The sequence below is a fragment of the Strongylocentrotus purpuratus genome, unplaced genomic scaffold (genome assembly GCF_000002235.5).
Source record: "Strongylocentrotus purpuratus isolate Spur 01 unplaced genomic scaffold, Spur_5.0 spur5_scaffold_19, whole genome shotgun sequence".
In the NCBI taxonomy this organism is placed as follows: domain Eukaryota; kingdom Metazoa; phylum Echinodermata; class Echinoidea; order Camarodonta; family Strongylocentrotidae; genus Strongylocentrotus; species Strongylocentrotus purpuratus.
This window is the reverse complement of record NW_022145604.1, coordinates 23,914,078-23,986,166: the sequence shown is the minus strand read 5'-3', so window position 1 is coordinate 23,986,166 and position 72,089 is coordinate 23,914,078. Positions and strand designations below refer to the sequence as shown.

The 72,089-nt window shown below is 38.7% G+C and overlaps 1 protein-coding gene and 1 long non-coding RNA gene across 3 annotated transcripts; one reads left to right on the top strand and one right to left on the bottom strand.

Annotated features, from left to right (window-relative positions):
* Positions 1 to 7,641: 7,641 nt before the first annotated feature.
* On the bottom strand, positions 7,642 to 9,771 carry LOC115926132. Its single transcript, XR_004064985.1, has 3 exons — positions 9,057 to 9,771; positions 8,037 to 8,140; positions 7,642 to 7,816 (listed from the first exon to the last, which is right to left on the bottom strand). It is a non-coding gene; the product is annotated as an uncharacterized LOC115926132 (long non-coding RNA).
* Positions 9,772 to 31,897: 22,126 nt separating this feature from the next.
* On the top strand, positions 31,898 to 60,309 carry LOC105437523 (carbohydrate sulfotransferase 15-like). 2 transcript variants are annotated; one of them, XM_030990647.1, is made up of 9 exons: positions 31,898 to 32,068; positions 41,412 to 41,569; positions 42,109 to 42,239; positions 44,824 to 45,049; positions 47,732 to 47,824; positions 53,390 to 53,543; positions 55,842 to 55,992; positions 57,655 to 57,799; positions 59,870 to 60,307. In XM_030990647.1, the coding sequence occupies exons 1-9, from the start codon at positions 32,058 to 32,060 to the stop codon at positions 60,052 to 60,054; spliced, it is 1,254 nt and encodes a 417-aa protein (XP_030846507.1). In that variant the 5' UTR covers positions 31,898 to 32,057; the 3' UTR covers positions 60,055 to 60,307. The 2 variants fall into 2 exon arrangements, with proteins under 2 accessions (XP_030846507.1, XP_030846508.1); XM_030990648.1 differs by lacking the exons at positions 31,898 to 32,068; positions 42,109 to 42,239 and having other exon boundaries at positions 41,418 to 41,569; positions 59,870 to 60,309.
* The last annotated feature ends 11,780 nt before the right edge of the window (positions 60,310 to 72,089 follow it).

The window sequence follows — 72,089 nt, the reverse complement described above, 5'->3', positions numbered from 1 at the left end:
TGTTGTGTAGGATGATCTGTTTTCTTTATTCGAGTACTTAATTCCGTTGACACTGCCGGAGGGTAGAATAACCATGGTGGAAATGGGGAGTAGGTTATCGTTTCTATACGTTTTCCCAGCTTGCTTTGTATTCTATATCCAAAAGGTTTGTTTACGTTTTTCCCCTTCAAGTATTCAAAATGCCAACATGGTTCAATGTTTTTTAACAACGGATGATTCGCCCATCTTTCGATGTTTTGTCTATATTTACTTGAAAGCATTTGTCTTCTTATATCCAAAGGCATTTCCCCCATTTCCACCTGTAGTGATTCTAAGGAGGTTAATGGCAGCCCACCTGCGCATATCCTCAGTGCTTGGTATTGGACAGAGTCAATGGCTTTTTTGGTGGTAGCAGCTGCACTGTCATACGCCTCACATCCGTAATCAAAAAGAGACCTTATAATTGCTCTGTACACCATGATAAGTGATTTCGAGGAACTTCCCCAGTTTGTTCCAGTTAGACATCTTAAGATATTTAATTTTCTTTTACTTCTCGTGATTACATTTTCGATATGTGGTTGCCAAGTTAACCTTTTATCAAATATAACCCCTAAAAAGCGATGAGATTTTTCGTACATTAACACATTTCCATTCAGTTCTATATCAGGCGGTAGAACTGCATTCCAGCTTTTCGTAAAAAGTACGGGCACTGTTTTGACAGGTGAGAGTCGAAACCCCCACTCTTCAAACCAACGATTTAAAAGATTCAAATATTTCTGTATTTTTTCAGTAATATGTACAATGTTCCTGCCTGATATCCATATTGCGCAGTCATCTGCATACATAGATATGCTTACATCTTGGTCTGTAGGTATATCACCCATCATTATATTATATAAAAGAGGACTTAAAACACTCCCTTGTGGTAACCCGTTATGCGTTTTATAAGTTTTAGATTCTGTATTTCCAATTCGTACTTGAAAAGTTCGTGCTGTTAGATAATTTTCTATATATCTCAGCATGTTCCCTTCTATTCCATTTTTTGCTAATTTAAAAACCAGACCCTTTATCCAAACTGTATCGAAAGCCTTTTCGACATCCAAGAAAACCGCTATTACATGTTCATTACAATTTATACTCTTTTGGATGTCATTTTCTAATTGTACAATATTGTCCGTCACACTACGACCTTTCCTAAATCCACTTAAAAAATTGGGTAATAATTCATGCTTTTCAACATACCATTGTAATCTTTCTTTTATCATTCGTTCAATTATTTTGGCAAAACATGATGTTAAAGAGATTGGTCTATATGACGATGTATTTCTGGGATCTTTTCCATGTTTGAGAATAGGGATTATTATAGAATGCTTTAGTTGAATTGGAATTTCCCCGGTTTTCCATATTAAGTTAATAATGTTCAGCATGATTTCCTTGTTTGCTTTTGGCAGATTTTCATAAACAACGTAAGGTATATTATCTTTTCCTGGGGCAGTCTTTTTTCGCGATTGCACTGCCTTTTCAAATTCTGTTATAAAAAAGGGTTCATTTATAACATGATCTACATTTAAAATATGAATGTCATTATTTGGTGCCTTCGGTAATTCCTTATTAGTATCCCTGTCTTTTATTCCTATTTTTTGAAAGTAATTTCCAAAGGCATTTGCTTTCTCCTGATCGGAGACAATATCTTTACTATTTACAATCAATGTTGACATATTTTTTGTTTTTTTTATTAGTACACCATTCAGCCGTTTTATACAAGCCCAGATCTTAGATTCTGGCATATACTGATCAAGCTTTGTGCAAAATGCTCGCCAGTAATTTCGTTCTGCTTGGCGGAGTACACGCTGTGCTTCTGCTTTCTTTTTTAAGTACTCATCTACCTTTTCAAAAGTTATTTTCCGTGACATCTTATTACACATTCTATTTCTCTCTTTGATTTTCTCTGTACATTCTTTGGTCCACCAAGGCACCGGATTTTTAGAGACATTTCTCCTTTTCGGTACAGTTTCTTTTATACACAGTTTTAAATATTTCATGAAATTATCATATATTTCCTGTATATCATTATTTATAAGTATGAGATCATTTGTAATCATCTCTTCACATTTCTTAGCAAATTTTTTCAAATTTATATGTTTAAAGGAGATAAAATCATCTGCACTTCTTATTGAAGCATCTTTATATTCAGAGCTTTTCCCGTCTAAAGTTGTTTGGATATTTATTGGGAAGTGATCACTTCCAAAAAGGCTTTCCATGACTCTCCAAGTACTTCTACATGCCAGTGAAGGAGTGGTTATACATAAATCTAAGCATGACAGTTTTCCTGTTCGTGGATCCAGTCTGGTTCCTTCGCCATCATTCAAAACAGTTAGATTATGATGATTCACGAATTGTTCTATCACTTGTCCATTCTTGTCTGTTTTGTCACTTCCCCACATGGTACCATGAGCGTTAAAATCGCCTACTATAATAACTTTATCATTTTTATTAACGTCTTTTAATAGCACATTCATAATATATTCATTTAATTTCTTACAAGGATTATAAAAGTTCACAATTGATAACTTTTCATTTCCTGCGTGTATGTTTACTTGCTGCATTTCTAAATTTACATCATTCATTGGACCTTCATACTTGATTTTATTATGAACGTATATCGCACATCCTCCCCTCGCCTGATTTTCCCTATTTCTTGGGAGACATGTGTATTCAGGAATTTGAAGAACTCTATTTTCCTGAAACCATGTTTCTTGTATACATATCAAATCATAGCAATGTTTGTGTGTGTTCAAATACTTTATAAGTTCTTTTCCATGCCCTAGTAATCCCTGTGCATTCCATTGTAGTATGGAAAACAGTATCATCAATGTTTTAAGTATCGTTATCAACATTGTTAGCACTACTTATTTGCTGCAGCGATCTTTTCGCTGCGACCAGAACTAAATTATTTATTTCTTTAAGAGTTTTGCCCTCTGTGAGTGAGAGGATCAATTGACATATAAAGTCAATTATCTGATCATCATTTGCTGTAGCTATAAAGTTCGTGGTTACAGAAGGATTTTCTTTCTTTTCATTGTCTTTTTTTGAAGTGATTGTTGTGGAGTTTGTTGATGTTGTTGAAGGATTTTGTGGGATTTTTCGAGGGATTTTCGAAGGATGTTTTGAGGTTGTTCGAGGTGGTAAGACATTTTGAGTTTGTTGGGTGCTGGTGGTTACAGGAGGTACGTTTTGTGTGGTTGCAGCGATGGCATATGAGCCAGGTATCGTATCTCTTGTTTTAATTTGTGTGTTTTCTTGTTCCTCTTTCCTCATTTGGGAGGTTTGTGTGACAATGTTAGTTTGAGGGGTATTTTGTTTATTTGTCCATATTTGTGATGCTTGTGCATATGTGATTTTTTCTGTGATTTTGATGTGTTGTACTTGTTTAGCTTTTTTTGCTTGTGTGCAACCATTATATGCAGCAGAATGCTCGCCTCCGCAGTTTACACATTTCGGGGTGTCTTTTTGTAGATTGGAGAGAGAGGAGAGAAGCACTAATTTGTGCCTGCTAATGGAGATTGTTATTTACTTCTGGCAGATCACAATTCATGTAAGTTGATTTATACTGTTGGAACTGATGATTATTATATATATTTCATATTATTAATGGATGTCACATTTTATGAATTGCTGAAGATAAGATAGTGAAAGTTGAGGATTGTTGAACCATGTTGTATGTACACTGATATAATGACACTTTATGATAAATGTGATTAACTTATTTCATTTGCATTACATGTATCATGCTTTATAAAGTAGATTATTATGCTTGAATTTCTGATAATGATGAAATGATAATTACTCTGACAAATTAAATTAATTTTAAGTTTGTCTTTATATAGATTGAAACATGTTTCTGTTAAACAAAGTCAATTAAAAGAATGACTACCAAAGAGGATTTATATATATATATATATTTGAATGTAATTACATTGTGTCATGCAGTTTTCACAAAGTCATTATTGTGAAGTAAGAATTGTTATTTTATTGTTGTTACCTTTAGGGCTGCATGTGGTGAAATCTCCTTATTTGATGAACTACACTTTCTACAATAAGGTGGAAGCTTTGTTTATGATCAGGGGTCGGACGACAGCATATAGCGTTAGTGTTGCTTCGTCGTTATAGTATTGGCCGGTGAGTGGAGTTTGGCTCTATTGTGTATAGATATATATATGACCTAATATACATGCAATTGTAAACCGATTATTGCACGAAATGATGTAAAATGTACAATATTCTTCTGTCCTATATATGTTCTAATTAATTATGGCAACTATACTGCTACAGACAATTAAAACAGTTAAGCTACCTTTCATGATATTGCACATAATAAGAATTATTATTGAAAATTGAATAATGTATTAATTGATGACTCGTGTTGAGTTGGAAACTATTGCAATGTTTACACTTTAATTTGTTCTGTTTAATGGAAGAAAGCAAATGAAACCATGAATTGTTTGTTATTACATTTTGCTCCAGAGGCTATATGCTAATTATATTTCGTTCAAATTTTGTTCTTGTACAGGGGCTGTGTTTTCTTTGGTGAATAAATGCAAGACTAAAGTTTACGTTGGACTCCCTAGCTGTTGTCATTTCTGAATCTCAACAATCTACAAGTATCTTAAACAAATTCTCAAAAGAAATGTTTGATCCATCAAGAAAACAAACAGAATCATCTGCCAATAAAGAAATCTTAGCCTCTTGATTCATTACAGAAATGCCCTTAATGTCTTCATTTTGTCTGATCAGAAGAGCCATTATCTCAATGACAAATACGAACAGGTAAGGAGAAATGGGACATCCTTGAAATATTCCCTAACAATAGAATTGTTCGCTATGGTGTCTTCAAACCGGTATACAGTAAAGGAAGTTCTGAGAGGTACTCATCAGATGGGAAAGGACACTGGTACACGCATATCCTGCCGACGGTGGGGTGCGGGCGGCGTATTTTTTATTTACACGGCAGCGAGGGGAATTTCTCGATTAATTCCAATGAAACCGCTCGCGAAGAGTCTAGGACTAGACCAAATCGGGGTACGAGTACAGCAGTGTATTATAAAGGGAATTGTACTTAACATGTAGATCTAGAGAAGGAAACGATGAAAGACATCTAAAAGAAAACAAGAAAACAAAATAGTCTAGATGTCTTATGCAATAAACAGTGACGGCAGTATGATATTACATGCGACACCATGACACAGAAAAATCGAGAGCGTGAAGATATACATGCCCTCGGCCACGTACTAATAACACAGGGTGGTATTCTCGAAAGCGGCCAAAGTTAAACCTGGCCTAAGTTAAACCGTGGTTTAGTAAGGCCAGGCTTAACTTAGGCCGCTGACCTAAGTCATTTTCATTTCTCGAAAGGTGGCCTAACTGATCCATGGTTTAAACCTGGCTTAACTTAGTCCATGGATCATTCACCATGGTTACAGTTTCTGCACATGCTCAGTACCGAAGCTGCGACGTCACAATGCACTAAGACAATGGATGCGCGCAGTGTGGAGAGGATCGTTCGTTCGTTCGTTCGTGCAAAGAATATCAGGGAGTACATCATCTAGATAGGAAGATCCTTATTGAGCCAACAGATCGTCTCATCATCGAGCTCACGAAGTCCGGAAGCGCCGTGGGGGGATTTGTAGATCGGACAATCATCAATGACATGATCCATAGTTTGGATCTCTCCACAGGCGCAGTTTGGTGATGATTCAGCTCCAATTTTATGTAGGAAATATTGTGTGCGGCCAACTCCAGTTCTGACACGGTTTAGGTTGACCCAGGCTTTTCTTGGGAGGTCGCTGCCACTTGGTTTTGCACAGGGCTTTGGGATGAACTCCTTCAGGTTGGTAGTGGACGAATTCCACTGGTCTGACCAGCGTTTTGTTATCCAAGTGGCTAAGGTGGAGGGGGGTTCTCAGGCCGCAGCTCAGCAGCCTGTGTTGCAAAGTGTCTTCTAGGGAGACGCTGTCCTTCAAAGGCAGAGGGGGCAGGAACAAGGCATTTATCTCTGTCATGCTTTTGGGCAAGCTTAGCATACTGCGCATCTCGTCTGAGCTGAGCTGGTGGTATGCCAGATAATATTGGCAGGTTGCTGACTGGTGTTGCAGTGAGTGTTCCGCTGATTAGTCTCATAGCGTCATTGAGGACAACATCAACCTTGTGTACATGGGTGCTGTGGCTCCATGCAGGTGCAGCATACTCGGCAGTGGAGAAGGCAAGAGCTAGAGTGGAGGTGCGAAGGGTGGTGAAATTAGCTCCCCATCCGGTCCCTGCAAGCTTCTTTAGGAGAGACACTCTGGCTTGGGTCTTTTGGGCTGTGGCTTTGGCATGCTCGTGGAAGGTGAGGCTTCGGTCAAGAGTGACACCTAGGTACTTTGGATGCATCACCTCGACAACTTGAGCAATATGACGTCACAATGCACTAAGACAATGGGCTAAGACAATGGATGCGCGCTGAGTGTGGAGAGGATGCATCACCTCGACAACTTGAGCAATATGACGTCCAGGGACGGCGGAGCGACTTCCAAAGCGGGGGGCAGCACCAACAAAAAGGGCACTTGCTGGAATTGTATCATTGTTAAAAGGGAAATTATCAGAGATGAAAAGGGTCACAAATCGCACCTGAAAAGGGGCATTGAACATATTTTAAAAGGGGCACTTATAATATAGGAAATGTGCATTTGTTGAAATAAAAGGGCCACCGATAATTTTGTTAATAGGGGCACCTCTCAGATTTAAATAGGGCAATAATCAGAGGTGAAGGGGCACTTCTAAAAAGTGAAAAGGGGCACTTATTGCAAAGGAAAATGAAAACTTGTCAAAGGAAAAGGGGCGCGTGTCAAAATTAAAGGGGCGCTTATCAGAGGTGAAGAGGGGAAGGGGCACTTTTCCTATGGAAAAAGGGGCACTTCTTACAAAGTTAAAAGGGAACTTTCCTATATAAAAAGGGGCATTTGAAAAAAGGGGCACTGTCACCCCCCCCCCCAACTCTTTCTCCCTATCTCTCTCACACACACACTATCTCACATCATTGTTTATTTCTCTCACCATTAAATTGTTCTTTCTCATTTGGTTCCCTTTCTCTTTTACGCTATCTCTCTCTCTCTCTCTCGTTCGCTCTCTGTTCTCCCACTGTTCTATTTCAAGACTTTTTCCATGTATAATTCAATGAACCCAACAATATGCACACTTAAAATCAAAAGATATGAAAGGAATATTGTATATAACATATCAACAATTATGTTCAATTTATTTATTTTTCTTAAAACAGAAAAGATTGTAATTCATGATGAATACGATTATAAAATTGAAGGTCAAAATCAAATATTAAGCTCCAATAGCCTCATAATCTGCTACTTGAAACTATTAGAATTAAATGTTATGTATTTGTTACATTATATACCTTCTCCCATCATTTTTTTAAAACAAAGCATAGTCTACTTTTGAGCCGTGTTTCTTTTGCAGGGAATCTGTTATATCATGACTTGCACTATATTAAAACACATTACAAAACATAATTTCTTAAATGACTTAAAATCACAATTTTTCCAGTGAAACAGTAAACATCTGATGTACATAAAAACATCCTTATGAGTAATGGTTGCTTTGTGGTTCACACACACAACAAGGACATATCAGGCTTATTATCAATGGTTGCTTGTTTGTTACCATAGCTTCATGTTATGAGGATTATAATACAAAGGTTTTGATCCCCATGCAGTCACAGTTACAGCAGATGGAGTTTGGTTCATTGAATAGGCTAAGTAGAACTTCATAGTCCCTGCAAGTATGTCTGTTGTATGAAAAGAGAAAAGAATAAAAGGAAGCACATTGAAACCTATTTCTATTAAACATTAAATAGGTCTTGCATGTACATTGTGACCAAAGTGGACTTACATGCACATTGTGGTAAAAGTGGAGTGCATAATCAGTTACATGAAAGTATTGATGAAAAAATGTGAATGAACAAATGTACCTGGGCATACAAACAACAACTTATTCCTACAGCCTACCTCTCAGAAATTCAGCAGCTCAGTAGTTCTCCTTCCTCTCTCTGAATTTGTCTTAATCATCAGGTTATTTGCCTTCATTTATTTTACTGAAGAAGAACATCATCCTGAAACAAAAATAAAAAGGTTTAGACCTCATTAAAATACCAAAGATCTACTCCATTGATAATTGGTCTTAGTTATAGTGTCAATCATATTCTAACTTAAAAAAAACAACTAACTTTCATGTAGGCAGTGACTAGGCACCCCCTCCCCACTCAGTTACTAGTAATCATTGATTTACAGAATGACTACCGGTATCTCTTTTAAAGTCAAGAACAAACATACACATTCTTGCAGTACTATCTCATAAATGTGCTTGCACCAAGTTGTATTTGCCATGTCATGCCGTAAGAAAGCCAAGTTAGTCCCTTTCCTAAAATCAAGTCTATAGGTCTACATCTTACTTAGATAACACAGCCTGGAATGTAGATTTTACAAGGCCCTAATCGTTAGAGCCCAACTTTTCCATTTTAGTTCAATCTAACATTAGACCAGAGATTGTCTTTGTTTACGTTATCTCCCAAAATGAGCTTCGTGAAGGGGAAAAAAGTAAAATGAAAATTTACTGCACTGTACTGTACTGCAGTCTGTAGGTCTCTAAGTCTTATATGATCTAGAATTGTTAGTGGTAGGTTTGAGTTTTCTTCTGACCCAAATTTGAAAGTAGTTAATCAACTGTTGATTATTTGTGTCTTATTTTCAGAGATAGTTCCGCCCAAAAGTCTAGGCCAAGCTGTCACTGTCAGGAGTGACTGGTAGCCATGGCAATCAAGCTGAAGATATTAGCTCGTGCCGACGTAAAATGATAAAAGTTTGAGCGTAGATTGCACCTACATTCATCAGACAAAACAATTTTAAATCACTACATAATGTACCTTTAGACACATCTGCAGATTCATAAAATCAGCAGATCTTTTTAATAAAAATTGTATATACATTATTTAGTTTACAAAAGTAAGACGTTATTACAGCATTACTCACCAGCAGACTTTCCAAGAAAAACAGAGTATCTATTTTTCCTGTTCAGGAAATAACTGGTGTTGGGCCAACTGGCTTGGAGACGCTTTGTGGGTGCAATCAATAGCACCAACCATATTAACGCCAGGGAAATGGCAGTAATTATAAAACTCATGTTGGGTCTGCACTCTGCAGGACTGCCTCTCTTGTTGAAAGAATTGAGATGTATTGCTCCGATCTCCTGGCAATGGCTATTGAGATGGACTTCACAAGGCGGGACACAGTAGCTTGGGAGAGGCCTTCTTTTTTCATCCCCATGCATCAATTGGAAAGAACCTGAAATAGCAGAAAATCAAGATGAAAAATATGTTGATATTTGATAAGAAATTACAATTTCTCTTTCTCTCTAGTTTACTAATAGAGTTATAAGACTAAGCTAGGTCTACTGTAACATTATCAGCAAATGTATATGTCAAAAAAGGAAGCTTCTGTCCATTTCCTTTCAATTCCTATAAGACCTGTCAAGACTAGACTCTTATTGATGAAATTTAGATTTCTTGGGGAGGGGGGGGGGGGGGGTGGTTATGAAAATCATCATCATCCTGTAGAAAATTATCCCACCAACAGCCACAACTAGCACTGCAGCTCAGGCAGAGGTGTTACCAGACCGAAATTTCTGTCTTTTTCGTTCATTAGCCTCTGATTTGGGTAGGGTCGGCTCCTGAAAGAGATCCTACCCAAATCAGAGGCTAACGAACGAAAGAGACAGCCAGATCTAGATCTAGATAATTTAGGCCTAGGCCTAGATCTAGTGCTAGTCCACTTTCAGGCAACAGCGTCTCAAAAATCCACTATAAAAGTAGTTTCTACGTCTAGCAATGATAATTTTAAGGTGGTGTTAAGGTGGTATATGCGTACGAAAGTACAATAGTGCCCAGAAAAAAATTACCCGGTAAGAAATTGCTCAATCTCAGGAAACGAAAATGTTAACCGACAATTATTTGCACGTATGGGACTGGTCTGCGAACACTGTGAACATTTACCAAGTTTTCCCCAAATTTATTCAGTTAAAAGCATTTTAGATTATCACCAGACAGCAAAATGAAAGTAACAAAAATACTTTATTAGCTGGTGTAACTTTTATGAGCGCTTATCCATACAAAAGAGTGTAAATTGTTATCAAATATAGAAATTCAAATGCAAAACTTACCGTTCACTCTCCGCGGACAGTCGATTTAACTAAAAAGTGACGTCATGCGAAGTTAGGCCGAACTATGACTTATTTAAACCTGCCCCGCGGGCTCACCTCTGAGCGGCCTAAAGTTAGGCCAAACTATGACGTATTTAAGCCTGGCTTATCTTTAGGCCACCTTCGAGAATAGCAAAAAAGATAGTCCATGGTTTAAACCAGGTTTAGGCCACTGATTTAACTTAGGCCGCTTTCGAGAATACCACCCTAAGGTCCTTGTTTGAAATTTAGTTCCCCTCCCGCGCAAATCGTGGAAGCTTTTACATTTCATTAAATCATTAGAGAAAGAAGAGGGTTTTTTGTACCGTTCTCGACTCTTAATCCTCGTTTGAATTTAGTTCCCCAACCTCCTGCGCGAAGCGCGGAAGCTTTGACATTTCATTTAATTATTAGAGAAACAAGACGATTTGTTGTACCGTTCTCGAAAATAATTCTCGTCTGAATTAAGTTTCACCCCTCTCGCGCAAAGCGCGGAAGCTTTTACGTTTCATTAAATCATTGGAGAAAGGAAGAAGATGATTGGTGTTACCGTTCTCGAAAATAATCCTCGTCTGAATTCAGTTTACCCACCCCTCCCCCTCCCGGAAGCGTTATTTTTTTCTGCGGCAAAGATTGGGGTTAGGTGCGTGTTGAGCCTATGGGAAAGTTTAGGGGTAGGGTTAGGGTTAAATCAAGACCTTTTTTTTTTATTAAAAAAAGCCCCAATCTGTGCCGCAGAAAAAAATGACGTCTCCCGGAAGCTATTACGTTTCATTAAATCAGTAGAGAAACAATGCGATTGATTGTACCGTTCTCGAATCTTAAGCATCGTTTGAATTCAGTTTCCCCCCTGCTTTTACGTTTCATTAAATCATTAGAGAAAGAAATGCGATTCTCATTAACATTCTCGACTCTTAATCCTATTCTAAATTCAGTTCCCACACCGCCTCGCGCAAAGCGCGGAAGTTTTGACATTTCGTTGAATTTTTAGAGAAACAAGACGATTCGTTGTACCATTCTCGAAAATAATCCTCGTCTGAATTCAGTTTCCCCCTCCCGCGCGAAGCATGGAAGCTTTGACGTTTCATTAAATTATTAGAGAAAGAAGACGATTCGTTGTACCGTTCTCGAAAATAATCCTCGCCTGAATTCAGCCCCCTCCCCCTCCTTAGGGCCCTATGCGTGGTCCAGGGGGCAGAGCCCCCGGAAGCTCAGAGTTTTAGGCATTTGATTACGGTCAGATGAACATATTTTTATACCTTATTTGTGACACTGGCAGGACACTGATTGGCGTGAGGTCCAGCGGGCGGAGCCCCCAGAAGCCCAAGGGTTTTAGGCACTAAATAACGGTCAGATGAGTATCAAGGGGCCCGCCATAGGGCCCTTGGTTTGGTCCAGGGGGCGGAACCCCCGGAAGCTTAGGGTTTTTAGGCGTTTAATTATACGGTCAGATGAGCATATTTTAATACCTTATTTTGTTGAGACACTGGCAGTTAACTATTTTTTTCTTTCTTGCTCTCTTTCTTTCAATTTCTCTTTAATATACTTTTCCAAAAAAATTGGGGTGGGGGGGGGGGGGGGGGGGGGGGGGCGTGGAAGGGAGTTGGAGGCTCCCTATCCCCGCCGTTCCGCGGGCCCTGACATGTAGGCATCGTAAGAAGCATATTTCTTGCCTGGCTGTAAATTTAGGAATTTGTCATTTTACAACAAACAACAAACGCATAAAAAAGTATAATTTACTAATAAATGAGGACAAATCACGGAAAATTATGTAATTTCAGCATTATGTGTAAACTACCGTTATGGAATTAGAAATAAACCACGTTTAAATTGTTTCCCCCGAGCCCCCTCCCTGATCAGTACGCCAGTGCCCCCCCCCCCCGATCTACACTGATTTTTGTTGGCGGAAAATTTCCCCGGAAAACTACCAACAAGAACAATAATCACCACCCCCCCCCCCCCCCCCAAAAAAAAAAACCCAACAAAACAAATAAAACAAAACAAAACAAAACAACAACAACAACAACAACAACAACAAACAAACAAAAGTATATCCCCCGGGACAAACACTCCAAGAGGTCACTTAAACCCGGAAAATTACCCCCAACCCCGCCCTGAAGATCAGCCCCGGGACAGTCAACCCCCCCCCCCCTGTTTATTAAAGGGGAAATCCACCCTGATAACAAATTTGTTTTAATAAAAGCAAAACAATGTTGGGGGATAATGGTCGTCAAGGGTCGAGGGGGTGGGGGGATGATTGTCCAAGGAGTTATTTTTTGCCTCGGACGATGGCAGTCCTTGGGGGGGGGGTGGATTTCCGGGAGAGAACCATTTACTCTAATCCATAGTTTCGCATTTGATACTATACTTTTCCGTTTTAACAGGAGACGGTTGTGTGGTACTTTATACAAAGCCTAGGAGAAGTCGAGCATGATCATGTCAATCAACCCATTGCTTACTGGAACCTGGTGGTCCATCTGTTAAGGCTATGGGAATTAGATAATTCAGTAGTCAACGGGTTAACCTGTTTCCATCGTTTGTGTACCGAAGCAGGGTCCTGGATTGTAAGTAGGAGCTGCGTCTCAAAGGAATGAATAGCGGAATCCGTGTTTACAAGACGAGAGGATGTTGTTATTGTCAAGATGTTTCATGATTGAAGAGATGAATGCGTGCTGTAGCAACTTACAGGTTATTGTTGTAAGGGATATCGGCTAGAAATTCTGGTGTTCATAACCTAAATGTTTTAAATTGATGTACTGTTATTGTTTTCACTTGATGTTATTTTATGGTTGAATCAATAAATACAAATGACAATGATCGCTTTTAGATTTTACTAAAAATGCAAAAGAACACAAATGAAATAGTTATCTGAACTCCAAAACACGTCAATTCAGCACAACATGCTTAACGTAAACTGTATACATGCGCTGCGTGTGTGTCCATGAGAGTCTGTGTGGTGTGTGTTTCTGTGACACCGAATTATGCAGGCCCATTGACCAAACATTGTGAAAAGATGAAGAACAAAATACAAGGATTTAAATGGAATGTTTTGTCAAAAAACTGAAAATAGCAGTCCGAGAGTTGCATTACATTCACTTATACCATAAAGCACATGAAATACATAGCAATGTAAAAAAAATTATGACATAAACCTTAATACGATAGTTTATTAAAAGGGAGAATTAATAATACATATTATTATGAGAACAAAACAAGTATAACTAACATTAGATTTAATAAATACTGCTAGGAAATCTCATTTTTCTTATAATACTGAAACTTAATAATTAGAGAAACCTTGAAAAAAATAAAACCGGTAAAATATTATAAAAGTTCTTGAAGTATATATGAGGAAGAAGCATAACTTAAAGTTTAAAGCCACAAATAAACTTACAATATAGAGGTCTTTCATTTCGTATAGATTTCGTATAGAAGTTGGCGATTTCACAAGTTGTGTTAAATTCGAATCCTTAGAAATTTCCAAAAGAGGCTTTGTGTAATTTGAGAGCTTTCTTTGAAGTAGGTCACAATTTAAAGGTACTATGTCCCATTCGCAGGTCAAAAAATGAAAAGGTTAAATTCCAACAATACTTCTTTAGAACTTCCCTCAAAACGAAGGGTTTGAAAATGGTACGTGTTCATGAAAGTTATAATAATAATAATAATAATAATAAGATATTTGTATACCGCAAATTGCAAATTGCCTCTAAGCGGTTTAGAAGAAAAATAGCTGATAAGTAAAGGAAACAGAATTTGTATTACAAATTACATCAATTCAATTAACATTAAAAAATAAAAAATAATACATGTACATGATTACAAATCACTTGCAACCAAAATTCAAATAGTTCATAAATTAATAATATCCTACGTTAATCTACAAAAAAAAGAAAGAAAAAAAGGCAAAATGTCAAAAGGGCTATTCAGGAACAAGACTTAAAGATATATGTTTTTAGCATTGTTTTAAATGTATTTAAAGAGCTAGTATTGCGAATTTGAAGGGGGGAATTGTCCGAAAGAAATGCAGCTGCATAAACGAAAGAACGTTGACCGTATTGTGTGTATGGAATAGTTATGTAATCATTCATTTATACACTGCCGGTAAATTCTTTGATACACACGTGGAAGTATTCTTTTCTAGAGGGCAAACAAAAGGTGTTTATGAAGTGACCCCATCTTTTTGGGCCATGGTAATTCTGAAATACACAAAGTCAGACGTTTCGATGTGTAAAAGGCCTGTGAATATTTCCGGGGGGGGGGGGCGGGGGTCATTTGTACAAGTGCTATCTCCGTAGTGGCTTATCGGACTACATATATTTTAAAAGTCCAACAATATTCTGGTACAAAATTGTATTGGTTTGTTGATTCTGCAGTGTATTTTGGGTTGAAGAAATCATGAAATAATATGAAATGGATTATAGTACTTAAATCATGATAGAAATAAAGCCTCCTTAATTAATCAATATAGTTTTTTAAATATTTGACCTTGAAATTAGTATGCTTGATTTTAATCAACACGGTGGTAACAGCTGGTGCTTTTAATTTGTGCAATTACATTACGTAACATGTGGGGGGAGCATTTCATTCTCGAAAACTACTTTATTATATCTCTCCAACATACACAGGTTAATTTTTTCTAGTTTGTATTTTATTGAAGTGAATCCTTAAAGATCCTTAAGAATTAAGTCCATATTATGTTAATGGTAATTTAATTTAATTTTTTTTTTTTTTTTTGATAATTTATACTTAAAAATAAAATCTAATCTGGATGATTCTAGTATAGGCAATTATGGTAGTTTTACCCAACACTTGTCATTCAAGGGCAAACCAAGTTTGATACCCGCCTTTTTTTTTGCAATTTGAAAATCAAGTATAAAAAAAGTAAATTTGTTCAGTCATCAATTCATGAAGAGGATGATATTTAATTGCTTAGCTTGTAATTTGCCCTGGCAACACAGAAGGGGTGCAGTATAAAACTATTGGGATACCGGTGTATTCGAAATGAATCATCTGAAATAAGAAATTCTTATTTTTGTCGATCATCATTTCATCTATGTGTGATAGACAATCTGTACACTATCGAAAGATGTGTATACTTGGGAATTGTCTTGGTACAAAAATAAAGGAGGGAGCGTAAAAAGTACTCTTTTTCACTGTTTTCTATTGAAAAAAACGAGAGTTAAATGCATCTCATGTCATTATACTTATGTTTGGCCTGGTCTGATAAGATTTCAATGTCATCGCTCTGGTGACTGCGTAGAAATGTGAGATGAAACGTGATCCAGTGTTCCCCCCCCCCCGACAAAAAAAAAAAAAAAAAAAATCAATCAATGGCAAAGGAAAGGGAGAAAAGGGAGAGGGGAAGAGAGACAGGGGGAGTGAGAGTGAGAGGGGGAGAGGGAGGTGGAGAGAGAGGGGGAGAGACAGTATGAAAAGTAGAGCTCGCCCATGCACCTTCCCTTTACTCCACGGCATGTTTAGTTTCTCTTTTGTTTGATTTTTGTTCGTTTATGTATTTCATTCATCCAGTAAAACCAGTAGACCCCCCCCCCCCCCTCCAGCCCTTTGAATAGCTGTTCCAACACTAGACCTCCACTTTTGATGGTGACGTGTTTGCTTATCTCATTTGTAAACCAGTACATGTGTACGCACAAAGTTCAGTCAACAATGTAGGAAAGCAAATGAAGGGGCAATTATACAAAATGATGCGGATTCACGCAGCAGGTTTGATTTCCAATTAAACAGTCGATTGTGGTTTGATTTGTGTTAGTTTATGTATTTCATTAATCCAGTAAAACCAGTAGACCCCCTCCCGCCCCATGAATAGCTGTACCAACACTAGACCTTCACTTTTGATGGTGACGTGTATGCTTATCTCATTTGTAAACCATGTGTACGCACAAAGTTCAGTCAACAATGTAGGGAAACGGTTCTAGGACAATTACCCCCTGGGCAATCACCCCCCGGAAAGTTACCCCCCGGAAAACTACCCCCCAAGGACAATTACCCCCCGGAGAATTACCCCCCGGAGAATTACCCCCCGAGGACAATAACCCCCTAAGGACAATTACCCCCCGGAAAATTACCCCCCGGAGAATTACCCCCCGAGGACAATTACCCCCCAAGGACAATTACCCCCCGGAAAATTACCCCCCTGAGAATTACCCCCCGAGGACAATTACCCCCCAAGGATAATTACCCCCCGGAAAACTACCCCCCGGAAAATGACCCCCCGAGGACAACTACCCCCGAGGACAATTACCCCCCCCCCCCCCCCGGGGACAATCAGGATTCAATAGCAAAAGACGATCTGTCACGTTGAGAGATGCTGTGAAGGCTACGAGCCCATAAAATCCCGTGCATGAACCCACATTCGTTCAAATACTTGCGCGTGATCTTCCTCATTACTACACATTTTTCTTTAACTATAATCTATGCAACAACACTGTGGTTGCTGTTTTCTACGAAGGATTTCTCTTGTGCAGCATTATTTCAACTTTTTGTTCGACACGATGCCCTCTTAAGAAATGAAAAGTTTCGCCCAATCTTAAATTCTTCACAAACTATTTATTTTGCATCACTCTGGCACTCGTCAAGTGCTATGTACACACGTATGGGCACATTTGTTTCTTGATTTAGTGAACGAGCAAGAAAAACAAGGACAAGACATTTTCAAAATGGTAAAACATAATGTTGTAATCAACACACTAGCACAGATTTAAGGTATGCGGGCGCCTCACCGCCGAATGTACACGAATATAAAGTGAAATATTCGGTCATGACCTTGATACACGAATATGAGGATATTCGGGCCTCTCGTTGCCTTGATTCATCATGTTTATAATTGTGATGAGTGTGGTAACAATGTGATGTCGAAATAAAAGATATATATTCGCAAAATATTGTCAGTGAGCAAGGAAGAAAGACATTTTATTATTTGTTTACATTTTATTTTTTAATGACAATAAATACTCTACCCGTTTCTGATATTTGTTTTTCACAAAATCAACGTTTGCCAAAAAAAATTGTCATGTAACTAACATTCTCTTGCGGCACCCCAGTTGAAAAAACGCTGCTCTGGAATTACAAAATCATTGAGATGAATGTACCCAAGTGCGGATACTTATTTTCTTTTAATATGGCACCGTACATACCATATATTTAACTTGAAGGCAATTTTTATTTCAAAATAAATTACAGTACAAGAAAACACATTTTAATTCACCATGACAACAGAAATATATATATATATATATTACATTACATTTATAAACATGAAGAGAACCTTAATTTTGGAATAGATCATGGATGAGGGCCCATTATACATACAAAGACAAATATACGATCAGCTGATTAGAAAAGTTACAGAGGATGCATAAATAATGATATCTTACATCCTAATTTCTTTGTTGGGCCATTTTTGGGGAGACTAGCTGTATTAACGCGTACTTATCTGCGCGCAATGTATTGTTAAATTTCTAAGAAATGTAAATTCCGTACTTTGATTTGATACATGCGTCTTCTGGCAATTGAATTAGATTTTATACATGCGTCTTCTGGCAATTGAATTTGATTCAATACACGTGGCATATTAAGTCAAACTTCACAAAGGTGGAATGGATACAGAGCGAGAGGGGTGGGTGAAATCTCCTCCTAGGAGGATACATGTACGTCAAGCAAAAAGATTTGGCAGATGGGTACGAGGGCTTTGAATGTGAGCTACGAATATAAATATAATTTATACACAACCCCTGTACGAAACAAATCTATTCCGTCATAAATAACTAAGAAAATGAAAGTTCATGACATTTTCTCTAAATAGCAATTTGAAGAGGAGCTCGCATTATACGTCACAGTGTTACAAATTCCCTGGGTGTGATTGTCCTCGGGCCGCGGTAATGGTGTTTCGAGGGAGGGGGGGGGGGGGGTAATTGTCCTCGGGGGGTAGTTGTCCTCGGGTGGTAATTGTCCTCGGGGGTAGTTGTCCTCGGGGGTAATTGTCCTCGGGGGGTAATTGTCCTCGGGGGTAGTTGTCCTCGGGGGGTAATTCTCCGGGGGGTAATTTTCCGGGGGGTAATCGTCCTTGGGGGGTAATTGTCCTCGGGGGGTAATTCTCCGGGGGGTAATTTTCCGGGGGGTAATTGTCCTTGGGGGGTAATTGTCCTCGGGGGGTAATTCTCCGGGGGGTAAATTTCCAGGGGGTAATTGTCCTTGGGGGGTAGTTTTCCGGGGGGTAATTTTCCGGGGGGTGATTGCCCAGGGGGTAATTGTCCTGATACGTAGGGAAACATATGAAGGGGCAATTACAAGATTGAATTGAATTGAACTTTATTTGATTCCAATCACAATAAAAATGACATTATACATTGTTGTAATACATAGGCGAAGAAAAATACATTGAAATATATATACATACATTCTATTTTTGAAAAAGGAGAAAAAGAAAAATAAGACTTGATTAAAATTTTAAAAAATAGGATGGAAAAAGGTGCATCCGTAAAAACCACAGGGTCTTGATGAATGGGCGCACCCTGAGCGCATCATAATATAAATAACAATAAAAACCTCAGTCAGCTGGAGAAGAGTAAAGGGATAAACAACGTTTACAATATATTATTTAAGAAGAACTATACCATGACAAGAAGTCTCTTTGGGAGTCTCGAAGGCAAATTTTCAAAAATTTATAAATCATGAGGGTCTATAAAAAGCATAACATATTTAGACTATTGGCCAAGGGAGAAGGCACTAAGGAGAAAAACAGAAACTAAATTGTTATTTTTGTACTCGGCAAACGGGAGATAATTATATCCACGACGTCACTATCTGAACAAACTGCCAATTTGAAATTTCTAAGCTATAGAATTACTGATTTTATATTTCATGAATTCATAAATTATTGGTACAATTTATTTCAAACTTTGCCATTCTGTTTATCTTATTTGTCTGTATGCTTTCATACAAATAAACTTATTACAAAGGTTGGACTGCCCTTTAATAATGACAATACTAGTGATAATAATACTAAGAAGAAGAAGAAGAAACCAGAAACTATAGAGAGCTGATGAGACTTTCTCGATCAGCTCTCTGCAGAAATTATGCGAATACATGCATATTCTACTGCGCTGCAATAGTTCTTGATGTAGATTTGCGTTTAGATTTTAATTTAACCTTTTTTTAGAGTACATAGCGATGGTGATTTCTTCATTTTTAACGGTAATTTATGCATCAGTTTGGGGGCTGCCATGAGCTTGCTCGATCTCCCAACGTTATTTTGTTGTATGTGATGGGGTTTGCAATAACGGAAGCTCTTTACTGTTAACTCTTTGTTATGCAAGGGGTGGGAATAATTATCTTGCGGGCGTTTTAATCTCTATTCAGTATTGAATTGGCAATGGCAATAAAATCCCGCGATCCTTTGATCTTGAATCTCTAGTTCTACATATATGCGGGCAGCGCCTTAGCACCCGGGCACCCTGTCTTTCCTCAACCAAGCAGGGGCGGGGATTTCTTTTCATGACGGGGGGGGGGGGGGGGTGGGTACTCAGAATCGGTTTGGAATGGGGTGCGCCGCTCAACCTTCGAAACCCCTACACATTAAAGGGTCAGTATTCTCGAAGTAAAGACTATTTTCACAATTTCCGAGTGTTTGCCAGGCAAACACCCCACAATTTGGGAAAATTTAAAAAACCGGACTTATGTTTAGGGATATTTTTGTTTAAAGGTAAAGACCAGTTATGGTCATGCGATTGCATTGTGAAAGAAACGTTGTGGAAACGATCATAAAAGGTTGATCATCTAGCATCTAGCATCTGCAATGTTCTGGAATCATCAAAATGATAAGAAATTTGGCCCATTTTTCGTAAAGTTACAAGCACTATACACAGAAAGATGTATATGGGACTACCCTATATCTCTCACAGACCATGAGAGAAACAAATTTACCAAATATATGAATTAGTAGGCGGTTTCCCGGCAAATTTTTTATCATTATGTATTAGTCAAAACATATTCTTTCACATGATTGTAATGAGAGCTTCCATTTCATTTTTTGAAATTGGGGCGTTTCCGATACTTGTCTTTACCTATAAAATGGGACCTATGTTTAGAAGTTTTTAATATGTGAGTACCTACCTCCCACTCCCTGGGGCGGAGGTGACGGAATTGACTCCCCATCACAGGTTTTTCGAAGTTTTGTTGTTTTAACAAATACATTACTTAGCAAAAATATAGTATAAAACCAAGAAATATTTACTTGTACATTTTTTATGCGAGGACGCGTAGCGACCGAGCAAAAAGATTTTTGCATTTCTATTAGTCTAAACGTAAACGCAGTACTCTGGGGCCCTCCATAGCCTAAAAGTGTGTTGCAGTCTTTAGCTAGTATTTGCTATACATTTTTTTCTTCACGTTTTCAAATTTTCCGGGGTGATGATCCCCCCTAGAAAATTGAGGGGGAACGTGTCCCCCTCCCCCGTCCCCCCCCCCTCCGGGATCGCCGCCCCTGCAACCAAGGTCCTAAAGGTAGGCTCCTTTCGGTGATCAAGATTTAATAAGGAAGCTCTTTACTGTGAAAGGTAGGCCTGTTCAACATATCCGGGTACCCTGTCTTTCCTAACATAGAGGCACGAAGGTGTTAATTATCAAGAACAAAGCCAAAAAGAATCATGTTGGGATAACGTGATTGTAATGATCACGCGTGTTACAAAAGGTGGTAGACTACAAGGCTATAGAGTGGTGAAGTGTGACGTCATCAAAATTATATTTTAAGAATTTCTCAATTTTTTCTTCATTTCCCGAAAAAGCATTAAAAATAATGTCGAAATGTCGAAAAACCAATTGAATATGTATTGGCTGAGATATGACCATCTGAATGTTTTGCATAATACACCTCATACGGCGAACAGATCGACAGATTGATCGTATATGTATCAATATGAACATGACGGACAAAATATATAGTTCCTCATTCTACCCTCAACAATTGCTGAGGTAGACAAAGGAACTTCCCTTCACTGCTATTATGTAAAAATGTGTAGAACAGGTGTCACATGCACATTCACATGTTTTACACATTTGTACATAATATGACGGGATGTTCCTTTGTCTATCACAGCAATTGTTGAGGGTAGAATGAGGAACTGTATATTTTGTCCTCTTTCTTTGTCCGTCATGTTCATTGGGCCGTATGCATAAAAAGTAGCAATTGCTTGTGCTAGCCTTTTACTTGAATCCGTATGCATAAACATAAGCAATTGCTTGCAAGCAAATGCTTTTGCTAGCAAGCACAAGCAATTGCTTGATGTCCGCAAGCAATTGCTTAAAAACGTATGCATAAAACGAACCTTTTGCTTGTACTTATAAGCAATTGCTTACGTTTTTTCAAGCTCCGTCATAGCAGCTTGAGCTCTTGCTTAATCGGGACGTTCGCGGTTAAGCATCATGTTTATGCTCGTTAGAGAAAATCCAAAGTTGTACAGGAGTAGAATAAATCGAGAATAAATTGCTCCCGAGACCTATCGGAAACTATTCCGCTTCGACAAAGAGAACGTTGAGTGGTTAGCACACAGGTTCATACCTGACCATGATGAAAAACGGGGAGGATTTCTGACAACGGTGGAGAGCATTTTGTTCTGAAATATGTCATCCTGGAATGTTATACTGCCATGTCAGGAAAGGCTACCCCCAGTGGCGGATCCAGGGGGGGGGGGGCCGGGGGACCTGGCCCCCCCCCCCTTGAGAAAAAAAATCACGTGATTTTTACCTTTTTGGGGGGGTTGGGCCCCCCCCCCCCCCCTGGCGCTCAAGGGGGGGGGGTGCAAATTGAATTTTTTTTTGAGGATCAAAAAAAAAAATAATTGTGCTCTAAGAAATCCTGGATCCGCGCCTGGCTACCCCACACGCATGATATTTGAATACACTACTAGTATGCGAAACCCGCCTTTGTTCTCCCATGAATGATGTTCGCACCGGCGTGACGTCGCTATTGTTGAGATCGTAAGCAATTCTCGCTACCCCAAATAGCGATTCTGCCGAGATCCGGGGAAAATCCTGAAAACGCGCATTGCATTATGGGATAGCTTTTCGACATTACAGCTTCCTGTGCAGGCGTTCGTGATCACAACCCTCTCTTTCACGGTAGAGTTTAACGGCCTTTTGTGCTAAAGTCACTAATTCTGCCCGAAGCTTTCCATTGCATATTATAATCTGTACAAATTACACTGATTGGCATCGATTTTAGCGTGCGTGAAAACTCTGCACAGCGAACACAGGCGCTAGCGCCAGCGGGATGGGACTCTATACCGGAAGTTGTAGTGACGACCCGAGAGAGTGAAAATTACCTCGTCTCGCGAATTTCGAGATTTTCGTACCTATTTAGGGTAGCGAGAATTGCTTGCTGGAGGCAAGCAAAAGGTTTGAGCATAAGCAAAATGTTATGCATACGGATTTAAGCAATTGCTTGAGCTTGATCTTTTGCTTGACAAGCAATTGCTTGTGCTTGAAGCAATTGCTTGCAAGCAATTGCTACTTTTTATGCATACGGCCCATTGTGTATAGACCTACTCACCTTTAGTTGAAAATGCCAGACCTATCAGTGGCGTAATCCGTCTATCAGCGCTTTTAACAAGCACCTCCTTTACAACGGCCAGACTGGTCAACACGACAGTCTTTGGACCCGGTGTGACCGCGTAGAATGTAACCCGCACCGATCGTCCGACTATTAGAGATCGATCGAGAGCGGACGATCGGTGCGGATTTTATCCGCGCAGAATGCCCGTGCCGGACATTCCGTGCGCGCCTCAAATGTCTGACGGACAATCCGTGCGGAAGAGGTCTCGCACCAATAGTCCGCCTGCCGCACCGAATGTCCGTACTCTAGTCCACACATATACATAGTCAACAGTGGCGTAATGAGCAAAAACGTTTGGGGGGCTGACAAAAAAAATCTGAATCACCCCACTCTAACATGCAGGCCCCGCTGAACGTTTCTCAAAGTGGGGTCTAGGGGCAAAACCCCGGCGGGGTTCAAGGGGCGCAGCCCCCGAAGCTCAAGGGGTATAAGCATCAGTGGCGGATCCAGGAATTTCTTACCGGGGGGGGGCACAAAATGGCATGGGGTGAAATATGTGTAAAACGATGAAGCGACAGAACGAGGCTTTAACGGCGAGGGAGCGGAGCGACCAAGCATTCGCAACTTTAGAACCAAATTAGACGCATTTTCAGGCACTTCCTGGAGTAATATGACGTAGAATCGCTTTCTCCTACCCCTTCCAAGAATCTTTTGCAATTTTAGAACCACATTTGGCGCATTAATGTCCACCGGCACTTCATGGAAAAAAGAAGCCTTCTGATTGGTTAGAAGTTAGAGAAAAAGTGATCTGTCATGTCGTGAGACGTTGTATAAATTATGCTTTGATGCCGCACAATGCACAAGACGGTGGTTTGGTACTTGACCAGTAGTACTTGCACAAATTATCTCGAGTATATAAACTGTGTCGTTATCAGGTGCGTCCAGGGGCGTACGCAGGGGGGGGGGGGGTTGGGGTTCAAACCCCCCCCCCCTTTGGTATTTTTATGTGTGTAAACCCCCCTAAAAAAAACTAAACCCCCCCCTTTGTTTTTGTTTTTTTGTTTTGTTTTTTTAATTTCAAAAAAAAAAAAAAAAAAAATATGCCCACGGCTAACGTAAAGTGACCTTATCCCCCCCCCCCCCAAACGAAAAAAAATGTCAAATTTTCAAATTTATAGACCAAAAAAAAAAAAAAAAGTGTCCGGGGGGGGGGGGGGGTGGGTGTAGAGGCCGCCGATTATGTCCAAATGTCTATAAATTTAGCCCTATAAACCCGGGGCCAGGAACTAAGTTATTTTTCAATTTTTCACCTCCCGCGCAAAGCGCGGAAGATTTGACACTTCATTAAATTATTTGAGAAAGAAGACGATCCGTTGTACTGTTCTCGACTCTTAAAGCTTGTTTCGCCCCTCCCGCGCAAAGCGCGGAAGCTATGACGCTTCATTTAGTTATTAGAGAAAGAAGACGATTCATTGTACCGGTCCCAACTCTTAATCCTTGTCTGAATTCATTTTCGCTCATCCTGCGCGAAGCGATGACGTTTCATTTAATTATTAGAGAAAGAAGACGATTCATTGTACCGGTCTCGACTCTTAATCTTGTCTGAATTCAATTTCCCCCTCCCCCGCCCGCGCGAAATGTGGAAGCTTTGACGTTTCAATAAATTATTACTCTTAACCCTTGTCTGAATTCACTTTCGCCTACCCTGCGCGAAACTTTTAAGTTTCATAAAATTTATAGAGAAAAAAGATGATTCCCCGCCCCCCCCCTACTCAGTGTTATTTAGGGTACGCATATGCTTGTTCCCTCTTTTGAAAGCACCCCCTATCTGAGGACTGCCAACATTTCCGAACCCCCCTTTCGCGGGCTTTTCCTGCCTTGGAGACCCCACTAAATCATGAAAAATGCTCAATGTATACCCCCCTAAATTCGGAATAATTTCTCAGGAGTCCAAAGAGATGAGAGCAAAAAAAGAAAAAAACACCCCCTTTTTAAAGAAATCTCCGGGTGAAAAGTTAATACACCCCTTTGTTTACAATTGTCGGGCACGAAAAGTAACCCTTTACCGGACATTTTGGTAACACGCATGGGGTCCGTCCGTTCTCGGAGTGGGGGGGGGGGGGAACGATTCATTGTACCGTTGAACCGTTCTCGACTCTTAATCCTTGTCTGAATTCCGCCCCCCCCCCCTTTCGCGCAAAGCTTTGACATTTCAATAAATTATTACCATTAATCCTTGTCTGAATTCATTTTCGCCCATCCCCCGTGAAACGCGGAAGCTTTCAAGTTACATTAAATTATTAGAAGACGAATCGTTTTATTGTGTCTTTGTCTTAATTCAGTCCCCCCCCCCCTCCCACGCGAAGCGCGGAAGCTTTGTCGTTTCATTTAGGGCCGTATGCATAAAAAGTAGCAATTGCTTGTGCTAGCCTTTTACTTGAATCCGTATGCATAAACATAAGCAATTGCTTGCAAGCAAATGCTTTTGCTAGCAAGCACAAGCAATTGCTTGATGTCCGCAAGCAATTGCTTAAAGATCAAGCAATTGCTTAAAAACGTATGCATAAAACGAACCTTTTGCTTGTTCTTATAAGCAATTGCTTACGTTTTTTCAAGCTCCGTCATAGCAGCTTGAGCTCTTGCTTAATCGGGACGTTCGCGGTTTAAGCATCATGTTTATGCTCGTTAGAGAAAAACCAAAGTTATACAGGAGTAGAATAAATCGAGAAGAAATTGCTCCCGAGACCTATCGGAAACTATTCCACTTCGACAAAGAGAACGTTGAGTGGTTAGCACACAGGTTCATACCTGAACATGATGAAAAACGGGGAGGATGTCTGACAACGGTGGAGAGCATGGAGGCCACGCTCCACTACTTGGCGGATCCGGTTTACCAAACAACAGTGGGGGAAGTGATGGGGATCAGCCAGACCACTGTTTCTCGACATGTGGCTAAAAACATTGACCTCATCGCAGCGCAGCACCCTACCTGGATCAAGTTTCCCACTTCAAACGCAGACGTGACACATGCAAAGGAACGATGGGCTGAAAAACTGGGGTTTCCTTTCACTATCGGGGCGATTGACTGCACCCATGTGCGGATTGACAAACCGCGCGGCCAGTTCGGAGATTAGTTCATCAACCGCAAAAACTACCCTTCCTTTAACGTCCAGGCAACATGCGATGAGAACTATATCTTCACTAGTGTTGACGTTGGCTGGCCCGGATCGGTTCACGACTCCCGGATTTTTCAAACGTCGGACCTGCGCGATGTCGTTTCAAGAAATGCTCGCGGCTGCCTTCTGGGGGACTCTGGATATGAGGTTATACTGCCATGTCAGGAAAGGCTACCCCACACGCATGACATTTGAATACACTACTAGTATGCGAAACCCGCCTTTGTTCTCCCATGAATGATGTTCGCACCGGCGTGACGTCGCTATTGTTGAGATCGTAAGCAATTGCTTGCTGGAGGCAAGCAAAAGGTTTGAGCACAAGCAAAATGTTATGCATACGGATTTAAGCAATTGCTTGAGCTTGATCTTTTGCTTGACAAGCAATTGCTTGTGCTTGAAGCAATTGCTTGCAAGCAATTGCTACTTTTTATGCATACGGCCCAAGGGGCATTTTCGCGTTTCATTTATTATTAGAGAAAGATTAAGACGATCCGTTGTACCGCGTTCTCGACTCTTAACCCTAGTCTGAAATTAGTTCCCAACCCCCCTCCCGCGCGAAGCGCGGAAGCTTTGCCATTTCATTAAATTATTAGAGAAAGAAGACGATTCGTTGTACCGTTCTCTACTCTTAATCTTGTCTGAATTCAATTCCCCCCACTGGGCCCCTTAACGGTATATGTGCAGTGTTACATGATGTAAGTATGGAACGCTCGTTTGCAATGTGCATGCTCAGTCCGAGTGGTGGGTAGCATGTTATCTCCCTGCAGTGCTTTGCACTGTATCTTCTGGAAATGAATTAGTTTTACTGTTAGTGGCCACTATAAGGCCCTTAGTGACTAAAACAAAAACATATGCTCTTCATGGCTATTTGGGAATGGGTCAGTTTGCAAGAAATAATGGAGAAACTAGCATTTTGTTGAAAATCATGTGATATCACAAACATTTATACATTACTTGTGAAAATAAGTCATAGTTCAATTTTATTTGGGGGGGGGGGGCGGCGCCCCCCCCCCCCCTGCAAGCCCCCCCCCCCCCCAGTACGCCAGTGATATTCAATATAGTGGAGGCTGTTAGGGCTAAATATGGGTTGTTTGGTGCAGATTCCTCTAAAAGCACCAAATTTGGCCCAGAGGTAGTTTATACCATAATTTTACGATTTCTTCCGGACGCCAAGAAGGGCATCCTCTGGGTATGCCATATTGGGCAAATCCAAAATGGCCGCCATCTGAGTTAAAGGTCAAGCGTAGTTCCAAAAGGAAAAGCGGTTGTATGATAATAGTTTATATATTTATGGGGTTTTGGGGGTCAGAGAATCTGATTTTGATGTTCTTTCATCGATTTGAGGTCTCCTAGGGTCTGCCATACTGGTCATATTGGTCAAATCCAAAATGGCCGCCATCTGATAGTTACACATTAAGTGTAGTTACGAAAGGAAATGGGCTAGTATGACAAAAGTTTATATATTTATGGGGTTTTCGGGGTCAGAGAATCTGATTATGATATTCTTTCATCAATTTGAGATCTCCTCGGGTCATACTGGTAATATTGGTCAAATCCAAAATGGCCGCCATCTGATAGTTACAGGTAGAAGTTTCAAAAGGAAAAGAGCTAAAATGATTTTAAAAAATTATATAGTTAGGGGGTTTTCTGGGCAGCGCTCAAAATACACGGGGGCGGTGGGCGATTCGCCCCCGTGAGCTACATAATCGCCCCCGTCAGGTTGCTCACGGGGGCGATTGCAAAATTAAAAATCGCCCCCGTGGAATTATAAAATAAAGATTATCTTTTATGTTATAACTTTAACACAATATTGAGTTTCAATTTTTAACCTTAAACCAATGAAATGGAACTTAGATTAGCGTGCAAGATTTCTCGTTTTCCTATATTACCGATTCAGCTCGCAGTGCAGTGCCGCCGTCAGCAGTGGTTATAGGCTTACTGCGCCGTTAGTACACCCACACAAACTAACTTTATTTATTACCGAACAAAAAAATGAAGAAAGAGCCCCTCGACACCATAGGTGTAAGTATTCAGCCAGTTCCTCCCCCCCCCCCCACCAATATAAACTTTAAAAGTGATTTTTTTTTTTCTTTTAATATGATACCAGTGAAATACAGATCTTGCTGAAATAGCCTAATTTTCCGGGATTTTTCCTCGCTTTTTAGTAAATTATACTTTTTATGCGTTTGTTGGAGAATGACATATATCACAATATACAGTCAGGCAAGAAATGTGCTTATTTACTATTTAGAGGCCGACATGTCAGGTCCCGCGGAACGGCGGGCTTGGGGGCTCAAGCCCCCCTCCCACCCCCACACTTTTGAAAAAGTATATTAAAGAGAATTAAATAGAAAGAAATAGAAAAGAAAGTATGCTCATGTAACCGTAATTAATTGCCCATACCCCTGAGCTAATTCCGGGGGCTCTGCCCCCTGGACCCCATCTTGGGCCCTAAGGCTGGCCCCTGGATGCTAATCTGACCTTAATTGTAATGCCTAAAACCCCTGCGCTTCCGGGGGCTCCGCCCCTCGGAGCATACGCCAATTAGTGACCTGCCAGTGTCATGAATATGGTATTAAAATATGCTCATCTGACCGTAAGTACGAAGCCACGTACAATCGATTACAACAGTAATTGTGGGGCCGATATCACGAGTATGCCTTCATAGAATAAAGGTTTTAAAGAAAATATTCACTTCTACTTTCAAAAGGACTGGCCCATTTGCTTTAAAAAATTGTAGAGAGTTATCATTATGTAATTTCTAGAAAAAATGCCAACCACATGATTTACAATGAGTCTAAATACATTGATTTGCCGTAAAACAATGGGGGGACAGACTGCGCGGATAGCAATCCGCACGGATCGTCCCTCGGACGATCCGTGCGAGCAGAAAACCCGCATATTATGTCCGACGAACAAACGAAACTGGTAGGACAAACGGCGCGGTCACACCGGCCCTAGACTAATTCCTATAACCGGTCCATATCTATCGGCGAAACGAGCAAGTTCCTGATTAGTTACTCGTTACCATTACACTATGATTCAAGGTTACATAGGTTATACATTTTTAGTCGGAACCTAAATCATTCTACCAAAGTTGGGTACACTTTTTTTTGTATACGCATATACTGCATATACAAATGAAATTCAATAAACAAAATATGAGTTAGAATTGACTCATTAGCATTATATTATGTAGGCCAACAAAAACCATATAAAATATCATCAGATCTCGTTATGAATATATTTACATAATCAAGGGCATCCCGATTGTGGAATCTCTTCCCAGCTTAATATATCTTCCCCTGCACCAAACATTGCCAAAACCAGGAAAGATGTTAATGGGTATTTATTTTCTAAGTTGTAACCTTTTAATTCTATAATTTTCTACATTTAATTCAAGGTAAAAAGAGCCGGTTATCAGATGCTGGGAAAAGCACACTTAATGAAATATGAAAAAGGCACCGGTCAATGAAAAAGGGGCACTTATCAGAGGGATAAAGTCTTAAAGTGACATTTAAAAGAAAGGGAAGGGGCGCACTTATTGGAAAAATAAAAGGAGCACTTATCAGGAGGGGAAATGGTATTTGTAGGAAAGGGGCATTTCTCGCACCTGAAAAACTGGCACTTATTAAGAAGGGTGAACGAGGCATTTATTACAGAGGAAAAGAGGCACTTATCAAAGTAAAGGTGCATTTATCAGAGTCGAATAAGGGTATTTATAATATTGATGAAGGGGTCGCACTTATTACAAATGGAAAAGTGCACTTATCAGACGGGGACATCGCACTTATTAGAAAAAGGGGTACGTGTTAAAGTAAAAGGGGCACTTATCAAAGGTAAAAATGAGGACACTTATTAAGAAGGGGGAAGGTGTATCTAATACAAGGAAAAGGGGCATTTGTCAAAGTAAAAGAGATACCTTCATATTAGAGTAGGGGCACTCAGAAGTTTGAAAAAAAAGGTTATTTACCCCCTTCCCCCTCCTCCCGGAATGCCGAATCTGCAATATCCTGATTTGATTATGCTTTATCATAATGTATGTCACAATGAAACATTACAGTGTGACTTACTCAGAATATGGGGTTATCAAAACTAGTCATGATATCAAAGTTTTTAAAACGCTATTAAGCTGTCCATTGAAACAACTTTTCTTGATTAAATATAGGCCTATAATATTTATGTTGTCGTGCCACACACAGAAACGAAATGATTAGATAATGTGAATGATAAGGCATGTTATGCTATCCCAAATGATTTGATGTCTTGTTGCAGGATGTTAAAACCACTCTGTACAATCATGTACGTGTACACAGGCGTGTACACAGGGGGGGGGGGGGGGGGGGGGGTTAATCCCCCTTCATTTTTTTTGTATGTGTTTTTTTTTTTTAATTAAAACAAATGAAAAATGCTAATAGATGACCTAAAAAAGTTGACCTTACCCCCCCCCCCCCCCCACCCCCCCCCCCCCCCTTATTCAGCGGCTGGCTGAGTCGCTGCGATTTTTGTTAGGACAAAACAAAAAAAATCCTCTTACCCCCCCCCCCCCCCCCCCTCCCCGCTTATTCAGCGGCTGGCTGAGTCGTTGCGAAATTTTCGGCCCGATTTAAAAATGTTAACCCCCCCCCCCCTTTAAAAAATCCTGCGTACGCCACTGAGTGTACATGTATACCGTATAAGGTATTCCTCAAATGTGTATTAGCAATATTGGTTCATGGGCCACTAAAGGACCAAACCCCCTAGACACAATCTGAAATTAAGTATTTCAAGTTTGAAGTTTTATTTATCTTTCTTTCATAACACACATTACAAATATGACATGAATATAACAAATGAACAAAAATATGGCGTTACAATAGAAAGATGAGGTGACCTTGGTTGAAAGCAAGGCTTGTGGATTTAGGGTCCCTCATGAGTAGCTTAAATATGTTATGAGTATGTCCTTACAGAACAAAACTCCTGTTAGTAAGGACCTTAAGCTATCATAATGTGCTTGTTTGCCCATAGTTGTTGGTGGGCATAACAACTAGGTCTATTATCATGGTAACGGAGCAAGAACATTATACAAAAAATAAAAGTAATATATTTATGAAAATATATCATATCAAAGCGTTTGAAGCTATATAGACTCTATTGGATTTGACGAAAATGCATCAGTCATGCCCTGAGCACCTAGAGATTAATATCCCGTATCTCTGTGCAGCCGTACCGCTCCACCACTGTGCATTGTAAGTGCGTGGACCGTGAAAGAGACAGTACCGAAGCTGTGTCATCATAAAAATCATTTTTATTTCAGTTTCCGAAAGAGCATCAAAAATAATTTTTAAATGTCGAAAACCAATTAAATGTGTTAGGTATTGGCTGAGATATGACCATCTGAACAAATAGATTTCCTATAGGAACTCATTGTTATTTGCTCTGGCTCATAACATTACGAGCCAGAGCAATACAACACTGAGTTCCTATATGACATCTATTTATTCAGATGGTCATATCTCAGTCAATGCTTAACACATTCAATTGATTTTCGACATTCAGACATTTTTTTTATGCTCTCTTGGAAAGTGAAGAGAAATTCTATTTTAAAAAAATTATGATGTCACAGCTTCGGTACTTTCTAGGCGACACAGTTCTCAAAATTAAATCATCTCACCAAAAACTTTTGCTCGGCAAAGATGGCCTTAGATATTGGAAACGCCGGAGATAACAGCGTTGTAGTCAGGTTGGTTTAATTAAAATATCAATTCGACATAAACCAATATATATAGTGGTTGGTTTTGGTTGGTGAGCTGGTGTATACGGCAAACAAAGCGACGATAAAACTCTCCGATCGTCCAGGAGTAAATAAAAGTACTGGTATCATAAGTGGTATGCATGGCCAGATGCTACCTGTCATGCGGGCGCTTTAAAGTGCGGGCGGGTTATTAAAAGACCACCGCCTCACTTCGATTCGAACAGCAGACATCAACAGTTACGTGTGTGCGGAGATAGGGGGAGGAAGTACCGGACAGTTTCATCATTCTACGTGCTTGTACGTGTCACAAATAACAGATATGAAGATAAGGTAAGGAATTTTTTCTCTCCAAAATTCGCTGGTGTTCTTTTGTTCCTTCTTCATTTCCCATTTTGTCGATAATTCATATGCGATCAAGGTGCAAATGGGTAGGGCCTATGCACTTGGGCTAAAACACGAAGTATGCCATGTTCGTAAAGTAATCATATTTTATAATGCACAAATCTTTGTTGAGTGCCTCGTTATAAAATATTTCAGCTTTTCAGTTTTGTTTCTTTTATTTAACATGAAGAGAAAAATACAATACTTTAACAAAACATGGCATATTTACAAAATTGATATTCGTGAACGATTAAGACATCTACATAGCATACGTTTGTATGGCATTTACACTAAATCATTTCGAAATTACATTTGAAAAAGGGAATTTTTGACAAAGTGTCATTTATAATAAGGTAAAAGTATAATAATACAAAAAGCAGAGTATACAGACATAAACAATGAAATGATATGGATGATGGGTGTAAGAAAGAAGAGAAATAGGAAGAGAAGGTGAAGAATGGGGGTCAGAAGAAGGAGGAGAGAGAAAAGGAAGTTTTTAGAATAGAATGTTCAAGGTCGGAAGTTACAGTTGGTATAGTTGTGCATTATATATACGAATTCAATCATAATAATTTGATATGTTTTTTAAAGCTGCCACCGTTTTTAAGCTGTTTGAGATTCGGATCAATGGTGCTCCAGTAGTTTGGTCCTGTGTATGTTTTTTATTGGCGAAAACTGTCCTGGTTAGAGGAAGATGATAGTTTGTACGTGTTGCATGTCGTGTTTGGTATGTGTGCAGGCGCGTACGCAGGATTTTTTCAAGGGGGGGGGGGGAGGGGGGTTTAACATTTATAAATTACGCCGAAAATTTCGCAACGACTCAGCCAGCCGCTGAATAAGCGGGGGGAGGGGGTAAGGTCAGCTTTTTAGGTCAGCCATGGGAATTTTTTTTTTTCATAAAAAAAAAAATTTAAAAAAAATCCAAAGGGGGGGGGGGGGGGTTTAGGGTGGTTATTTAGGGGGGTTTACAAAAAAAATACCAAAGGGGGGGGGGGTTTAACCCCACCCCCCCCCCCCCCCCCTGTGTACGCGCCTGTATGTGTGTATAGCGTCACTTTTTGTAAAGAGTTCAATTATGGCCGATGGAAGTTGTGGAGTACATATGAATATTGACGTATATGAAATTTTCAATAGGATATTAGAACTAGTTTACAAGAGAAACCTAAAAATTTGGCTGTAACACAATAATTTTGAACTTCATTAAAAAACCAATCCTATCCATTTCCAAGTAAAATAACATAATAGGACGGTAAATAATATGTATTTTTCAAAGTTTGGTTAGTCCAAATGTATGTCCACCAGTGTCCACTTCCTTAATAATCAATCTAATATTACTCAAATTGTCACAATTTGGGGTTCACTGCTCCTCTATAACTGGTCACAAATCACGATACTTTTTCTGAAACTACACTCTGTGCTCTGGCCCAGCGAAAAGAATCTAAAGAAATGTAAAGGGTTCTTTAGTCTGTGATGATGCGTGATTACATAATCAACATTGTCGCGTCAAATGAATGTCCTCATCAACATACACATTATCAGGTGGTGGTGGTCATGATGTGAACAAAGAGAGGCTCTCATTATTAGTCCATCTGTAGTAGGGTCCATGATTGTACCATCTTCGAAGCCGCCAGGAGAAAATTTGTCTGGCATGTGCTTAACTGGATCTTCCTTGCAGATACGTAGATAAAAGGTTCCTGCCTAGCTGCAAACTTACTGGCCACTTTCAAAGGGAAATATGCTTTCGTAATGATAATTACTTTTTGCTACCACTCGTCTGTTAATGCGAGCAGTACACAGTGCTTACCTTTAGAAGGCAGGAGGTATCTTATCATTTTTTTTTTTATTCAGTTTGAGAGATTGGATTCCAATTCCTGGTGTTGTTCAACACAATTTGGTGTGGTCAGATATGAAGTACATGACAGAATCAAATTTAACACCATGAGTGTTCATGCCAAATGCAAAAGTGGTGTTAAATAGTGACACTTTGCGGGTGATGGGGCATATTAACACCGAAGTTTGGGGTTGAAAAATAATTCCAGTACTGGTGTCAGACAACAGTCAACACCTAACTTTGGTGTTGATTATTAACACCAAACTAGTGTTAAGTGAATTTGATTCCAATTTATGGTGTGGTCATATATGGAGTGGGCCTACTTGAAAGACTTAAATTCAACACTCCAGTTTTTGCAGTGTTGGATCATGATGAGAGTTGCCTTTCCTAATGATCGAAAATCATGATCAAACGACGATATATCTTGTAATTCATTTGAGATATCTTCCTCTTGTACTGTATGTAAAATGGACAAAAAGTATGAACGTCAAAATGTAACAATCGAATTTGGCGGGATGACATGAAATGACTTATCCTTCACTTCATCCGATCATTTCTTTACTCCGTGTGGAATGATGACATAATTAATCAAGAAAAAGTGTTTCAATAGACAGATTTGCGGTTTGTAAAAAAAACATTGAACTATAGGTAGTTTTTATAACCCCCATATTTAGATTAAATCACACTTTTATGTTTCATTGCGCCATACATATTTGTGTAATATCCAACTTTAAAATGTATATTGACTAACCCGTTCCCTATCTTGTTCTTTAGTATTTCAAAAGAGTTTTAGCATGGATGAAATGTATGACCAAAAATGCCCTCCAAAGTTTCTTTTTAAGTACGTTTTGGCTGGGTTACTATTAATCAGTGGCCCCGTATGTAAGAGAGTCAACCTAGCATTTGCACAAGCAGAAGATGTCCCATGACATCTCACACATTTTCAATGCCTGTTTTTCATCTTCTCTTGAGTTCTTTCTCTTACTTCACTACCGTCAGGCTAAATGTATAATCTATTGTGTCACTCTAAACCCCGCGCATGGTTTCATTTTGAGGACAAATGCAGCGATACAAAAATAAAGGAATCTGTCCCTTGTAAACAAAAAAAGACGCCATTGTATATTCAGCTGCACACACCACTGTATGTTCGGGGTTTCAAGAGGGAATAAATGCCGTCCGTAATATCATTCCGTTTTTTTTTTCAATTTGAAAGTCTAGTTTCTTTGATTGTTAATTAACCCCTATCCTGTGTATTTACAAGCGAACGATTTTAGTTATCAGAATCGATTTAATATCCCCTTTTGAATGGTTTGAAATGCCATCACATTTACATACACTAAACTCATTAAAATTTGACAAATAATAGCTTTGCAATTATAATCATTCTTTATCGGATGTCGTCTGCTTGAGCAGTATTGGTCCATTATGTGACGTCATTAAACATCTTTCTGGCGAATATCTCGTATTTCCCAGATGCTATAGAGGTGGTTGTATTTGTATTTGTATAAATCACCCGATATGTAGTTGACCTAAAACTTGTACGATGACCATCTGTTAGCTTTAATACTAGTTTCTAGTGATACATTAGTTGACATATTTGTGATTTTCTTTGAATTTCCCCTTTAAAACAAAATTATACACTACTCAACATGTTAGAAAGGTCGATTTTCTTCAACTCGAAAGACTAGACATAAAACATTCCAAGCCAAGTGTCCGCTACGCCTAAATCAATATATGAAATTTCTTTATCAAACAAGGATTATCAAGCACAAACGTTATTAAAGTTAATGATTAATAAAATAACAATAACATGTTTCAAAGTGAATAATTATTAATGAAATGAAATAGGTGCACTCTATCACGACTGTATCTACACGAGAATCCCCGAACGGGATAAATAGAAACTCGGCGGTGAATATGGACAAATTTGCCTAGAACAAACAAAAATGATTACAATAATATGCCTTTCTTCTATAGCGCATATCACATTATAATATAACGTCTCTATGCGCTTCCAAACCTTAAATTAGCAATAAGCCATAATTCTCTCCCTCTAATCGATGTGACTTTGGTGCCTAAAGTCTTGTTCAGACGGGGGCAAGTTACCCCAGGGTAAAGGTCGAGTTAAGAGCTAGTCGGGCTAAATATGGCGAGGTAGGTGGAAGGCTATGAGTAGTGGCCGTCTGAACGATGGTCGTGTTAGTATATGTACAAATGAATATGTTCCTATTTTAGAAGAAAGGCCTGTATGCTATGAGAATATTTTTGAATTATTCCCTGTCGATATAGCTGATGTTCATAAAGATATTTTTGCTTTAAAAAATAAGAAGTCTACTGGTGTTGACGGGATTAGTACCTTTGTTTTGAAACTGTGTGGGCCCGAAATAGTTCGGAGCATCACATACCTAATAAATAGGTCAATTAGTGAAGGTGTGGTTCCAACTAGGTGGAAAATAGGCAAGATAATTCCATTATTTAAGAAGGGAGATAAAGCTAATCCTGATCATTGTATATTATTCAGATAAAGACCCTTGTAATATTGAAAATGTTTTGAATATTGAATTGCATAAGTTATATTCTTGGATGAATTGTAATAAGTTGAAAATAAATTGTACTAAGACTGTTAGTATGCTGATAGGCACTAAATATATGTTGAACAGAAATAGTAGGTTGAACTTAAAAATTAATGAAAATGATATTGTTCAAGTTGACAAATTTAAATATCTAGGTATTTTTATTGATTGTGAATTAAAATGGAATGTACACACCGATGAATTATGTAAAAAGGTTGGAAAAATGATTAGTTTCTTAGGAAGGTTGCGTAACTATGTGAATGAGACTGGGTTAAATCTTGTATATAATTCTGTATCGCGGAAGTAAATTGTATAATGGATTGTCTATGCACATTCGACAATCAAGAAGTTTGGCTATATTTAATAAAGAAATAAAAAGTTTACTTTGAAATGTTATGACAGAGATAATATACACTGGAGGACTTGGAAAGGGGTAGCAGGAGGGGTTGGCAGTATCGAGAGGGTGGCGGGGGTGGTGAGGTTAGGGGGAACGATAAGGGGGGGGGTAGTGTATTAGTAAATTACTTTGATTTTTATAAAAATTGTATTGTATGTAAATTAATATGATTTTTGCTTTTGGACCCCATGGAAGAACAGGACCATTTTGAAAATGGTTCTGAAATGGGCTATCCAACCGTTTGTCTATACTTTACACATTTACTTACTTTCTTATCGTTTGAAATGTGTTTTATATGTATGTTTTTTAAAACTTGTATGTATATGTGGATTTCGGAAGAAAAAAACAAAACAAACAAAGCTACACCTAGGTGCAGGCAGCTACTTCGATCTACCCCGACTTGGACCCCTGTAAAGCAGGGCTCCCACTTAGCCGAGTTGGTACCTCGAGTTGTGGCGAGCTGGCTCGATCTTATGGCAAACCGTTTTATTATTAATGATATCAAGAAATCAATTCTTGACATCAAGAAATAATTTTACGTTGTAAAGCAATGGTAATTATGGATATCAAGAATTCGATTTCGTGATATCAAGAATTGAATTCGTGATATCAAGAAATATGTTTTAATGATAAAACTGCTTGCCATAAGATCGCACCAACTCGCCACAACTCGGATAAGTCGGAGCCCTGCTTAAATGCGTCGGCTTTTTTAAGCCGGCTTCGGAGGCGGCCTCACGTCTGCAATTTGAAGCCGCCTTGAGATCAACAAACCCCTGTATTAAAGGCAGGGCTCCCACTTAGCCGAGTCGGTGACTCGAGTTGTGTCGAGCTGGCGCGAGCTTAAACTCGCGCGAACTCGCTTGAAATTTACACAATTTTGCGATATTTGCATAAGTTATCTAGGACGCAATATCGAGTTACCTACGATGGATGAACGGGTGAACCGAGCGTATGGCAAGCCGTTTTAATATTTATTCATATTTCTTGATATCAAGAAATGAATTCTTGATATCAAGAAATATGAATAAATGTTAAAACGGCTTGCCATACGAGCGCATTACGAGTCACGCGAGCTCGGTGTGAGTTGCGATGTCCTGTGTACGACTTGTACCTATCTACTAACGAGTTATCAAGATCTTCTAACTAGTGATTAGAGTTTCTACGAGTCATATGCGATCAAGGGGCGGGAAATGCATCATTTTGGCCAGGGGCGGCCAAGGTACTTCCTTACTGGGGGACGGGGTGGGGGGGGGGCAACAACAAAAAAGGGCACTTTCTGGAGAAAAAAAAAGGACACCTTCAAAAGGAAATCTCAAATCTCAAATGTAATTTTTGTTAGACATTGGTATATACCCCTATATTGTGATTACATTATCAGTGATTATTTCAATATTTGTTTCACTCTGTACATAGTACAAGATATTGCTAAAGAATCATACTTTGCAGTTGGGTGTGATGGAAAATCAATTCAAATAAGATTTGTGACGTTGCACTGCGAAAGATTACATCTTTTAAAGAGGAAAAAACCCGATCCTGATGGGATTATAAGCACATTCTCATACCGGAAGACTGAAAAGACCTTTGAAAAATAACATAAGTATATCATCAATAAAAGCGAGTGAGCGTAGCGAACGAGCTTCATATAGTGGGAGGTGATGTTAGTCGCTTGAAATTAGGGGCGCGATTAATGATCAGAAGTAGAAAAGTAGCTCTTGTCATAGTACAAAGAGTAATTATCAGAGGTGGAAATGTGGCACTTTCACACCTTTAAAAAGAAGAACTCACCAGGAATGAAAAAGGGCACTTATGAAAATCGAAAATGGACATTTGTCGACGGAAAAGGAACCCCGATCTGATTATGAGAGGGGCATTTTTAGAGGTCACAGGGGCATTTATGAAAAGGGGATCAGGCCCCTATTAGAAAGGAAAAGAGTCACGTATCATTGTTAAAAAGAAAATTATCAGAAGTAGAAGGAGAACGTATCGCACTTGAAAAGTGGCAATGACCAGATATGAAAAGGAGCACTGATGGGAATTGAAAATGGACACCTATTGCAAAGGAAAATGGGAACTTGTCAAAGGAAAAGGGCCACTTGTCAAAATAAAAGGGGCACTTATGCCAATGAGGGGCAATATGCAAAGGATATTGGATTGAGAACATAGTCTAACTTGAGTTATGTGAAAGGGACAGTTGTCAAAGGAATACTATAATTGTTGTTTTTTTATATCATTTTTCTAAGCAATAAAACAAATACTTGCAATATCAACGTCAACAATGTTATAACAAAAATATTTTCATTTCTATTTTTATATTCTTATATTGTCTAAATGACTTTTTGAAAGTACATGTATGCAATTCGTATTTTTCAATGTACATGTACTTTTAATTTTTCCTATCTTACTTCTATTATTCAATATACTACACTATACATATTTCAATATTGACAAATAAATTGTAATTGTATTTTTTGTTTGAAATATGTAATAAGTCTTTTACATGACCATTTCAGCCATGGGGCTGCGACTCATGTTTTTAACAAAGTTAAAGGGGCACTTTTCCTATGTAAAAAGGGACACATTTCGAATACTTAAAAAAAAAGTAGGGGCACTGTCCCCACCCCCCCCCCCCCCCCCCATGGGGAGGACCGCATCTGATTTTGGCGCTCTCCAAAACAAAGATAGATGTCAGAAGCATATTTGCTAGATCTCCTGGAGGAAGAACATGCCTTGATCTTCTGGACAATGTTGTAGGCCAGCTGACGAATCATGGTGCGCCCGTAATGATCGCCCTACAGTCTGCTCATGCTCATGTGAAACTCGCTGTAAGTCCCCGTACTCGATCTAAACTCGCGTAAATCTCGTGGGCAACTCGACATGACTCGCAGCACGATCGTCGTGCTCGTATTCTACTCTTGGAAACTCGAATAGCACTCGCGTATACTTGAAGGTGGCGAGTTGATACGAGTTATGAAGAGTGCAGTGCGAGCTTGTTACGAGTAATGCGAGTATAATACGAGTGTAAGCGAGTTCACTTCGAGTTACAACGAGTCAGTGAAAATGTTCAGCGCATGGCTAGCACAATTCCCTAACACAGTAGCCCTACTAGAGGGTAGCGTAAGTTTACCGTGTGGATGCTCTCAACTTACACATGGGAGTAACTGTGACCTTTCACGAGCTATCTATACACAGAGTTTGGCCAACGGCCAACTTGATTTCACTGGGTCACATATTCTTTTGTTTTGTGCTTGCCCAACAAAGCAGTAGTCGCCATATTGTATAGGCCTATGTTGTTTTTGTTTCTATTACATTTGGAGGAATACAAAAAAATTACCCCCCCCCCCCCCATGGGGAGGACCGCATCTGATTTTGGCGCTCTCCAAAACAAAGATAGATGTCAGAAGCATATTTGCTAGATCTCCTGGAGGAAGAACATGCCTTGATCTTCTGGACAATGTTGTAGGCCAGCTGACGAATCATGGTGCGCCCGTAATGATCGCCCTACAGTCTGCTCATGCTCATGTGAAACTCGCTGTAAGTCCCCGTACTCGATCTAAACTCGCGTAAATCTCGTGGGCATCTCGACATGACTCGCAGCACGATCGTCGTGCTCGTACTCCACTCTTGGAAACTCGAATAGCACTCGCGTATACTTGAAGGTGGCGAGTTGATACGAGTTATGAAGAGTGCAGTGCGAGCTTGTTACGAGTAATGCGAGTATAATACGAGTGTAAGCGAGTTCACTTCGAGTTACAACGAGTCAGTGAAAATGTTCAGCGCATGGCTAGCACAATTCCCTAACACAGTAGCCCTACTAGAGGGTAGCGTAAGTTTACCGTGTGAATGCTCTCAACTTACACATGGGAGTAACTGTGACCTTTCACGAGCTATCTATACACAGAGTTTGGCCAACGGCCAACTTGATTTCACTGGGTCACATATTCTTTTGTTTTGTGCTTGCCCAACAAAGCAGTAGTCGCCATATTGTATAGGCCTATGTTGTTTTTGTTTGTATTACATTTGGAGGAATAAAACAAAATTACTATATAAAGTGTTTTGTATTGACTTACTTGACTTAATGGTATAGATAGGTCCACCTCTTGGGCGTTTGCCACGTACATTTCCGTTGAAAAGGATGTGGGGTATCTTTTTGGATTCATTCTGTTGATATGTCCAAAGTTTCTCAATATTTTTGTGGCAACCCTGTCAATGATGGTATTTTTCCATGTTCAGTTGTGTTCGTATTTGTGTGTTTCTCATCCTGTCAAGTCTGGTCACACCGATCATTCTCCTGAGGCATGCCATCTCCAAAGTGTGAAGTCTATTTTCATCAACCTTTTTTAATGTCCATGTTTATGCACCATGTGTCTATATATATCTATTCAAAAATATCAGAAATAATAATATGCTTCGTACACGAAAAAAATAATGATTTTCTTCTATATAAAACAACATATATAAATAATCATAATCTGTTCATTTCCTTTCGGACAGAGTGACATCGGTGCCAAGCACCGCGGCCAAAATAGCTAGCAATTTATTGTTAGCTGTGCTGATCCTCTTCGGGCTGCTGCTGTTTTTCCCCTGGGATCAGATGACAGTTCGAAATGCCAGCAAATCTATCCCTGGTTTTAGTGCCCCCAATCCAGGAAGTAAGTTAATATTAACATTGTAGTACACTGTAATCTTTAGTCTGTGATGGTGTCATCGTGAAACTCTCTTCTCGATTTTTGTCAGTGACTTACCCTTCTTTGTAAAATGTGTTCCCATCGCAGGTATTTGCTTTTTTTTTTTTTTGCCTCCTTCTGCTTTTTGAATTTCTTTACTGTACTGCTGTATCTGTTCGTTGATTACCATGATCAATGAGAAGGAATCAAATGTGAATTTCAATGATATTAATTGACCAATCAAATTGAAAGAAGTAGTAGGCAATTTTCGTTTCAGTTTCCAGAGGCGACGGCTTAAAATTATGTAAATGTTTAAAAGATCACGAGTTAAATCATTTATTTTAAGTGTACAAATCACCAATATGTATCTTTCTCTTGAATTGTAAGTCCCTATACAATGTTAACTTCGGCCCTTGGGCCAGAGTTGGGTTGTGCGTGATATACATTTAACTGTAATTTATTAACATCTTCATTATTATCTAATCATTGATATTATTGCTAGTTTATCGTGTTGAACTTCACAGGTTATTACAATACGCAGTCTATTGAAAAAGATAACGGCTCCCTTCTTCAGATAATGGAAGAGCCCACATCAACTATAGGCACGACAAATTTTACGTCGTTGCCGCGTGCTCTCTACCAAATGGCGAAACCGGTAACTATTGTCTGTCTGTTTGTTTGGGTTTGTTTGTTTTTACCACGAATTTTTAAGAGATCGAGTCCTATCCAGCTCATTTTCTTTGTACCATCTTCTATACCGCCAGGAGAAGATATGTAAGGCATGTGCTTAACTGGATCTTCCTTGCAGATATGTAGACAAAAAAAATCCTTTCTAGCTGCAAACTAACATGCCACTTTCAAAGGGATAATGATAATTACTTTTCGCTACCACTCGTCTGAAAAAAGAGCAGTGCACAGTACTTACCTTTCCAGGAGGCAAGCGAAAGGAAATGGAGCAAAATTTCCTGAAATATTAATCAAAATTACTCGCCTAGGCATGTATGGGAACTAATCTGACATATGACATCATAGAGAACTGTACATGAACAAATTCACTTTTTTTTCGTGAGCCGGAAGTAATCGCAAAACTGTCAAAAAGTTGAAGGTTTTAAGACTGTAAAATTTTACTATTTTTCACAAATTAAAGCTGCTGTCATACAATGTAAGCTAATTTCTTGACACAGATAGGCTTTTGGATTCATATTTTATCATCTGTTCGATGTCCCCCTTGGTAGTTTAAATAAAAATTGAAATATGAAGGATATTTCTCCGTGAACAAAACCACTACTCAAGCTTTCCAATGATATTTCCTCGGACATCAAAGGTAACAGCACACCAGTAGATTCTATTGTGGAACCATAGAAAACGGTAGCTGCCTGGAATAATGTGTTGCCAGTTGGGTCTCCAACTCTTCAAACTCCTTCATTTTATCACGGTACAACGATGATATGGGAGTGTCTTTATACGTTAAGTGGGTCATTCACTTGAATCTCAATACAAGGTTTGAGGGTTCGAATACCAGCCCAGCAGAATAAGTATTTGTTATTATTATAATTATTATGTTTATATTTGTTTTAGTTGTAGTAGTAATATTAGTAGTATTACTATTATTATCATTACTACTATGTGTCAACATGATATGTTACAAGATCTTTTGCTTCATCATTTGCCTCCAAGACTTAGTGTCGAGTGAATGGATTCTGCTCTTTCTCTTTCACATGAACATATGTCAAAAGAAACTCTTAAAAGTGTTGAGCTAAAAACATGAAAATTTTTCAACCGACACTACCGTGTGAGTAAAAAAAAAAAAGGTTTACACCTTGAAAATTGATAATTATTTAAAAAATCAGCTGTGAACAGTAAATTATTATACATCTTATGAAAGAGTGTTTTATCCCAAATCATTTGGTATCATTCTTGTGTGGTATGTGTTCACGCTTGGATGAACAGGAGGCATTGTTTGCGAGAGTGCAAAATTCGACTTGCGCCTAAGTGATGCCTACACCATGTATTATGTTGATATAAGCGGAGTGAGAGAATGAATTGAATGTATCAAATGAATTGCATATGCTTTTTGCAGAAGCAAAGTCACACACGCACACACACGCACAAATGTTCGTTGATATTTGATATTCGACATTTTATATGTGTATAGCATGATTAGTTTCGTTAGGGATGTTATTTGCAGAAGCAAAGTCACACACGCACACACACGCACAAATGTTCGTTGATATTTGATATTCGACATTATATATGTGTATAGCATGATTAGTTTCGTTAGGGATGTTATTTGCAGAAGCAAAGTCACACACACACACACACGCACAAATGTTCGTTGATATTTGATATTCGACATTTTATATGTGTATAGCATGATTAGTTTCGTTAGGGATGTTATTTGGATCTGCAAAAATCGATTTAATAACCGAATCCCAATTGTTCTATTTAAACATCACATAAGCAACTTCTGCGCACTCTCGCAAGCAGTGCCTTCTGTTCATCCAAGAGTGAACACATACCACACAAGAATGATACCAAATAATTTGGGATAAACCACTCTTTCATATTAGATGTAAAATAATTTACTGTTCATAGATGATTTTTGAAATAATTAGCAATTTTCTAGGTGTAAACTTTTTTGACTCACACTGTAGTTAACACTCTCCATTGCATTTATGTTTATAAAAAGTGATTTTGGGCATTTGATATCCTAAGTGGTTGGGCAATCAAATCGCCCAACAGCAGATAACCATCTTTAATATACATGTACCTTGCACCCATATGTCAATAGGCCTACTTTCAAGCATGCCAAAAAGATTATGTCTTTTAGCACTGATCATACTTTATTCAACAATATATTCTTCCAATAAATTTGCTAAATTCATTTCATAAAACTGTATTTTTTCACATCCATTACCCAATTCCGTTACCCCACCATCAATAATCTTTGATTTGAGGTGTACCTTTTGTTTTGTTATGAATGTACTATTCTAAATTACTTTTTAATACTCAAGTCTTTTGTGCGGTATCATTGTGTTATTATTTTTGTAAATTGCACTCAATTCAGCCGCTAGCCTGCCATGTGCAATGTATTTTTGTATACCACAACAAATAAATTGAACAAAGAGGCAGTTGTCCGGGTGGGGGGGGGGGGTAGTTGTTTTCTTTCCGTTATTTTCGTCATGATTAATTGTTCATGGCACAGCTTTACCTGTGATGAATCTCCTCGCTGATACCAGGTTTTTGACGCCCTACCGGACGAGTTTCTCCCGGGATACAAAAGCCCCTGCTGGGTGATACGGACCAACGCCAAGGACAATAAAATCAGATGTCTTCCGTACTTCTACATTCTTGGGACACCCAAGAGTGGAACCAGCGATCTCTGGGATAAGATCAGTGGACACCCGGACGTGATAGGGGGGATTTTGAAGGAACCGCATTGGTGGACCCGGCGTCGACTGGACGGTAAGCTATGCATGGCTATGGTCATACCTTTGTAATGATTTTTGTGTGTGTTTGTGAATGCAGCATTTATATTAGAGAAGTAGAATGGCGATAGTTTAATATAAATCGGACCTATGATATTAATAGGTTATGATTGGGTGTAATATGATATCATTATATTTCTCTGTGCGAATCTCAAATTAGATCTTCGGTCAGTGTATTGTGATTATTAGTCACAAACAACTCTACTGTTGACGTGTACACAAATACAATTTTTTGGTTTTCTTCACTATTGGGCATCTCCCTTAACTTTACGGACTACTCAAAACGTAGTTTTGGAATTCCCTTACGTAAAGTGTTTACAAAATCATAAAATTCTTAATATTCGTCCGATTTCGTTCAAACTTTCTTTCGGAGCAATTTGCTGTTTAGTTTGAATTTTCCTTCAATACGTCAAGGGATGAGCTTGACTTCTGATTCCATGGTTACACCACAACGAAGAGGTGTCGTAGTCGAGTAAATTCAAATTCAAATTCAAATTTCAATCCAAACAGATCGGATCATTCTCAATTTTTGTACAGTGGATAACACATTTCAAAGTGATAGTGTAACAATGATTGATGACTGAGATGATAGCCTATAATCTAGGCGGAGTGCCGAGCTTTTTTCTTTGCTGCTAGACTAACCCTAAACAGAACGTCTGATACGGCGAGACTACGAACCGTGAGTCGCGAAGCGGCTCACCGCCTATAATCACTGGTCGTATTCATGAGGTTTTTTCGTACGAAAAACTGCCACGGATTCATGGTCGATAATAAAAAAAAAACAACGACTAAAGCTAGACCAGTGATTATAGGCGGTGTGCGGGTGTCGCGGCTCACGGTTCGTAGTCTCGCCGTATCAGACGTTCTGCTTAAGGTTAGTCTAGCAGCAAAGAAAAAAGCTCGGCACTCCGCCTAGATTATAGGCTACTGAGATGATTGAGTGTAAGAGTAAAGATAACAATAACCAGGAGTGACACAAATTAACATACTACCGCATGTCTCATCTGAAATATAATACAGACTGTCCGAGGGATGGCAGCCCCCCTCCCCCCCTGTCGAGAAAAAAAGGGACTTGAACTTGGCAACTGACATTCTTTTTTTTCTTTCTTTTCTCTCCTTCTATTCTTTCAATCAAATTTTTTTTAGCAGGCTTCGTTGATAAAACCTTTTTGGTTTAGCTCCTATTTGTAGTTTCCTCTATATACTCTCTCCGATTGGCAGCAGTTGTATTCATATCCGTTGTGTAATTTCTGACCGTCATGGTTCAAGTGCAGTAACTTCATGACAATAACAATAGACACTTGATTCAGATATTCCAATTCTGACCTATGGGCTAATAGCGCCTTCAACTTTCATTCATTTTCACTCAATACCCCCCCCCCCCCCCTGTTTTTTCTCCTTCTACTGATTTCTCTCTCTCTCTCTCTCCCTCTCTGCATCTAGCTTTTTGCTTTCTCTCTTTCTCTCTCTCTCTCTCTCTCTCTCTCTCTCTCTATGTATACAATTTTATATATGTGTTTGTGTGTGTGCGCGTGTGTGTATGTGTGTTTGTTTGTGTGTATATATATATATATATATACGTATATATATATATATATATATAAAGTGCGAGATTTATCAACTCTGACATGACAACGGTTGTTCCAGAATATGTAGGCGTGAAGAAAATTGTCTAGGAATGTGAGATATAGCTGTACTTTACAATTGTATTACGAGCTTTCGGCTTGTGAGGCCTTCTTCATGTTCTGAAATTTGTATGCCATGTGTATTTGTTCATACAATATATTTGTTTTTGCCAGTGATTGCACTTCAGAACCTGAAGAAGGCCTCACAAGCCGAATTGTGAGGCCTTCTTCAGGTTCTGAAGTGCAATCACTGGCAAAAACAAATATATTGTATGAACAAATATGCATGGCATACAAACTTAATATCACTTAATCATAGTCAAGCATCATGAACATAGCAAATATTAATACGGGAAACATTCACATATATCACATATATCACATCAACTGAATAGACACACCGACAGCCCAACACAAGGTAGAACACTTTGATGTATTACACTTTGATATTGCATAATCATTTCTAAGTTTATTCCGAAAGTATTCATCGTACTAATTTTTGCTATGTTCATGATGCTTGACTATGATTGAGTGATATTAAGTTTGTATGCTATGTACATTAATTGTTCATACAATGTATTTTTTTAAAATATGTTTTCACGTCAGAACCTAAAGAAGGCCTCACAAGCCGAAAGCTCGTAATTTTTTCCTTCTCGCTTTCCGCCTTTCCTTTCAATATTTCATATTATGATGATGTTTCGATGACTCTGACCTTATTTTCTGTTTGGCTGAAATATGCTGTAGCGTTTGCTTTTAATTATTTCTCCTCTCTCTATCTCTTTCCTTTTCTCTCTCTCACACGCATAAACACTCTATATGATTCTATGTCTGCATATAAGTACTCTTTACACGTCGCCGCTTATTTGGATAATAATGCCTATGATGTTCCGGTAAATATCGAAATTAATTCTAAACTGTATTTCACTCCTTCCTTCACGAACTGCATGATGCATATTTTGAGCTCCCGAACTGCAGTGTGGTTTTCAATAGTATCTTTTTTCAACTTAATTCACAATTTTAATTTCTTCTTGTAGGCGTATCGTTCGAATCGTATCTTCAGGGGCGGTCTACAAAACTAGTCAATACGTTCAATCAGGATGCTTCAAATAAAGACAAGCTCATCGTAGGTACGTATGCAGGCCATTTATTTGCTCCAATTATCCAGACTTCAATTTGAATTCCTGTTAATACTTTTTAATACTCGTTATATCATCTGAATGGAATTTGCACTGTATTTCATCGCAGTTTTTCCTATGTTACAGTCAATCGAATTCACGTATCTGTATACGTCTATGACAATTATTCTCTCAGTAACAAAACAGAAGGCCTTAATTTTTTATTTTTTTTCTCGTAAGGCTTCAATGTATTTTGAATTCCTTTATTTTTAGTACACTCATCTGACATGCTAGCAATATTTTATATTTTGTATTTTTTGTATCTTTTTTTTTGGTTTTTTTTTTTTTACTGCTTTGTTGTTTTGATGTAAACATTTATTATTTTGATATATTTTTTCTCATTTGCTATGTGTTTCTTTATATATATATATATATATATATATGTTTTTGAATGCTTTTTTTTAATATGATTTTATGTTTGATGTAAACTTGCATATTTAGTCTTTGGACTTTTTGACAAGTCTTGAATAAAACCTATTTTGAATTGAATTGAATTGTCAGTTCTATTAAATAACACAAGTTATTGGACACGGGGAAGATAAAATTGGTCAAAAACAAGCTGTTTCAGTCAAAAAATACTTTACTATGGAATAAGAAAACACAAATAAGAATCTTACACACACACACACACACACAAAGACACGCATATATATATATATATATATATGTATACATATATATATGAATTAAGATATATATATATATATATATATATATATATATATATATATATCTTAATTCATAACGTTGACAGAATACACAAGCGCTTCATCATGATATGCGTGAACGTTTCGTGGTTTTCCATGGTTATATAAATTATAGGACCTTACCTCATTGTTATATCAATTATAAAAGTACGTGGACACATACTCAACACGACATGAGTGAGTTACAAAAAGAGCCATTTTCTTTCTGGTTCTTGCTAACATTCGAATAACACGGCTCGATTTGACAAATGATTTACATACATATATATATTACATGAAAAAGGAAATGAAAAAGGAAAGAATGGTTAACGTGGAATTGAGATGGAACGTAAATTGTGCTTATTGAAAAGGGAGGATGATGTAATGTCGGAAAAGAAAGGGAATTTGGGTGGGAAATGGAGTGAGGTTTTCAATAAGTAGAGAAATAGAGCGAGGGGGTTGCAAAAGGTACAATCACATAACACAGAATAGTTAAGCTAATAACTTATATACGTTTACAACGTAATGGTAAAGAATAAATAAGCGTAAATTCAACACTATTTCCTTATCAAACATAATAAGAAGCAAAGAAATTATATCATTAGAAATTCAAAAACATAATGCATCTTGATATGTAATTTTTGCAATTATAAACATAAAATTTCGATATGAGTGAGAAAAAGAGGGATATGATCAGAGAGAAGATTGTAAAGAAAAGAGAGAAGACAGAAATGATACATTTCTAGCCGGAATATAGGCAGTGTTGTGGGCATTACACGATTCAGACACTGAATTTTAATTATACAAATTGTATTAGTTTGTTTAAGTACGTCAGAACGAAAAATTGAGAAAAAATATAAAAAGGTTTTGCATCATATACATATTTATTTAATCAAACATATGTTTACAGAATAAAAACATGATTCTGGTGGGAAACAAGTAAAAGAGGTATCGGGGACAGGGGACAAATACCCCAAGCGGACCTGAAGGGGGTGCAAATAGGCAAATCAGAGGACACGCAAATACAAAGCAGAAAAAAAAAAGACAGAACAAGAAAATCATTATTTATTTCTTTTAAGGATTATATGAGCCTCAAATACGAACGGTAAAAAAACGTTAGAAAAGAGGTTTCGAGGGTTGAAAATGCGAGAAAAAATTTCACTCGGTCGCGATTCTTTTTTACAAACATTTCTTTGGGGTTTCGCACCCATATAGTATCATCCCAATAAACAGAACACCAAAAAGTAACCTCTTTTGGGAGTGTATCTTAAGTGATTTTAAAGTATAGTGCCTTTTGAACTAGATTTAAACGTTATCGACACGTGCCTTCATTTAAACAAAAAAAGGTACTCCTGTTCACGTTTTCATCTAACCTAAAAACCATCAGTTTATCACGCGACTGGAGTAACGTGATTCCACTTACCTCTGTAAATCAAGTGTTTATGACCAAATAACCACTTGACCAGCAACGAGTTTTTTGTCAGTTAACCGATGGTGGCGATAAATACGTAATTATTTGGTATTGTAAGCACCTTTATTGATTGGTTTCACAGGTTATCCAAGGTTGATGGTAATAATCACGTTACTTACACCGGCTAATCGTCTTATTGTTCTGTCCGTGAATCTCTGGTTATATTCAACTAGTAATTCTGAGGTGTCTTACACACCTCTTTAAAAGGTTTCAAAGTTACCATAAATTTCTTGGTTATGATCACGTGGCTCAAGCTGATTACTAATCTAAGCTGTGAAAACGTGATATGTAGGTGTGAAAATAAGTAATTATTAAGTGTTTTAAAACACCTATTTAAATGGTAGTCAAAGTTGCCATAAGTTCCGCGGTGATGATCTCGTGACTCAAACGGATTATTGATCTAAACTTGTCATATGTGACTTTTAGGTGTGAAAAATTAGTCATTATTAGGTGTCTTAAAACACCTATTTAAATGGTTTCAAAGTTACCATAACTTTCTTGGTGATGATCACGTAGTTAAAACTGATTACTAATCTAAGCTGTGAATCCGTGATATTTAGGTGTGAAAAATTAGTCATTATTAGGTGTATTAAAACACCTATTTAAATGGAAGTCAAAGTTGCCATAAGTTCCGCGGTGATGATCTCGTGACTCAAACGGATTATTAATCTAAGCTGGGCATACGTGACTTTTAGGTGTGAAAAATTAGTCATGATTAGGTGTCTTAAAACTCCTATTTAAATCGTAGTCAAAGTTGCCAGCAGTTCCGCGGTGATGATCGCGTGACTCAAACGGATTTTTAATATAAGCTGGGTATTCCGTGTTTTCCATGTGTGAAATTGAGTTATTCTTGGGTGTCTTGATGGTTTCACAGTTACCATTTAAGTTCCGTGGTGATAATCCCGTGACTGTTGGCATATTTCTATGTTCACCAGTTGATAACTGACTGTTGGCATATTTTCATTGCACCAGTTGATAACTGGAGTGTGCATATTTCCAGTTGCACCAGTTGATGACTGAGCGTTGGCATATTTCGAGTTGACCCAGCTGACACCAATTCATTTGCATATTGAATATGGGGTGCGTGCAGATCTATGTTTTTAAAACAATTTATCTGAATTTACAGCATATTTCTTAATTACTGATGATTTAGTTATATGCAATTCATTTCGAAAATACTACAAATATATATTACCAGTTATTAGGACATTTCGCTACTTCGTATAAATAGTTAAACATGAATAAGGGAAACATTAACTGTGAACTAAAATAATTTCAATAAAGTACAAGTATACGAATTTTGTTCGATTATTTCAATTATGTAAGTCTACTTATTACCAGTGCCCTTACATTGGAAATTCAGACGTACCAGTATTGAAGTATTGTTGCTGTTCAACTGGTTGGAAGTTTTACCAAATGGTTCTAATGGCTCAGCTAGACCAGTTGAATTATAACTGGCCTGGATCAACTGGATCATTTAGCCCATTTCAATTTCCAGGGTTACCAGTTGGCATTAAATGGTTCATCAACTGGACCAGTTGCAACTAGCTTTCACTTCTGGGATGTTTGCACCCCCTCCCCCTCACCCAACCCCCTCTAATCCCAAACTGCTTCTGGCGCGCCTGGACGTAATTATGGAAGATCCAAGACACGATGTTCAGAAACGGGATGAGAACGTCATTATTTTGGTTCATTTATTGTGTAACATTTGCGTAATTATTGGGTTGAACGCGGGTTACAGTAACATACTTCCTCTTCGACGTAAATTTCACGTGAATGAAGAACATGATTCATCTCAAGTCAGCCTCGTAATATTCACGTGAATTTCACGCATATATTTTGACTAAAACTATCACTAACGCTTCACGTGTTTCGGTGACGCGATAATTTCGTGTATGAAGATGTAATTTCATAACCAAACAAACACGGGAGTATTAGGTTTACAAACCATGGTCTCCAAGGTAGGGATAACCACGTTATTATAATGGTAATATTGCAGTGAAAATTGCGTGATTTAGTGTACGTGTGTTTTAAGTTACCTAATGCAAAAAACGTATTAACACATTTACGTAAATGTCCGGTGTTTAAAGAACGTAACTCTCCTCAAGTCGATACCTTCATATTGACGTGATTTTCACGTGATTTTGTTTATTGGGATAGCATTTAGATAACGAGTATGAAGATTCACATTTCAATGATAGAGGTGCAAGTCTCGTCGCTCTGCTACCCATTATATAAAGTTTCACCAGCGTCTTATCAAATATTGCGCCCCAATCAATAATGGAGTGATCGAAATAATATTTGAAAGAGTTAAACATTTGAAAGAAACCTTATTCCTGGACTTTATATTTCTAGCTTTCCTTAATTTTGCGCCCCAATTGATAAAGAAATGAATAAACAGAAAGGGGCTGTCACGGAGCGGCAAATTCTTGCGAACGTAGTAAATTTGGGGTGTCGCCAGGGTTCGTAAAAAGTTGCAAGCAAGAAAGTTTTTAAAATCGACACATTGAGTACCAGGAGTCAGCAAAAGGTCCTAAACATTCACAAATTTTTGCAAAGGATTGGCAAATAGTTCCTAATCTTCACAAAATCTGTCGCTAACATTTGCTTACAGTCGATAATAGTCGCCAACTGCCTTTCGCAAACACGTTCACAAACATTGTTTTACCTAGTTGTCGCTAAACATCGCTGAAAGTCGCTAAACTGTCCGACAGAGGCGCACCCTGATATTCGCCAACATTCGTCAGGAAAGTGGGCTAATCCAAAATGCGCATCGTTCGTAATGGGGCTTTCATATTTCCCCTCCAAGGAATTTGGGGGGAATTTTCGGCCGGCGTGGAGCCTACCATGGGCCCTAAGGCGGGCCTCTGGATGCTCACCTGACTGTTATTAAATGCCTAAAACCCCTGAGCTTCATGGGAAACCCCTTGACCCCGCCGGGGCTTTGCCCCTGCCAATTTACGCTCCTCTTCCTTCGCTCGCTTGGCATTACCTAGTCGTAAATACTTTAGCCCCCCCCCCCCTCACCCGCCCTACTTTGAAAAACGTTCCACGGGGCCTGCATGTAACTTAAGAGTGGGGTGATGCGGATTTTTTTCAGCCTCCCCCCCCCCCCCGAAAAAGGCCGTATTTTTTCTTTTACGCCACTGGCACTGCTCCCTCGTCCCCCGCATTTCACCCCCCCCCCCCGGTCATGAAAAGAAATCGCCGCCCCTGGCTACGTGCGACGTCCTTTTAAGGCAATGTGACGTCAAATTGCCTTAAAATGCTGTCACACGTAGCAGTCCACTATGTCGGCGTGCATATCAAAGTCCCTAGTGATTAGGAGCTCACCCTTGTCTATTCTTGTATTTATTTCAGGTGATGGTTCAGCTTCCACATTATGGGATAACCATAATTGGATGGAAGCATTCGGAGTGAGAAAAGAAGGGCCCGAATTCGTGACCGCACAAATCTTGCGTGCCGTTCAACCCAATGCAAAACTATTTGTGATATTGAGAGAACCCGTTTCAAGGTTAGAATACGTTTGTTTGTTTCATGGGTTTTTTAAGTTTAGTTTTTTTTTAATACTGAATTATAGTAATAATCTTAGAAATAATTATCTTAATAACAATAGTAATTACAAAAGTAATTGCCAAACCAATAATATGAATAGCGTAAATTGTTTTCACCCCAATGATGAATTGGTCCCTAATATGATTCCTAAAAGAGGATAAATCTTCTTTAATACATTTACAGGACAATGACAGACGGTTTCATGTATTTTGCACTCAACATTATACATATACAGTGACACGCAACTATACCAGTGGCCATGGGTGTCAATCCGAGCTTGAGCATGGGTGGGGGGGGGGGGACACAATTACATGTCATCTTTATAGTAATTGTTACTTTCAAAGTTAAACCACGTTATATTGCTACATACACTCTCTCTATATCTCTAGTTACTATATCCTGTTTCACGCCGTTTACTTTCATTGGTGACCGGTTCATTTATTGTCTTTTTTTATCAGCATTTAGTCAAGGTTTATCGATTTATAACTTGCTACTACATCTTTCATTTCATGTACAGCATCTGCCTATTTCTATCAAGAAAGTTTAAATGTATCAACGTTCATAGTTTGGCTTTTATTCCAAGAAATTTGACTGTGACCCCCGGGTTCAACAGTCCTCAATTTTAGTGTTAATGTTATGTGTTTGTTTTTAAAACCGTCTGTACTATATAATATTACCAGGTGATGGAATTTTCATTCATTTTTAGCTTGAGCAGGGGTCCATGTGGACTTATTTCTTCACACAAATAGACTTGTTAAAGCCCCATTTTCCTATTTGTAGCTACTTGCTCCCTCTATAAAGAAAACTTCCCTAATCGGTGCCTGTTGGTCCCCCATGATCCTCTTTTTCTTATGTTAATTGAGAGCTGAGTTAATGAGATAGCCACCTGTCAGTGACCTGGCTGGGTGGTCTAATCCCTTCTGGCCCAGTAGTATTGATGGTCTTTAAATACAATTTTTCAAATCTAAATTTTGATGATCAAGTTTCATCATTTTACGCCAAATCGTAATGCATGATAATGCTTGCTTGGGGATCACATATATTCAGATGATAAAACTCACTTATAACTCACTTGAACCAGGTTTATTCAGTCTTTAAACTGTTGTTCCTATCCATGGTTTCCTTTGGTTGGGGTTGTCATCATATTTTCTGGGCATCTTTGCACCAGTTCTCAAGTACAGCTTTGAAGCGATTGGTAGTGGTACTCTCCACAACATCGCCTAAAAGACTATTCCACACATTAATTTTTTCTGGATGAATGAGTTTTTGTCGTCCGGCATATTAGCTTGTAAAGCTTAAAGATAAAGTTGAGTTCAGGTCATGCGATTGCATTGTGAAAGGAACAGTGTGGAATCGATCAGAAAAGGTTGATCCTCTAGTATGTACGTATTAGTGCGTGCTGCAAGGTTCTGAAATCATCGACATGATAAGAAATTCGGCCCAGTCTTGGTAAAGTTACAAGCACTGTACACAGAAAGATTATGCGAATGCACGGTGAACATTTAGCACAAAAATTCCGTCTCGATTGTTATGATGTTACATGCCATATTTAGAATATTAAGGCATTTGAAGAGCCATGCTTTCCATTAAACATTTTGTATATGATGTTCTTCCACACATAATACAACGATAACGCTCACAAATTATTTTTCATCTCTTCCCAGAATCAACCTTCTCTTTAAAGGCCAAGTCCACTCCCGAAAATAACTTTATTTCAATAGAAGCAGAAAAATCAGACAAACCAATCAAAAAAAGTTTGAGCAAAATCGGGTAACTAATAAGAAAGTTATGAACTTTTGAAAAAGTATGTAAATCTATAGACCAATGGAATTCACTACACAAATTGCCAATTTGGTTATCAGTTTGTGACGTCGTGTCCTCACTATTTACTTATTGCCCAAAACTTGATTTCCCCATGCCTTCGCCCAGGTTATATGATTTGTATGGATGTAATTTGCTTGCTTGTTACTGAATTTGCGGGTGGTGTTCCCCCCTTGATCCGCCCCTGCGTTCTTTTTACAGTCAAGCTTGTCTATATAGTGGCCACCTTTCTACAGATGCCACCTCTCCACACATGCCACCTCTCCATAATGACCAAGTATCCCCCCCCCCCGCCCTCGACAAAAAATTGCGTGTTATAGGAGTAGGACCTGTCTAAAAAGGTTATCTGTCTACAGTGGCTACTAACTAACCATTTATCTCGACCCCCGTGTCGTTACTTTCGTTGATTCATTTTTTTGTTGGTCGTTGTTTACAGACTGTACTCTGGCCACCTATATTTCCACCGCAAGCCGCATCCGGGACGATTTCATAACGACTCGGTGGAGACCATAGCCAGGTTTCACAGATGCACTGCTACCTTGAGCGCCCGCGCGTGTGCATACACAACCTCGCAACAAAAGGGCGTGGTAAGTATGCCAAGGGTGACGACTATTCAAGAATCGGGCCTATTTCATTTTGATCTCCACCACACCAACGCTACATCCCCGTACTTACGGCGGTCCTCAGGCTGGGCTGGTGTGAGCATAATTATGAGTTTGTGGATAACGCCATCTTCGACGGCTCGAACCAAGTGTGTAGGGAATTATAAAGGACCGGGCAGATTCTGGACTAGGTGACAGCCGATGTATGTCCTCTCCGAGGAAATTTAACCATTTGGTTTTAAACCCTGGACATTCAGTTTTTAAAAACGAAACCATTGCTCTACCACTGACATGTCTTGCTACCTGGATCTGTTCGCAACTTCAGTACGATACTAACTGTGGGAATTTCGTTTATCTTTGACTTTAATTGGTCGAGTTTCAATTAAAGGGATAGTTGAGTTCTTGTTTAGACCGCAAATGCCTTCAAAGTGCATGGTATTGCTCTTAATATTCATGACATTTCTCGTGCCCTTTTAGGACCTTAAATTGCTATGAAGGTAATTTTAGGTCCCAACAAGTGTGAAATTTAGCCAATACGATTATACCAATTCAGCTCTATTTTTAAAAGAATACGGTGACCGTTAATTAATTAATAATAACAATACATGGGCCGGCGGGCTGTGCATATTATAACCAACACGAAAAAGCCTATACAAAGCCAAGATCGTCGGCATTGGCTAAAATAAAACGTATAAGGCGTTATTTCGTTTTTTAACGGCTGGTTCAAATTATCTAATATTTGTGGTGGTACACAAATATTAGAAATAGTTATATTTATGAATATTTCAGCCGTCTCTAAACCGATTATAATCAAACAAAGATGATTCTGTCATTTAAATTGTATGTTCTTTCAAATATGACACTCAATTTGTTATTATCTCACAACAAAATATTTTGTGTAGCGCCCTCTGCAAAAGAACTCAACTATCCCTTTAACTATATTTGCTTGAATGTTGAGAATGAAAAATGAAAAACAAAGTGTCAATAAAGTATCAACAGTAATAATAATAACAATGGCTAAATCTGTAATCGTGTTAAAACGATGTAATGACGTCTGCGTTTGCCGTTAGAGGACGTGATTGTAGCGATTTTGTAAAACAACAAATTCGGATGAAGTTGGGACTATTTTAAGGAGCAGGTCGTATTTCTGTATTGGGAAAAGCTTCACTATTACTATCTATAGCAAGTTGTAAGAAGTCTCTAGCATGTCGGATAGTGAAGATAGATAGGTACATAAATACGGCTAAACGGACTGAAATGGCACCAATAGCAGTAAAAATGATAATAATAGTGATTGTAAGAACAAAAATAGTATTTCATAATCATAAAAAGTGATTATAACAATAAGCAGAAGAAGAAAAACGAGAAGGAGAACAAAACCGAAAAACTAGAAAAAGAGTTGGTAAATTTTTTTCTCAAAAGAACTCTTACGCCAAGCAAAAAGAAATTAAAATAAATTGAATATATATATAGACTTATGTAAATAAAGACATGCTCACTTGGAGTTATAAAGAGTACTATTATGATATTAATGATAATGGATATTAATAATGAAGTAGATGATGGGAAACATATACCATTGTTCCTTTTAACCTACGCCACTGACACTTCAAGTAAAACGACTTACTTTACTTTCATTTTACCTAGCGTCTCAACATCGGTTTATACGCCATTTACATCAGGGACTGGTTGAAGGTTTTCCCACGTGATCAGATGTTTATTCTACGACTTGAGGACTGGCATGAGGACTGCACGGAAATTTTACCAAATATCTACGCATTTTTAAATCTAAGTAAGCCAACCACAATATTATATTGTCGTTCAATAGTGTATATATATATATATATATATACATATTGACTTGTAGGGTGTGCATTATTATAAAAATAATACGCAGCAGGGAGGGCGTTAGTAAGAATTGCCCACACTTTTGAAACACACAGTATCGAAGGTACCGAGCTCGGGGGGGGGGGGGGTATTCACATATTAGGATATATGGGGTGTGCCGCTCTAATGAGTCACTTTTTCACAAAAATCCCTATACATGGGTCCCATTTTTAACAAACTACCATTAAAAACGGATCCGTCCAAACATGCAAACACCCCCAAAACAGCCGAAATTTGTGAAGATTGGGTCTTTTATCGAGAAAAATGCCCCCAAATGCCCCCTTGTGATGGGTAGGTGTTTCGAGGCTTTAGCGGCACACCCCCTCGAAACTGATTACCCCCCCCCCCCCCCACCCTGGTACCGAGTATATCATGCGTTTTATTGACCGGTCATTAGTTAAATTACGTGTTAGGCAAAATAAATGCTTGGTCACGTGTACGCTCTAAACCCATCACTTGATTAGGATCCGCTTCATCATCTTAAAATATAAAATAATTGCGTGCTCCGGCGTGAAATATTATAGATAAAGTGACTGCTATGAGAGGAATAGTTGTTTTATAGGCTCAAGGGGACGTTGCATCCTGATATCACTCGAGGCGTGCCGAGGGGTGAAAGCAAGATGCAACATCTCCGAGAGCCTATACAACAACTATTCCTCTCTGAATCATGAAGGTTTCGCGGGCATAGATTACGGCGCGTGGGGGTACGCACACTTGTTCTGACACCGCGGACCCCCCCAAAAAAAAAAATTCCTGGGCAATGTGGCAAGGAAAATCGGCTAGAACATAAAAACAGGCAGAAGATGGCAGCAAGATTTGGTATCAACTTAAAGCTTAGACATCAGAAAAAATGTTAATAATACAATTAAAGTGGAAATTCCTGGAAATCTAAACATTTCCTCTGGATTTATGAAAAAACATGGATAATTAGTCCATTTTTCAGTGAATTACCCTATAATATATTATTAAGATTGTGTATCTCGTGCAGCCTCCGCACGGAAATCGTACGGAGCCCGTGCAGCTTCCGTGCAAAGGTTGCGCGGACAAGGCGCGGTGACCGTGCAACCACCGTGCCGTTTTTAAGCGATCTCTGGCCTCCATGTTCACCGAAAAATCGTGCGTTTGCTGCATGATCAGCGCTAAGTCCTCCGTGCGATGCCCGTGCCGGAATTGTGCAAGGACACATACGACATGTCTACGGACTACGGGCTTACGATTTTTCAAATTTGTATAACTTTCTGCGAAAAAAATCGTAGAGGCCGCAGAGCCCTGCGGAGCCCGTGAATCCGTACGAAAATCTCACGGCCCTCTTCTGCCTCCGTACGGAGGCCGCACGGAAAAGGGGATACGGGCAGGATACGGGCTCCGTAGACTAATCGCAGGCCAAATGTAATCTAGGCATATGTGACCGCTACCGTTTGTGACTGTGGGAATGCTGCGGCGGTCCTATAATTGGTATAGGTCGTAGATATTTTAGGCCGCACGCCCGCCGCGGCAAATGTGACCTAGGCATTTGTGCTGGTATTTTGCGTCGCGTTAACTGTCCAAATCGAGCAAAACTAATTAATATAGTAAGAGCTGTCTAATATTCAATGTTACTAGGCAACCATGTCGTAAACTACCTATTAACAGCAACGATATGTGGGTTGGTATGAGAAGAAGCGGGGGATACTTTACATGTATTTATCGCATAATTATGTCCATAATATTTACGATTAAATCTTTAAATGAAAAAACAATCATGAAAATAAACAACCTGAACAAAAATCTGACACAAAGTGCAAATATATATTGTATGGGCAAATGACTTAATAATAAACACCCTCTCGCGCTCTCTCTCTCTCCTTCGCTCTCTCTCTCTCTCTCTCTCTCTCTCTCTTTGTTTTGTTACAATGTTATTGTCGAAAGGTTTTGTGATTTGTTTATGTACTTTTGAAAAAATGTATGATTCATATCTTTTGTGTTCTATTCGCAGAAAATTTATCGGAGGATAAAATCATGGAAATCTGTCAGTCTCGAACTATTAATACCAACCTCAGAACTGCGCATAAAGTTGGAGACATGTTCAATGAAACGCGGACGATTCTTCAAGAATTCTATTCAGGGTGGAACCAAGAACTGAGTGAATTACTGGGGGATGAACGCTTCCTGTGGCACTAATGGTGAAACGAAAGAAGGCACTCACCTTTTTTTTTACTCCGGAAGGTTCGTTTTTCCAAAGGTTCAAAATTCCGAAACCCAAATTTACTTATCAAGGGTTTCAAAATTCCGTTAATTAAAAAGGGTTCATAATTCCGAACATTTTGTTGCATTATTTTGAAGGTTCGTTTATCTGAAGTTTCATTAGTCCGAAAATGAAGTAGGGTTCATTATTCCGAAGTTGGTAGTTACAGAATACGATATTGTTCTATGTAATTGTTGGGATTACAAGCCCTATTTCATTTTCGGAAATACGGACCTCCGGGATGATAATACTTCTTCGGGTTAACAAACCTCCAGAAATATGAGCCTTCGGAATTGGGACCATTCGGAATGATGACCATTCAGAGTGATGAACCTTCGGAATTACGTTCGTTCGGAATATGAACCTTTGGAAAACGACATGTAACCTTACGAAATTAAGTCTCAAGCTCAACAATAATACCAGGGTAGAAACTTTGAGACTTCATCCAGAATTTAATTTAGTTTTTCGTGTTTCGTGTGAGTTGTTTTGTCTAGTGGACTGTGGATCAAGAGATACGTGGTTCGAGATATTATACAATTCATTTTAAATAGACTTTGTAATTCATTTACACGTAAGAAAAAACAGTTGCTGCATTTTTGCGGCGGTCTACAACACTATATCTGTACAAGCCTTAAAGGTAATATGTCTCATTTGCAGGCCCCCAAAAAATGAAAAGGTTAAATTCCAACGGCATTTGAAAGATAATACTAATTTAAAACTTCCCCAAAGGGGGGGGGGGGGCTTGAAAATGTCTTTAAAGGTAAAGACCAGTTATGGTCATGCGATTGCATTGTGAAAGAAACGTTGTGGACTCGATCAGAAAAGGTTGATCATCTAGCATCTAGCAAGGTTCTGGAATCATCAAAACAAAATGATAAGATAATTTGGCCCATTCTTCGTAAAGTTACAAGCACTATACACAGAAAGATGTATATGGGACTACCCTATATCTCTCACAGACCATGAGAGAAACAAATTTACCAAATACATGAATTAGTAGGCGGTTTCCCGGCAAATTTTGTATCATCATGTATTAGTCAAAATATATTCTTTCACATGATTGGTAATGAGAGCTTTTATTTCATTTTTTGGAATTGGGGCGTTTCCAGTACTGGTCTTTACCTTTAAGTGGGACAATTTGATGTTGGCTGCAAAAGGAACATAGTAACTTTAATGAGGGCACACGATGCGCACTTGTGCGGGGACTTAAAATCAAGTCCTCGGGTCATTAAAAGTATAATATAAAGACTATTGAAGTATTCATTAAAGATAAACTCCAGTTCTGGTAAAAAAAAATTTTAAAAATATATATCACAGAATCAAACGAAACTTTACACTGAATGTTCAAGATTACAAATAAATGACATGTGCCAAACAATTTCGGAAGAAAATGTATACTGGCTGAGTAATGAGCATAGAAAGACAAGGAAATCAAGGTAGTACTAGCCCCGACACCATGTGTGTTGTCCTATATATAGCTTTCTGTGTACAGTGCTTGTTACTTTACCAAGACTCGGCCAATTTGTTATGATTTTGATGACTCTAGAACCTTGCAGTGCACACCAAAACTTACATGCTACATGATCAACTGTTTCTTATCCATTCCACACCTTTTCTTTCACAATGCAATCGCATTACCAGAACTCACCTTTATCTTTAATGCGCTATATGAATGTAAATTATGAACATGATGAAGAGGAAGGTAATAATAAATTATTATTATTACCATCATCATCATCATCATTTGTATTAGTAGTAATAGATGAGTCAACGTCGCAATTTATTGTTTTACTGTATGCAAGAAGCCACCATTATTATTATTATTATTATTTGGAAATTCCTTTTTATTGTATACGGGAACATGTTTCATTATTTATATAGTCGAGTCGATACTTTTATTTATTATACATACTTTGTATATAGCCATTGGTCAATCGATTTGTACAAATGTCCATTCATTCTTGTCAGATTTCATTCGAACGAGTCTCACCAGGCAGTCCGCTGCAGAATATGAGACTCAAATAGGTCTTTGTGCAATCCATTTCAGGGTTTAATAAATTTTGTTTAAAATTTTCCTAACAGGGCCCGGGAGAATCAATATTTCTCTCCAGTCCTATGTATTGAACTTTGTGTAAACTTACCTGTTTCTCCGTGCATGTGAACTTTTCTTGAAGACTCTTCTGCATTCATTCCAACCACGTTTAGCTAGCATTAAAGGTAATACAAAGTTTTGGGAAATTTTCAAAATTGGGTGGATAGTGATTTTTTACAATTTTGATATATTTGGATGCCCCTGTGGATGTATTATAAGCACTAGAAAATTTGGCCCCTAAAACACTTCTGCTTTCGAGAAAAATTAATATAAAAAATTACCGGTGCTCCCGGTAAATTTTGATGAATTTCAAATAGCGCCTACGGCCGTATAATGGTAGCTGCGATCATGAAAATCTCAGAATGTGTAGTTGTGATATATAATTTCCAAACGGTAATAGCTAATCGGTCGATTTTAGTCAAGAAACATTGTTTTATAGCTTAATCAATATCTTGATCTTGAGAGGGAGCTATACAACATACAGAGTTTATTGTTTACAATTTCATAACAGTAGACTCGATTTCAACCGCGACAACGATCACTGATTATTGTAGGATTGCATATGCTTCCAATATGTTCATTTGAACCAAATTCATGACCCCATACCAGAACTTGTATTACCTTTAAGTGAATAATGGGTCTCTCATTATTCTAAGAGCAATATAGCTATATACGAGAAACCATTGACAATGTTTTGAGCATTCTTATTGTGATATCTTGAAGTTTATATCATTTGCTCATGACGCCAATATTTTTCTTAAAAATAAAAATGTAAAAGAATTCAACTCTGTCATTGCTATATTATTATGAAATTTTAAATCAGTGGTTTCTAGCTAAAAAGTTGATCGTAAACATAGAAAAAACAAATTCATGATCTTTTGAAATATGCATATTGAAATGATTGATGTTAAACCCTGTATTGATAGTATAAATATATAAAATTAATAATATTAATTTATTAATTTATTTATTAATAAATTATACAGTTTTATTAGTAAAAACTGTATGATTTTGACAATGATTTATTCCTAATAGATCTAGATAATAGTATACATTCTCAGATTTTATTGAATGACAATTGGGGGGCAACGTCGATCTGGCGCTGCTCAGTGGCTGTCGGGCTCACGATCAATTGGGGAAAAAAAAACCGTTTCGGTTTAATAAAATTTGGAGTGGACTATTAGGCTATTATTATTATTATTATTTTATTTTTTTGCGTGACTGCTAAATCATGTGTGTGCTACTATGCTAATCAACTAAGGGACCTACGTCCTTAAGTCATAACAGACAGTAATGTGGATTAATGCCTCATAAAAGGGCACTAATATAGCACATCGACACGGTTTTGATCCTGGGGGCTCACAGTAACAAGGCCATTGACTGTACGCAGCGGGCGCTAGGGTACGTCGACGCCCCCACAAAAGCAAAAAAAACAAAGAAAATGCAATAAATTGTCAATAATTCATTACATTTTGCCCCGACCCCCAACATAACAAAATCTTCTATGTGGGCATGCCTTGAGCCATAATGCATGTCCCTACAGAGGAATTTTTCCTGTTTAGGGACTGGGGAAAATACATATTAGTGCCCTTTTGTGGGGCATTAATCCTCATTACTGTCATTTATGACTTAAGGGCGTAGGTCCCCTAGTTGATAAGCTAACACATGCTTTAACAGTCACGCAAAACAAACACTGGCAAATTATTATTCAATAAAATCTGAGAATGTATACTATTATCTAGATCTATTAGGAATAAATCATTGTCAAAATAATTCCATAAATTGGGGTAACAAAAAATATTCCATCTTTATGAGCAACAGTGTAAGTGTAACAAGTATCTTCTTAGCAGCTTAATGAAATTGCGATAAAGGATAATTAGGATGATTACAAACTCTGATTTCGGCAGTCATTCCACGTCACTTCTTAAGACGGGCATGGTGGCTCAGTGGTTAGAGCGCCCGCCTCATGAACGGGGGGGGGGGGGGGGTCGTTGGTTCGAACCCCGGCCGAGTCATACCAAAGACTTATAGCTAGGCGCTCAGCATATTACATTGGAGAAGGGTAGTAATAACATGTTATGTTATGTAGGGCCCGCTGGAAGAGTAGTTGCATAACTGAAGTGGCTACCCTGGGTAAATAAAAGATTATTATTATTATCTCCACAACTACAATTTAAGTATTTATGTTGGCGTATAATTATTTTAAAAAACTTAGGCCTACCCAAAATATTCAACTCAATTTTTAAAAAAATAACAATTTGTATAATACTAGTTGATTATTGTTGAACCTCATTCTTTAGATAAATAACAACGTGCAAATGACTCCTTTTATGGAATAAAATCACATTACACATAAAAAACACCAATTCGTTAAAATCTTTCACGAAATGCAAGTTAAGATACACGTACTTTAGAGGTTCCCGACCAGTGGCGTACGCAGGGGGGGGGGGGGGTTTGGGGGTTCAAACCCCCCCCTTTGGTATTTTTATGTGTGTAAACCCCCCTAAAAAAAAAAAAAAAAAAAAAAAAAAATTATACCCACGGTTAACCTAAAAAAGGTGCCCTTACCCCCCCCCCCCCCACCAACGAAGAAAAATGTCAAATTTTGAATTTTCGAGACCAAAAAAAAAAAAAAAGTGTCCGCTTGCCCCCCCCCCCCCCCCCCCCCCCCCCCCCCCCCCCCCCCCCCCCCCCCCCCACTGAGCGACTTTTCGGCCGGCGCGATTTTCAAATTTTCGGGAGCAAAACCCCCCCCCCCCCTTGAAAAAATCCTGCGTACGCCCCTGTTCCCGACATAATAAGCATTTTATGCTATTTTCTGGTCTCGTTTATGCTTAAGATCTTTGTTAAAGATGCAGTTATCATTGTTATTATTTAAACGTTTGGATAATAAATCTCAAATGAATTTTAGGTATTATTCGTTAGTTCGTTCGTTCGACCTTCTTACGGGCAGGTAGTCCAGAATCTTCCCGGTTCTTTATAATTCCCGACACACTTGATTCAAGCCGTCGAAGATGGCGTTATCAACAAACTCATAAATATGCTCACCAGCCCAGCCTGAGTTTCGCCTGGCGTCCTAATTTAATGATCACGCCATCATCGGCTGGTAAGTAGGGAGAGGCAGCGTTGGTGTACGTGTTGGAGATCAAAATAAAATCAGGCCGGATTCTGGACTTACGGGCAGGCGGCAAAATTATGGAAGCTGAATTCGTGAAAGTAGCGGGTCCGTTATCCTGTTTCCTCCCTTTTCCCGCCGTTTGATGAAGAGGGGTCGGGTACCGAGTGCGCCTATAATAATTATGCTAAAACGGATGGATACGATGAAAGCGTATACAAAGCCGTTATCGCCTTTTTTGCGGGCAGCCGACGATCCAGGGCTCGTTCTGATGTGAAGCGGCAAAAACTGCAGCGGGATTATTTATGATGACGTAAAGTGTAACAGCATGTCCATACACCAACACAATTTATCCCAGAACTCTATAAAGAAACGTTGTCTAAAGAATCATTGTGTAGCGAACATGGCGTCCACACACAAGAACCGTCGTGTTATGAATCATCGTACAGCGAACAGGGCGTCAACACACTCAAGGTAAGAAACATCGTAAAAAGATAAAGAAACTGATTTTGACGTGATCGGTTTACATAACAGCCGGTCAATCATAAGTGTGAGGTCACGTTAAGCCCCGCCCATTTATACCGTTCTGTTTCGACTATAGGTCCACGCAGACCCTAGTTTCGTTTATATAAGACGTTTCTTAGTATACGACGTATCGTTATTAAGCGTAAACACACACACACGTACACACACACGCACTCACGCACATACACACACAGGCGCGTACGCAGAGGGGGGGGGGGGGGGTGGGGGTTGGAGGTCGAACCCTCTCCCCTCACTCTCAAACTTTTTTTGTGTGTTTTTGAGGAAACCCCCCCCCCCCCCGCTTATTCAGCGGCTAGCTGAGCCGTTGCGAAATTTTCGGCGCGATTTTCAAATTTTAACCCCCCCCCCTTTCGAAAAAATCCTGCGTACGCACCTGCAGGCACATCGTATGGCTATCCCGAAACATATACTGTTTCGGGTTAGCTATACGATGAATTGTGTGTGTGTGTGTGTGTGTGGACATAGTCCGGCAGCCAAATCCAGATTATTGGCCTATTAAAAACCTTGTTTTAGGGGCTATAGTTTTTTTTTCAATGGATTTTGATTGCCTAAAGCTTCTATTTCAAGAATCCAATTGCTGGCACTCTGTCAGCCTTGAGCAATTTAAGATATATGACGTCATACAAAATGGCCGCCAAAGTACATGATTTTTCTTTAAAAATGAATAATAAATATATAATAAGGGTTTTTCTACAATTTTGGGCAGCCAAATGTCTGTATCTCTTTAGGACCATCACTAAAAAAATGTTTTGTGATGTTGCATGGCCAAAGATGACCAGCTTATTTGCATATTTTGAAATAGCGCCCTCTATAAACATATTAATTTTAATAAAATATGTGTGCCAGCCAAATGCCATTTCTTAAATCTATGTTACGTCGAAATCATATTAAATGCTTTTTGGGGGCAACAATTGCAGTTGTGGTGCATTCATCTTTCATCTCGTTTGGTCTAAATTTAGATAGGGTAGGTGTGGGGAATTGGAGACCCTTAAGCACATTTGCATAATTTACATAAACATGAACAATGTTACACATACAGAAAGTTTTGTATTCTCTTCAGTAACATTTTCTCTTTATTTGGTAACAAAATTGTGGTCATGATGTAACTGATTAATAAGATAACAATGATTAATGACGTCATCCCCAAAGGTCTCTCGTTACCTACGTGTGTAGGTAATAAGGGACAGTTACAAATCAAGACATTTTAAATACAATTTGAATGAAATTTAGAATTGTTATACATGTAGTTAGTTCAAACACTTTTTGAAAGAGATACATGCAGCCAATGAACTTACTATAATTTTGAAACGATTTTAAAACAATGTGGCCCAAAATATTTCTGTATTTTTTTGTTTACAGTAATAAAGGTGCTTTAAATTATGTTTAAATACTTTCAGAATAATGTTCTGGCAATGTGACTTTTACATTGATCAAACTCACAGCATAGAAACAACTTCTTAAAATGAAATGCATTCAAATTAGAATGGTGACACGAACAACCAAATATGTTTCATGATAGTGCCTTTAAACATGAAATGGACAACTGGGGGAAAGTAGGCCCCCATCTTGGACCGGGTGTCCCCCATTGCCTACACACATTTCTGATCAGACACCATTCATAATGTGCATTGCAACACCCATTCACAACACACAATGGCCATAAATTGTCTGCGATGGTTGGCACGCTTCATAAACTTCCTTTCAAAAATACTTTTTAAGAGCCACTCCTAAATATCTGCATACACCACAACATTCAGTGAAATTTTTTTGTTTTTATATCAGAGCAAAATTTTACGATCACAATTGCTTATCTTGGTCATTGTTGCCAATTTTCTCGGAGAGAACGCATTTTAGTCTTCGAAATGAATTGGATAAATGCAATAGTGTTGTTAAAGGCCACATATGGCGCTATAGCAATATTGGAGCCAACACGGACAAACAGTGATGGGTTCAAGCTTGGTGGTCTCCAATTCCCTACGGTCTCCAATTCCCTACACCTATCCTCCATATGTCAAGAAACAAACATGGCTATGAAAGAATTCATTTTTCATCAAATCGGTGAGAATTGGTTTTACGGCACACATTAATATTCCATTGATAGGCTTTATTATTTTAGACCAGCATTGCTCCAACTTCAGTGAATGTGGATAAAGCAGTTGATGTACTAGACAGATGCATGAGTTTCAAAAGAAATTACCTGGTGGATTTTATGACACAGTTTCCAAGAAAGTTCAAACCATGGCAGCCATGAAGAAGTCAATAAATGTTGGGGTACGAAAGTCTATGAAAAGTTGATCTACTCCAGAGTAATAGGACTGCAGGCAAGTTCAAGAGAGGTCAATGTCAAGGACATTTTGTCATAAGAGCTTTCGCCAGTCCTAACAGCACTCTTTGATGATTCTGGAAACGAGCACTCCCATGTCAAAGGCGGACTTATAGAATTTTCCAAAAGTTGAGATGTCAGCCAGACATGAGACACTGGAACAATATTGTACAGTCATTGATTGTTGTGCTCTACTGTGGATAACAATCTGATGATGTTTACTTGGTGTTTGACAGATCCAAGAGTATCTAGAGGTCATAACGGGTCGAGAGTCTTCCAACTGAGTCCCGCGTCACTGCTGCCCTCCAATAAACTATGTTTCACTGTTCGTCGTCGTCGTCGTTGTCATATAGATCATGGCTCACCCCTGTGACCCGTTTGATGAGATCTGAGGCTCCTGTCCTTCCAGATATTTGACGGTGTTGAGGCCGATGTTTTAGCCATGGCCAGTTGTCTCTTGATATCTACCGAGCTTCCACCCTCCTTGACAATCATTGACCCAAGAACACTATATAACCTTTTCCACTTGATCAACTTCTTCTCCATCAACCACCATGCTCTGTTGCATGTAGTAAATTTCCATTGAGGTAGGGTCTATATTATTCACTTGCATCCTTCGCTCTTTTTTAAGGAGTTCTAGTAGTTCTTCTTATGTTTTGTTATTAAGTGTTTTAAATAAGCATATTTTTTGCTTGACTTTGAATTTAGGGATTTGTCATTTTCCAAAATACGCTTAACAAATTATAATTTACTATAAAAAAAGTGAGAAAAAGCCCAGGAAATTCATGTCATTTCAGCAACATTTGTAAATCACTGGTATCGAATATGAAGAAAAAAGCAGTTTGAATTTGATTTGCCCCCCCCCCCCCCCCATCAGTACGCCAGGGAGTGTTGTATTGTCGGCGTATCTTAGGTTAGTGATCGTTCGTCCACCAACAGAAACTTGACCATAAAAAGCCTTTCTCATGATGAATTCAGTATAGATGTTGAAAAGTTATGGTGATAGGATGCAGCCTTGACGGACAACTTGACCAATAGTGAACCTTTCGGTGTAGCCATTCTCTGTTCTTACTGTTGCTTCTTGGTCTTGGTAGAGCGACTGGATGAGTCCATCTAGCCCATCTAGTTCATAATCTTCCATAGGCGTTTATGTTGTACGCAGTCAAAAGCTTTGAGATGATCAATAAAGCTAGGGAGAGAAGTTGTTGAAATTCTCTGCTTTTCTCATTCAAATTTTTGAGATTGCCAATTTGGTTTCTTGTCCCTCTTTCTTTTCTGAACACTGTTTCTAACTCTTTCAGCAATTAAGTGAAGAAGAATCTTACTGGCATGCAGAGTAATAGAAATAGTGTGGGTGATGGCCCATTCATTTTTAACACCTTTCTTCGGGAGTGGGAGAAAAACAGCTCTATTCCTGTCTTGTGGCCATATTCTCTGTCTCCATATTTTGTCACACAGCTTGTGCATGACCTTTACGCCCTCCTCTCCGCTCTCTTTGAAAAGCTTCGCAGGGAATTTTCAATACCAGGTGCTTTCCCAGGTCTCAGATGATGTATTGCTTCCTTCACTCCATTTTGTAAGATATCAGGTTGAAGCATGGGTCGTCCTCGACGCTTACTCATTCATGAGTATCAACTTCTTCAGTTTCTTTTGCAGTATACGGTTTTATACATTATTACATCTTCCATCTTGCATTTATAGCTTGATCCTCTGTTAAAATGTTCCCATTTTCATCCTTCAAGACATATAAGTTTGGGTGTAGGTTTCTTGGTCAGTAACTTGATGTGTTTAAACATGTCTCTAGTGTTGCTAACTTCACTTTCTTTTCGTGACAACAAACTACAGTTGATCGACATCATTATATGCGCGAGTCTGCAGTATGATTGGGTGTTCACAAATAGACAAAAGCACAAGCTGGTCATTACCATCAAGATGAGGTTCCTGTTGAAGTGATTCCAGGCAGTGATGTCATATGCCAAGGAAAGGTCTGTCCACAACATATGAAGAAGCAGGCAACATCATAGTACAGCAAGCGATTCGAATTGCTGCTAATGAGAAGAGGTATTAGGGTCCTGGTGGATGACACAGACGTCTACGTACTACTTTTGCATCATTATATACATGACGGACTAATAAAACGCCAATGACCATGGAGACGCCCATCACAGATCGAACTGTTGTTGATGTTCCTGCCACTGTAGACAAGTTAGGAGATATCATTCCATCGATGATGGCAGAACATGCGTTGACGGGATGCGACACTCTTGGGGCATACTTTGGCATTGGATAGGGTACAATGATGAAAGTGATGAAGCAGAAGATTCGATTCCCTTAGGACTCAGTTGGCAATATTGATCCAGCATGGTCATATGTCATCACTCAACCTACTCAATGATTTAATTCATATTATGGACAGTCAACAACCAGCTCAATGTCAGAGGCTCGTATCAACGTGTGGCTACCAAGGGTCCGAAGACTAGGAGCTACAAATACTCAAAACCTTGTCTCACTACATCAAACTACTGAAGCGTTTGTAGAAAATGTTAAGAGAGCTTATTTGCAAACATGTGTGTGGAAGCACGCCTTACAGTCACGACCTCACTTCGAACACATTTGTTTTGAATATTATTGAAGAATTAAGTGTTAAATGACACCCTCTTCCGCATGGAATGTTTTAGGGTTCCCAACACATTTAGAAGGCTTTTAAACAAATTTCAAGATTTTGAAGCAAACTTATGAACGGATATAGTCCTGTATTTGATTGGTAGTTCGTAATTTTTAGGTTCATATAAAAGAATCTTGTACCTTATAATACAAATCTAGTTTCTTAACGCTGTCTCTGAAAACGGGAATTTATCACCATATGCCACCTCATATCTATCGGACAGAGAGCATGAAATTCAATCGTGTTTTCTTCGAGTACTAAATTACAAAATAAAAATAAATGTGCAGCACTTTTTTACTCACTGTATCCAGTGCATCTGACTCATGACATTATCATGATCTCATGTTAGAAATTTGTATTTGGCCATCATTTTTCTTCTTTCATTTTGAACTATGCAAGTTAATGTGTCTATAGAGGGCGCCATTCCGAATTATGCGAATTTACATATCATTTGTAATCATACAACATCACAATTTTTATTTAGTGATGATTCTAGAAAAAAATCAAAATATTTGACTGCCATTTAATGTAGTAAAATGCTGTTAACACTTTTTATATCATTAATCTTGGTTAAAAAGGGGATTTTGGCGGCCATTTTGTATGACGTCACATATCTCAAATTGTTCAATGCTGACAGAGTGTCAGCAATCGGATTCTTCAAAATGATGGTCTAAGGAACTATAATCCAAAAAAACAACAACTATAGACCCTAAAACAAGGTATATCGAGATGGCTGCCGGACTAACACGGGGTTATACGCGTCACATTTTGAAGTGCGCAATTGCCATTCATTTAAACGTCAAAGTACCTCGTTTTTTTGCGGCGGTGTATAGCGTCATACCTGAACAAGCCTTTATATCATGGGTCAAGAGGGGGGAAACACATAATAAAGTTTAATTTTAATTAATTGAGATGACTGATTTGACAATCATTAATGTCTTCCGGAAACAGAAAATCAAACAACGCTTCAGATGGGAGGGGGAAGAGAGCGTGATCGTAATTGAAGTGTAATCACTATTTTAATTGCCACTCAATAGTCGCTCCTCTCCACCCCGCACTCCATAGGTTATAATGTTTACTAAACACTTTCCCTGTAATGAACATCATTCGTAAAGTGAGAGCCAATTGCAATTTTGGCGAGTTTTTCATCTTTTCAGAACAGTAATTTTTGGGTTGCCTGGCAACTGGATACGAGAAACCACTTTTGATTTTGGTCTACATTGACAGAAA

Excerpts from the sequence above, each read along its gene's own strand:
- LOC105437523 (XM_030990647.1), top strand. Across the intron at positions 42,240-44,823 it reads TCTACCAAATGGCGAAACCG|GTTTTTGACGCCCTACCGGA; the intron begins GTAACTATTGTC and ends CGCTGATACCAG. Across the intron at positions 57,800-59,869 it reads CTACGCATTTTTAAATCTAA|AAAATTTATCGGAGGATAAA; the intron begins GTAAGCCAACCA and ends TTCTATTCGCAG.